The sequence below is a fragment of the Apium graveolens genome, chromosome 8 (assembly GCF_009905375.1).
Source record: "Apium graveolens cultivar Ventura chromosome 8, ASM990537v1, whole genome shotgun sequence".
In the NCBI taxonomy this organism is placed as follows: Eukaryota; Viridiplantae; Streptophyta; class Magnoliopsida; order Apiales; family Apiaceae; genus Apium; species Apium graveolens.
In genome coordinates, this window is record NC_133654.1 from 99981553 (window position 1) to 100053641 (window position 72089).

The window sequence follows — 72089 nt, forward strand, 5'->3', positions numbered from 1 at the left end:
ACAAAGTCTCTGAACATTTACAAAGGATGTTGATTGGGTTCGAATCTGCAAGCTATTCGATAGGCTAGTTCTCTAATTGAAATATTTCATAGAATTTATGAATTAATGGATGTTGGTTCACACACTCTGTTGTCCTGTTCAAGGTCCGTACTTGACATATATGTGACTCTGTAAGAATTTGTGTGTTTCTATATCAAGTTTTAACCTAATACATATTAATATACATTTATGTATATTATTGATTTGCTTTTTTGGTTATTGGCTAATTTATATGTCTGGTTGCGCAATTTATTCTCACTCATGATAGAAATTCTAATTTAGTTTAGGGTTGTATCTTTTAAGCACTTTCCCCTTATTCTTTAATTGGTTCCTTGTTATCTACCGTAGTAGATTGGGAAATAATTTCCCCTTGTTATAAGGTGAGCATTTACTTACAGAGTATGTATCGAACATAGTTTATATTGATAGCTGGGTACGATATTTAGCCAACAACTTGCTTTTAAGAGGTGATGTGTAAATTTGGTACAATTGAAATGGGGTTTCGTTGGATTATAGCCGGGTTTTGTGGTCATAAGTAATTAGTTTATGTTGTTGTTTTAGGTACAATTGGTTCAGATACGGTTAGAGTGAGTATGGATGGACTACTAAAAAAGCTTCCATTTTCTCAATTTCTGGATAAATATCGATTCGTATAATAGTGCACTTTGAATTTCTAACTCTCAAGGGTTTGATTATATCTTTTTAGTTGTAACACCCCCAAATCCGGGGTCGGGGATTCGGGTTGTCACGACTTCCATTTCCCTTAATAACACCCAATCTTAATAAACAATCAACTACTCCGTACTGTGACCCCACAATAAACACACACACCACAAGTTATAGTCTCGGAGATGAATATCCAAAAATAACATGAGTCATTTTATTCCACAATTATATGCCATTACACCTTAAAAGGGTTTCTGAATAAATTTACATTTCTTTGCCATTATTACAATTCATAAAGATACATAAGTCTGGTACATCAAAAGTAGAAAGCCTAGCCTATTGGTAGTTCCTACCTCAGCTACAGCGACATCAACGCCTATAGGAAACTGCGGAATGTTTCATATCCGCTCGCGAATTGGGAGCTTGGCCCTATTCATCTTGTCTATCTGATGTTGTGTGATGAAAGAAGAAAGCAAGGGTGAGCAACAAGCCCACTGAAATAGGATGTATAATAATTTACAATATATGAGCATTCTCATAGTACTCAAGAAAGTCTTGGTTAAGAAGAAATGAACCAAGTTGATATCTTAACACGACCAAGTCGCAAAATATTCAGTATATACATACATATATACTTTTCACAATCTTTGAAATCCTCTGACATGTATAATATACACAAAGTTCCAGTTTATAACTGTATAAAAATATCGTTGCAAGGTGATCTCATATATCTAACCTTGTCTCAGCATTTTTCTGAAAATCTTTGACATGCATAAGATAATCATTTACTAGATATAAGTTCAAAAGATGAAGTTACAAGATACTCCAATATACTTATATCTTTTCCGAATACTACTTGAACTACCCCAGTTCAAGTTATAATTAGTTTCAAAAGTTCATCACACTGATGAGACTTCAAGATAAGACTTGAATAGATTCAATCTTTGAAATATCATTTGAAAGAAATGAAGTTGCGAGATACTTTATTAAGTCCCGATATATATATATATATATATATACACATTTCATACACTCCTTAAAAACTTCTGTTATGAAAATTATAAACAAAGTTGCAATATCCAATGAATTTTGGAAAGGAGAAAACCTTGGCATAAACCTGATATCTTGCTGATCAGGCAAAGATACCAATAAGTAACCATTTCTACTAGTAAATGGGCGAATTCCCCACTAGTCATCACCCTGGCCCCATTAGGACCTATGCTGGACTGCCAATCAGCCACTTACGCATTGATGGACTCCCACTGAGCTACTTACACTTTCATGGACGCCCACTGAGCCCATGTTGCTTATGCCGACTCAAATAGATGGACTTACTTCCCAAATATTGGGCAAGTAATCAAAATGTTTTCTCAAAACATCAACCTTGTTGCGAATATAAAATACACCACAGAGCCGGATCCCTCAGGTTTTAAGCGAGTATTTAAATCCCCTTTGAAAGGAAGATCTTAAATATAAAAATGAGTTTTGGGATCCGCTCTAACTTTTAAAATCATTTTGAACACTCGAAAACATTTTTAAGAATGTTTGGAGTAATGCTGATTTAATAAAATAAATCAGTCCCGATATGTTGGAGAATATATGAATATTCTTATTTAAATAATATTCCCATAAGGATAATCGTTATAACAATAATTGAAGTAGAAGTTTTACAACTCATACTTGAAATGAATAATAAATAACCAAATTTATACTTATACGAAAGCACGATCTTTATTTGAATAATCGAAAATAAGTTTGATTATCGAAACATTATTCTTTAATAAAATAAAGAATATTATTTAATAAAAGGAGCGGAGTCATAAGCCCTCGAATGAATATTCAAAATAATATTCATTAAATAAAGTAAGCGGAGTCATAAGTCCTCGAATGAATATTCAAAATAATATTCATTAAATAAAATAAAGTTATCGAATAAACCTTATTCGATTAATAGTTTTGAAAACTATATCAATATATATATATATAAATAAATAAATAAATATATATATATATATATATATTATACTCGGGAACATCGACTCCCGGTTTAGAAAATGTTCACCTTTGGGTCCCCTATACTAAGGGTATACGCAACTACAGCTTATATCTAGCATAGGTATTATGCAACTTATAAGCATTTGAATCAACAATTAGATATCAAGATTATGAAACATGCATGCATATAAGTATCATATCACATGCTCCAATATATCGCAAGACTTTGCTAATAATAATCATGCACATATCACAAGATAATGCATATACATATATTTACATCACAACAACAGTATAACGGGTAGAAAACTTGCCTAACGGGTAGAAAACTTGCCTGAGTGTTCCCGGATAGACTTAAGCTTAGAGTGGGTCCGATAACCTATGAACAACAACATAAGTCGGAATTAACCCACGGTCGCTTAAGAAACTAGACTTTAACCAATTGAACCCTAATGTTCGCTTATGGTCACTTCTACGCTTAACGAATCACATAAGTCGTTCGAGTACCCTTGGCTCCACCATTTTTAATAAATTAACCATTAAGAATTTTAAGGCAATTCTTTCGCGAGTACTCTACCAACTGTCTAATACACTTTACATAATTGTTTTATACTCCAATTAGTAATTTAAGGGCCTTAACCAAGGTTTCAAATTAAGGCGAGGGGTAATGGTTCGTTCTTGAAATGCCGTTACTTAAAACGGTCGTTTCTCCTAAACCGTACATCGGATTCAAGCGAACCACATATCAAAACGAAGCTTACGACATAATATAACTAAACATGGAAAAGTCACAGATTCAATAGTTAGCTCTATATCCCGAACACTAAGAACAAGAAGTTGTATGAAATTGGGCATTACGACGACTATGTTTACGCGATTACCAAGTTTTAAACCACTCCAAACAACCACCATTCAACTCACAACCAACAATACAACCAACCCTCATCCAAACCTTACTACATCAGTCCCCAAACCTCAAGATTTTCCAATTTATACAACCCCACACATGAACTACTAGCTATACTTAAGTGTCATTAACTATAAACAAGATTTCAACATCCAAATCACTACAAATCCAATCCAAACTCTAAACACACAAGCATCATGCTTCTCATTTACTATAACCATCAAAACCTTCGTAATACTCAAAGTAAAGTTAGGGTTTGGAGGTGTTATACCTTCCTTGGAGTGATTAGAGTAGCTAGGAAGTCTTAGGGAGCCTCCTACAAGCTTGATCTTTTCAAAGAAATCAAGAACACAAAGTTAGGTTTTGAAGTTTCTAAAAGTCAGATTGAAAGAACTGTCAAAACGAGGCTGTACCATGCTTATTTGGACGAGACTTGTGAACAAGAGTTGTAGGCCATCTCAATACCTTTCCAAAGAGCTATAGAACATACTATTTGAGTGAGTATTGAAGGAGATATGGTAGTTTGAAGTTGCTGCTCTGGTTTTGGCCGAGAGCTTTTGTTCTTGGAAAGCAAAAGTCAACTTCTAATTTGTGTTTTGTGATTTGTTTTGCCTTGGCTTGGTTGCTACCTTTTGTTTATTAATTAAATTGTTACCATGGTAAAAATTGTGTGGCTCACAATCAACCAACCAATCCTTCCCACTTTGTCATGCTCATGTCATTTGCTTATGTCATCTTGTTACACCTGTCTCCCTCTTGTTGGTGTGATGACATCATCGTCCATTAACCTCTTTTATTAACCCCTAATTACTTGGCTAATGACCACTGATCTGTTATACGGTTCGCTTAACTTTTGTTCTCGTTTATCGTTTGAGGGATCATACCCGAGATCTTATTACTTGGGTTCCCCTAAACCTTTCTCAATATTTTATATTCGTTTTATGATCCTCTCTTATAATCCTTGAATTAAATCCTTTTAATCATGTTACCTTACACTCAATTCTTTCGGTATCTGGTGGATTTTCGGGAAAAATCAAAGTGTTCGAATTTGGATTCTGACGATCTTTACATACACTTATTTACTTTATGGAATACTGATACGATCTTAGAATTTCCATAACAGTACTCCTATATAGCGTGGTCTGATAATTTTCCTTAATCAGCATCATCAGCAAAAGTTACTATTCATCCGTGTTTCAAAAATTCCAAAAATTGGGGTTATTACAGTCTACCCTCCTTAAAAGGATTTCGTCCCGGAATCGGATAGAAAATGAATAGGGATGCTCTCTTAGCATTGCACTTTCTAACTCTCAAGTAAATTTTCCTACATTGTGGTTCTACCATCAAACTCTGACTAGTTTGATAACCCTTCTCCTAAGCACTTGTTCCTTTTCAATCTATAACCCTTCTTGGTTGCTCCATATAGGTTACATCTGGTCGCATGTCTATGCGCTCATATGCCCCTATTTGTCTGACATCCGAATTACACTTCCTTAACATTGATACGTGGAACACGTTATGAACTTGCTACAGGTTCGGGGGTAGGGCTAGCTCATATGCTAACTTCCCAATACGTCTTAATATCTCCAAGGGTCCAACACTTCATGGGCTTAGCTTTCCTTTCTTTCCGAACCACATCCATCTTTTCCAAGGGAATACCTATAACATCACTAGGTCCCCTACTTCCTATTCCTTGTCCTTTCATGTCAATTCAACATACTTCTCATGTCCATCTTGGGCTACTACCAGCCGTCTTCTGATTAGATCTATTATATCCCTGGTCCTTTGGACCACTGCTGGTCCGAACCTCTTACGCTCTGCAACTTCATCCTAACATAAGGGAGATTGACATTGTCTTCCCTCAAGGATCTCATAAGGCAACATCTCGATAATGACATATGATCTATTGTCGTAAGAAAACTCAATCCGCGTTAAGTGATCATTCCAAATTCTTTCAAGTCTATTGCACAGACTCTCATCATAGCTTCTAGCATTATAGCTTTTGCTTCTCAATACTCCTTCTTTTCTGGTTCGTAAGCGTTACTATCTTCCATACTGAATACTATTTTAGATATACCTTTACTCGCTAGATTTTTATAACCTTTTAATAAATGCGTCAACCTTAGTAACACGAATGCATTTCCATTCCGAAAACCACCATACTTGGTACCACTTCATCTCTAGCTGCCTCCATCTTCGAAAGCTTGGTCCTTCGTGTAGAAGTAAAAGAATTTATTGAGAGATCACTATGATCATGAACACTTGTTCTATTGCATAGTTAGTACAGAAGGTGGCCAGCCTTTAGTACTTGCCAAGCAATTAAACAACATGTGGTATCCTACTAGGCTTCTATCACAGAGATAGATAGCCATTCCGAAATACCTCCCCTTTTGGAAGGGTTGTTCTTCTCAGCTTATACAAAATGAAAAGAAAAGAACGAATTGAAGAGAATTGTATATATAAAAAATACTGCCACAAAAGATCTGGCTTGGAATCTACTTCTAAACTATAGAGGTTTATCACAAGAGAACAAAACATATATATGTATATATCTCAACATCAAGTATTATAGCATCGCAATTCACATGCATGAATATTTACTATTCCGTCCATCATTCTATGAACCCATGCTCTTGCTCGAGCTTATAAACAATCACCGTTAAAACTCCCTCGACAGCGAAAATCGAATCTGGGATTTCATTCTAGACCTCCTCGTTACTAGAATTTTATGCTTGCACCGCAACCTTCCTCGTATAGTAATACGACTCTCTATTGATAAGAACAAATAAATATTCAATAGGTAGATAATCAACTTAATTAGTCTATCAATGATAACTTATACATCACCACGACCCGATTAGTGGTACTTAATCTCAACATCCATTACCATACAACTCTCGCGGTTGTAATCGGCTCATTATTCAAAGAATCGTTGATGCATTACTATAGTCCACCACGGACCTACGGTAGTCATTCGTTTTCCTTGGAATCTTAATAGCTAACCATACAGAGTCCATACCTGTCATATCGAATTCTTCTAAGGAGGTAACATGATCACCGCTCATGATTCATGAAGAACACTCCTGAACTTGACGCACATATGACATGAAGCAGATAAAATTTCAGAAGAGTTTCAATGAAAGCAACGATAGCAGGTTAATACCATTATTAACCATATGTCTTTATTAGTAGACATGAAGCTCAAAGGTTCATCTAGTCCTCTCGTAACATGGTCCTGGCTTATCTCAAGATAGGACCTTCTAATATAGATAGCCCGCTCACAGTGCTAACATGAATTAAATCTTTACCAAACTACTATTACGGTTGAGTATCGTACAATCATCAGAAGAAATGTCAATCTTTTAAACCATAATACAACCTTCACGGCTTTAACCATCATCACTGTATTCCTCTGGCACGTGAGCTTATAATTGTCCTCTTACACTTAAAGTGTTGGCCACCTCTTTGACCTTTCCTGATAGTAAAATTTCCTTACAATCAATGTCATTATTTAACCACCTCCAAATAAATTTTCTATCTCATTTCAATCACTGCTTATGTGAAAATGCTTTTCTTAAGTCCTGGTGAGAAGAAAAAAAATCACCATTTTTTTCCATAAGTCATTGCCTTAGTCTTTAGATGTGAACATTGCCACGACCGACTCTCGATCATACTTAGGACGTCTTTTATCTTGGGTCCTTCTTGTTTTCACCAATCTCGACCCTCATTGGGTCGATCTATACTTTCTTATGGTTCAACACGTGCCCCACCTGGCATTATTATAATTACGTCATATTTCCTTTATCAAAATTTCTATTCTTGAGAACTTTGAATATTACCTTTTCTCCTTGTAAGACCTCTAAGGTTATCCTTGAATTATTCCTCCTGTATTCCCTAGATATAGGGCATATCAAAATACCATTTACTAATACTAGAACCATTGTCTATATACTTTTGAAAAATTTCTCCACTGATCCTTAAAGATTGTTGTTACCTTAATCCTTTCCAATTCATACTGTCAAAACTCATACTATCCCAATTAAGGGTGAAATGCCAACCTTTATACATTCCCCTAGGATTCATTTTAAGTTACCGAGGTTATATCCTTAATTCCACCTTTAAAAAGGTACATGCATCCTTCCATGGATAAATCAAGTCATATATCCTTGATAGATTATCTTATTTAATCATTCCCATCTCGATAGTCTATACCAAATTTCACAATAGCATCCTTATTCAAAATAAGGTCAACCAATATGGCCTCCAAAAGATAACAACGGTTATCCGCTTTTCTTGCCTAATTTAGTAATGATAACAGGTATGTTCTAGAAGATATTGGTCGTGTTCAACGTGAACTTCTTCTTAATAAATCCTTATTTACTTTTGTTGTTTATCTCAACAGTCATCTCAATGTTGGGATATTTTTCATACCTGGCGTCTCCCTTTCTGGGTATCATGCCCCCGGTCTTACACTTCACTTTCTTGAAGGTCACTTCCTTCATCCAATTTTCCTAATTTCTTACTTTCTTGTCTCCTCAGTCTATCCGCGTCTCCTTGTTTATCCTTCGGACTATCTCAAGGTTTCCTCGAATCCTCCCAACTTAAAGGGGACAAAATATATGTATCTTTCATGCCTTCATCCATCAGCTTTAACTCATGGTAAATCACTCTCATCCTGACGATTACATACTTTTCTATTTCTATTGCTACGAGTCTTTAGGATTTCCTCATTTCTAACTCCCTTATCATTCCTCCAACTCTATTGCCTTTATATTCCTTTCCACTTCAGTTTCTTTTTATCTACCTCTCTCTTGCAATCATTTCACGAACCTACTAATCATTGACTTCAAACATCACGTCGTTCTGGGATTCTAGTCCTCAGAACAAATCTTGACAACTTTTACAATCTTAGATTCATAATTTATCATACTCGTCCGCCTTTGTTTCGGCTCTAAAGCTTCTACACTATTTCCATAACCTTGGGAAGTACTTTCCCGAAACAATTGACTGACTTTAATCAGTTTATTATAACCTCTGGCTCCATGCCTTTCTTGGTCTTTCACCAGCGGGTGGCCTCTCTCTTAGGAGGGTAAGTGATAAAAATAGTCTTTTGTGATTCGTCCATCATTTAGAATCTCAAATGATTCCTATATTTCCTTTAGCCCGGCTCTCGCCTCTACTGGGTTTGCTTGTTCCTTGGAACTCTGAGAGCTTAGTGACTTAAAGATCCTGAAAGAATTTCCCAGCGCACTATCTCCTCAAGGTGGTGGTTGGGGATAATAGTCTAAGTTCTTTTTAGACAGGTCCATGAATTGCCGTATAGGAGTACCGTCTCGGGTCTCCTTTCCTTACTCGACTTTCTGTTTCCTTAGTATGAAATGTTTCATCTTTCTCCCATACTTGGGGTTATCTTATACATTAAAATCCTTGTTTTCCACTTCATTATGTTATGGGCTCCTTCTTTCTTAATGGCAACCTCCCTGACTATCACATTCGGGGTTTGCCCTAAATCTTATTCCTCGAGCTATGGATTTCATCTAAGATCCATTCCTTATGCTCTTAAACGTTTGGAACCCAAATTCTGTAGGAATACCTCGTTATTCCCTTATCATCTTTCTTGGTATTAATCTCTTCTCCAGTCATTGACTCTCTGCCTTCATTCATCACTTTTTCTTGGCACAATATGATCTTTTCAATAATTTGGGCTGTATTGCAATCTCAAACAACGTTTCGGTACCGGCTCCGGTTACCTTCACTTCTATTTCCATTTTCTCAAAATCTCTTATCAACTCTCCCAAAGACATTTTCATCTTGAGTCTCTCCTTTATACTAAGGGCATTAGCCACCATTTTGGCTTTCCCTGGATGATAAAGAATCTCATAATCGTAATCCTTGATTAGCTCTAACCACCTCCTCTGGCGCATGTTGAGCTCTTTCTGTGTGAAAATGCATTAGAGAACTTATGGCTTGTGTAAATCTCGCACTTCTCTCCATACAAGTAGTGCCTCCAATCTTTAGGGCAAAACTATTGCCACGAGCCCAAGCTCATGGGTGGGGATATCGAATTTTATATTCTCTTAATTATCTTGACGCGTACGCGATTACCTTGCTGTGCTGTATAAGAAGCACCATAATTCCTTATGCGAAGCGTCACTACACATCACAACATCTTCTTTTCAATCTGGCAACGCCAACATAGGGGCCGTCACCAATCTTCGCTTCAATTCTTAAAATCCGTTCTCGCATTTCTCTGTCCATTCGAACTTCTCAGTCTTACGAGTAAGCCACGTTAAAGGGGCTACTATCTTTACAAACTTGAACGAACCTCCGGTAGTGACCGGCCAATCCTACCTCTGGTAGTCGCCCTAACTATGGTTATCAATTCCTCAGTGGTCCTTTATTCATTCTTGTCAGGATCCTCCATGGGATCCTCCTCAGCAACAATCCCTTCTAGGACAACATCATCAACCGCTACATCCTCAATATGAACATCATCCGGTCCCGCGTTAGGACGCTCTATCGGATCCATAATCTGATCTCCAATAAGTAATAAAACATCATCGCGTTGTTGCTCCTCAACCTCAGGGTTCGGAGTCCCGCTACCATATACGATAACGAACTACGCTTCTATCACGATATTTATAAGGGTTCCCATAAGGGTTTTAACTGTCAGTACTACATTAGGTAGTACGACTATGAACTTGGCAAGAGTTCTTATTATCTTAGTGAACTTATTATTTTAATGTCATATCATCTCTGAGGTTTATAACGCTTAGCTCTGATACCATTTCTGTAACACCCCCCAAATCCGGGGTCTGGGATCCGGGTTGTCACGAGTTCCATTTCCCTTAATAACACCCAATCTTAATAAACAATCAACTACTCCATACTGTGACCCCACAATATACACACGCACGCCACAAGTTATAGTCTCAGAGATGAATACCAAAAATAACACAAGTCATTTTATTCCACATTATAAGCCATTACACCTCAAGAGGGTTTCTGAATAAATTTACATTTCTTTGCCATTATTACAATTCATAAAGATACATAAGTCTGGTACATCAAAAGTTGAAAGCCTAGCCTATTGGTAGTTCCTACATCAGCTATAGCGACATCAACGCCTATAGGAAACTGCGGAATGTTTCCTATCCGCTCGTGAATTGGGAGTTTGGTCATGTTCATCTTGTCTATCTGATGTTGTGTGATGAAAGAAGAAAGCAAGGGTGAGCAACAAGCCCACCAAAATAGTATGTATAATAATTTACAATATATGAGCATTCTCATAGTACTCAAGAAAGTCTTGGTTAAGAAGAAATGAACCAAGTTGATATCTTAATGCGACCAAGTCACAAAATATTCAGTATATACATACATATATACTTTCCACAATCTTTGAAATCCTCTGACATGTATAATATACACAGAGTTCCAGTTTATAACTGTATAAAAATATCCTTGCAAGGTGATCTCATATATCTAACCTTGTCTCAACGTTTTTCTGAAAATATTTGACATGCATAAGATAATCATTTACTAGATATAAGTTCAAAAGATGAAGTTACAAGATACTCCAATATACTTATATCTTTTCCGAATACTACTTGAACTACCCCCGTTCAAGTTATAATTAGTTTCGAAAGTTCATCACACTGATGAGACTACAAGATAAGACTTGAATAGATTCAATCTTTGAAATATCATTTGAAAGAAATGAAGTTACGAGATACTTCATTAAATCCCGATATATATATATATACATCTATATATATATATATATTTCATACACTCCTTGAAAACCTCTGTTATGAAAATTATAAACAGAGTTGCAATATCCAATGAATTTTGGATAGGAGAAAACCTTGGAATAAACCTGATATCTTGTTGATCAGGCAAAGATACCAATAAGTAACCTTTTCTACTAGTAGATGGATGAATTCCCCACTGGTGATCACCCTGGCCGCATTAGGACCTATGCTGGACTGCCACTGAGCCACTTACGCATTGATGGACTCCCACTGAGCCACTTACACTTTCATGGATGCCCACTGAGCCCATGTTGCTTATGGCGACTCAAATAGATGGACTTACTTCCCGAACGTTGGGCAAGTAATCAAAATGTTTTCTCAAAACAGCAACCTTGTTGCGAATATAAAATACACCACAGAGCTGGATCCCTCAGGTTTTGAGTGAGTATTTAAATTCCCTTTGAAAGGAAGATCTTAAATATAAAATTGAATTTTGGGATCCGCTCTAACTTTTAAAATCATTTTGAAGACTCGAAAACATTTTTAAGAATATTTGGAGTAATGCTGATTTAATAAAATAAATCAGTCCCGATATGTTGGAGATTATCTGAATATTATTATTTAAATAATATTCCCATAAGGATAATCTTTATAAAAATAATTGAAGTAAAAGTTTAACAACTCATACTTGAAATGAATAATAAATAACCAAAGATATACTTATACGAAAGCACGATCTTTATTTGAATAATCGAAAATATGTTTGATTATTGAAACATTATTCTTTAATAAAATAAAGAATATTATTTAATAAAAGGAGAGGAGTCATAAGCCCTCGAATGAATATTCAAAATAATATTTATTAAATAAAGTAAGCGGAGTCATAAGTTCTCGAATGAATATTCAAAATAATATTCATTAAATAAAATAAAGTTATCGAATAAACCTTATTCGATTAATAGTTTTGAAAACTATATCAATATATATATATATATATTATACTCGGGAACATCGACTCCCGGTTTAGAAAATATTCACCTTTGGGTCCCCTATACTAAGGATATACGCAACTACTGCTTATCTCTAGCATAGGTACTATGCAACTTATAAGCATTTGAATCAACAATTAGATATCAAGATTAAGAAATAGGCATGCATATAAATATCATATCACATGCTCCAATATATCGCAAGACTTTGCTAATAATAACCATGCACCTATCACAAGATAATACATATACATATATTTACATCACAACAACAGTATAACGGGTAGAAAACTTGCCTGAGTGTTCCCGAATAGACTTAAGCTTAGAGTGGGTCCGATAACCTATGAACAACAACATAAGTCAAAATTAACCCACGGTCGCTTAAGAAACTAGACTTTAACTAATTGAACCCTAATGTTTGCTTATGGTCACTTCTACGCTTAATGAATTACATTAGTCGTTCGAGTACCCTTGCCTCCACCATTTTTAATAAATTAACCATTAAGAATTTTAAGGCGATTCTTTCGCGAGTACTCTACCAACTGCCTAATCCACTTTACATAATTGTTTCATACTCCAATTAGTCATTTAAGGGCCTTAATCAAGGTTTCAAAGTAAGGCGAGGGGTAATGGTTCGTTCGCGAAATGCCGTTACTTAAAACGGTCGTTTCTCCTAAACCGTACATCGGATTCAAGCGACCATATATCAAAACGAAGCTTACGACATAATCTAACTAAAGATGGCAAAGTCACAGATTCAATAGTTAGTTCTCTATCCCGAACACTAAGAACAAGCAGTTGTATGAAATTGGGCATTACGACTATTATGTTTACGCGATTACCAAGTTTTAAACCACTCCAAACAAGCACCATTCAACTCACAACCAACAATACAACCAACCCTCATCCAAACTTACTACATCAGTCCCCAAACCTCAAGATTTTCCAATTTATACACCCCCACACATGAACTATTAGCTATACTTAAGTTTCATTAACTATAAACAAGATTTCAACATCCAAATCACTACAAATCCAATCCAAACTCTAAACACACAAGCATCATGCTTCTCATTTACTATAACCATCAAAACCTTCGTAATACTCAAAGTAAAGTTAGGGTTTGGAGGTGTTATACCTTCCTTGGAGTGATTAGAGTAGCTAGGAAGTCTTAGGGAGCCTCCTACAAGCTTGATCTTTTCAAAGAAATCAAGAACATAAAGTTAGGTTTTGAAGTTTCTAAAAGTCAGATTGAAAGAACTGTCAAAACTAGGCTGTACCATGCTTATTTGGACGAGACTTGTGAACAAGAGTTGTAGGCCATCTCAATACCTTTCCAAAGAGCTATAGAACATACTATTTGAGTGAGTATTGAAGGAGATATGGTAGTTTGAAGTTGCTGCTCTGGTTTTGGCCGAGAGCTTTTGTTCTTGGAAAGCAAAAGTCAACTTCTAATTTGTGTTTTGTGATTTGTTTTGCCTTGGCTTGGTTGCTACCTTTTGTTTGTTAATTAAATTGTTACCATGGTAAAAATTGTGTGGCTCACAATCAACCAACCAATCCTTCCCACTTTGTCATGCTCATGTCATCTGCTTATGTCATCTTGTTACACTTGTCTTCCTCTTGTTGGTGTGATGACATCATCGTCCATTAACCTCTTTGATTAACCTATAATTACTTGGCTAATGACCACTGATCTGTTATACGATTCGCTTAACTTTCGTTCTCGTTTATCGTATGAGGGATCATACCCGGGATCTTATTACTTGAGTTCCCCTAAACCTTTCTCAATATTTTATATTTCTTTTATGATCCTCTCTTATAATCCTTGAATTAAATCCTTTTAATCATGTTACCTTATACTCAATTCTTTCGGTATCTGGTGGATTTTCGGGAAAAAGCAAAGTGTTCGAATTTGGATTCTGACGATCTTTACATATACTTATTTACTTTATGGAATACTAATACGATCTTAGAATTTCCAAAACAGTACTCCTATATAGCGTGGTCTGATAATTTTCCTTAATCAACATCATCAGCAAAAGTTACTATTCATCCGTGTTTCAAAATTTTCCTTATTACATTAGTTTTTACTAAATTTCTTGACGATGCCGATATTATTGTATAGTTCGAGCTACGGTTTTTGTTTTTCGGAGCGTTATTCAAAATTTAAACCTAGGAACTATTTTAAATTCCTCTTATACTCTGATCATGTGTAAATCTTGAAGTTATATCTAGTGATGCTCTTATTTTCTCCGGATTGTATGGCATATGTTGCTTGTTGTGCCAAGCCTTTCATCTTTAGAACTCTCATTAACGGTCATCACTTTGATATGTTCCATGGGACAATTGGATGGCTGAATGTCAACCTAGGAGGTTAGGACAACCTTTCAAAGTAAACTAGGAATATGCCAATACTCAGAGAACAAATACTTCAGGTCTCTTTTCTCTCCTTTAAATATTTTTTTCAAACTTAAATTAATCTAATGTAAGTTATACCCTTCCCAAAAAAATGTAAGTTATACCCATTTTTTTTGGTTTTGGAGGTCACTTTAATATGTTCTATTTGCTTGCTTTTCTGTATTGCAGTTACTCCTCAGTTTGCCTTTTCAGTTGATATAATACAACATTATCTTAATACATCTGAGAACACTGTTGTCGAGATTATGCCGGGATGAGAAAACTAGGCGTTTAAGAGGATTTGGAATTGTTTCATTTTAGAATATGGTAAACTTTTTCTATGAACCCCCTTTGTCTAACCTACTCTGTCCAAGCTAAATCCAAAAGATATAATGATTGATAATTATGTGTTCAGGATGCTCAAAATGCAACTAATACTCTAGATAAGTGGTTTGAAAGCAAGCAAATTTGGTGTAGCTGGGTGCATTAGATGATGACAAACAGAACTCAGATATTCAGAGTGTTGTAGAACTAAAATGTGTAACATCAGGTATGTTAGCATAATAAAGATTTTTCATGATCAAAGACTTTGAGCAAAATGAGCTTTCCAGATATTTTGATATTTTCACAGACTACAGAGCAATTTTCTTTAGGTGCCTTCACGTGTATTTTAGTAGTTGGCGAGACATAATGAACCTTGAATTACTATTAGTAGTAAGCCAGTGAAGCAAAATATTACTTGAGAAGAGATTATACTACTCCAAATAAAACAAAAATAAAACTCTCTCAGTGTTATCTTCTACCAAAATGATCAAAAAATGAATGAAAAGTTTATATTAACCCAAAGCTTCACGAAATTAGATACATCACCAAACTAGGAAGGTAAACACTAAATTAATTTATGTATGCAATTTTTAAAATAATTAGATATAAAATTTATAAACTAACAAAAGAAACATAAAAATTTCATTCTGATCTTAAAATTATGCATTAGTTTTCATAAAATTCTCAAAGCCTTGTGTATTGGTAAATACATCAAATCTATTAATGCTAAAATTGATATATCTAATATTTTACCATGATAATTATATGAATCCCAAAAATTGATATATTAAAGTAAATATATCACATTTAAAATAACTAAAACAAACAAATTTATTACAAATAAATTGATATTTTTTCTATTTTTCTTGGATCAATATTTTTTTATTTTGAGCTTTTATATTTTCTATATGTATGTTTTGACTTGAGAAGCTGAATTTAATTTTGGAGGTGGAACAAGGGGAAGTAGTCAAGTGCAATAGCCCCCCTATTGATCATATTGATTCTCCCTGAAGGTGATTTTTTCATCACTTATGGAATATAAGTCGTTCATAGATTAAAAATTATACTAGCTAATTAGCAAACAAAAACAAAATTTTTAATTGTAACTTAACAAACTGATAAAAAGAACTAATATAGTACTGGTGAGTTACTGAGATTTTGGAAACGCTTGGGTACAAAAATGACAAGGGTGTTGCAACTGAGGTTTTATTCTACTATATTACATATGAATATATGACATATTTTTAAAATATGTACATATCATGGTTCTTATTTATCTACCTATTATTTGTGTGGTTTGTGGCTTTTTTTAAGAAAAATGTGGAATCCACAGCTCATCATGTTCTTATCATAAGCTTAGTTATTGTTTGGTATAATAGCTGATAATGTTGGTGGAATTGTAGAGATGAGTCAGCATATAACATGTTGGGTTGAGGAATAAATATGGAGAAAATATCCATGTTATTATTACTTGTACAGTTTGTTTTTGCAGCCTGAAAGTGTTCGAGAAATCACCGATATCCTTGAGGTAATTTCCATCAAATTTGGTTGGTTCTGCTAATGTTCCATGTGCTTTTCTTACTTTACTCTTTTAGGTTTCTTAAATCATGTAAAATAGGGCTCCATTTTATTTCCATCTTAGTTAGTTTGATTGTTTTGTTTGTGTTTGTCAGCAGATAATTTGATTATAACAGAGTGTAAGTTACATCTTAGCTATCAACATGTTTGTGTGAAAAAAAGGTTGTGTGCATGTATAAGAATCAAGGTTGTCTGCATGTGTAAGAATCAAGGCTGTGTGTTTGTGTGAATCAGGTTAAGGGCCCTGTCAAGTTTGACTTGCTTTCTGCAAAAAAAAAAACCCAGAATAACAGAGTTACCTGAATCAGATGCAGCCATTCTTACATATATAACCTGACCATATTCTGAGAAGCCTCTCATATCATACAGAGTGCCGAACCACAACAAACATCCACTTCCACCTCTTCTAACATCTATATCATGTAATAGATGTTTTTCGGTTTTATCCATTTATTTGAATATGTATATCTGTGACCATATCTTGTATCAATATGAACAGGTCAGGGGTGTAAGATCAATGCCTCTCATGGAAATGGTGAGCTTACTAAATAGTTACCACTTAACGGTTTGTCCAGGATTGGTGAGTGTCTACAACACTGCAATTTCTGTTAATTTACACACTTCTTTGACTTACCGATTTTTTTGACAACACTTTTTTTCGACTTTGCGATTTCATTATCACACACTACTTTTAGATTCACAACACTTTTTTTACTTTCCGATTACAGTAATTTTGAGTGACATAACTAAATTTTATGCTAACATGGTCACCTTTTATCTTTCTTATTACAGTATCGAGAGATATTTTCTCTCAAATCATAGACACGATGTCTCAACACAAATTGCTTGCTGGACTTCTCAACATAAATCATAGACAAAGTTAAATTATTTTATCGTCGTTGTTAGCGTTGGGATGAGGCTATTTGTAGTACTTTGGTCGTCGTTGGTGTTGGAGATGGTTTGGAGAATATACTGTTATGTAGTTTCTTGGTTTGCAGAGCTGAGACTCTTATGTACGCAGATTTGATGTTTTTGTTGATTATGGATTGTTCTAAAAACAAACTTTATATTTCAAAAATGTTTAGAATAACAGTTACATTTGCTTGTTCTAGTGTAACATTTGTTTACATATAATGTTACATTATATATGTTAATAGTGTTACAATAGATAAAAAGACTGTTACAATAAAAATATTCCAGTGTTGCCTAACTAAAAAAATTGGTGTTGCAATAGATAAAATTTATTGTTATAATAGGTTATGTGGGACCCACAAGGTGGGGTCCACAGAGGTGGGGCCCATATGGGCCCCACCTATGAGGGCCACGTGGAACCCACTTTCTGGATCCCACTTATGCAATCTTGATCAAGCTATTGTATCACTCATTTTGTGTTACATTTGGGCCTGTTAGTGTTACAGTAGGTGCCTATTGTAACGTTTTCCTCTCTTTTATAATAGATCAGTTCAGTGTTACATTAGGGTGTCTATTGTAATGCTCGTATACATAAAGCCCCCGGTGTTACAATAGGCCTATTGTAACGCTTTTGGGGCCTATTGTAACACCATTTAGGCATTACAGTAGCCCACTTATGGCGTAGTGAGTGAAAGTGTTTGTGAGTAAAGTGATGGGCAATTACGCTACTGGAGAGAAAATAAAGTGCCATTGTCGTAAGTGTGAAAATCGCTTGTGGTGGTCTGCCGGAGATGTTGAGAGTCACATGATCTGCAGTAGACCAATAATGTCGTTCATTAAGTGGATTTATGATATTACTTTATTGGTAGACAAAATCGATAATATGGATTCCGAACCAAATCCCTGATTCGGAGATAATCTTGACGAGATGTTAGATGTGACACAAGACAACATGGGACCAAATGCAGATGCCCGGAAATTTTATCAACTTGTCAATGATGGAAAACAGCCCCTCTACCCTAGTTGCAAGAATTTCTCGCGATTAAGTTTTTTAGTTAGGTTGTACCATTGGAAGTGTTTAAACAGAGTAACCGAGTCTGCATTCGAAGAGCTATTACAGTTGTTAAAAGAGGCTGTTCCCGGTATTAATGTGCCTGCCTCTTGTAATTCCACTAAAAATATTAGAAAGGATCTAGGTCTTGACTATAAGAAGATAGATGCATGTCCGAATGACTGCATCTTGTATTGGGGGGAGAATAAAAAATAAAGTTTCTTGCAAGACTTGTGGTGTTTCAAGGTGGAAAGGCATGGCACAAGAAGCGAACGATGACAATAGCAAAATTCCAAAGTAATGTGATATTTTCTGCTGATCCCAAGGCTCCAACGACTATTTATGTGCAAAGATTTTGCTAAACAAATATTTTTACATGCGGTTGAAAGAAAGAAAGACGGGAAACTCCGTCATCCAGCTGATGCTAAAGCTTGGCAGACTATGGACGCCATGTTTCGGCATTTCTCATCCGAATCTCGTAATATGAGATTGGGTGTAGCTACTGATGGGTTCAATCCATTTCGCAAGATGAATGCCACGCACAACACATGGCCAATTGTAATCGTGAATTACAACCTTCCTCCATGGCTAAATATGAAACCAGAAAACTTAATTCTTTCAACTATTATTCCTGGCCCGAATGATCCGGGAAACAACATCGTTGTCTACATGCAGCCTCTGATTGAGGAGTTGAAAGAGCAATGGAAAACAGGAGTGGAAACATATTATGCTGCAACTAATCAAGTGTTTATGTTACACGCAAGTGTCCTATGGACAATTATTGACTTCCTTGGTTATGCAATGATATCGGGGTGGAGCACAAAAGGGAAGCTTGTGTGTCCAGTATGCCACTACGAAACATCATCAATGTATTTGAAGCATAGCAAAAAAGTTTGTTATATGAACCATCGCAATTTTTTAGATGCTAACCACAAGTGGAGATAAGAAAAAAGAAGATTTAATGGCGAAGTGGAGGCTGGAACATTTGCTCCGATGTTAACTGAGAGACAAGTTGCAGAAATCTTGGATGGTTACGAGAATTCGTTTGGTAGGGTGGGTCGAAAAAGAAAAGTCAGTGGCGATGTCAACCCTTGGAAGAAAAGGTCAATTTTTTTTGAGTTGCCATATTGGAAGGACAACTTAACTCGACATAACTTGGATGTTATGCATATCGAAAAGAACATATACGATAGTGTTTTGGGAACCTTGTTGAATATTGGTGGTAAAACTAAATACCATCTTGAAGCTCGATTAGATCTGAAGGATTTAGGTATTAGAAAGGCCCTTTACCCTACCACCTCTGCCGATGGAAAACACCTTGAAATTAGGGGGCGAAGTTTGACATGACTAATAAAGAAAAAGATATTTTCTATTCAGTGCTTGAAAAAACTAAATTCCCTTATGGTTTCACTTCCAACATTAGCAAATACGTGCAAGATAGGAAAATAGTGGGATACAAAAGTCATGATGCACATGTAATCATGTAATACTTGTTATAATTTACTGTCAAGGTTTCATTAAAGCCCGAGATGGCAGTACCGCTGATAAGACTCGGTGAATTTTTAAGAGGTATTTGTTCTAGAGTTATTGAGGTTGAGGAGATTAAAAAGTTACAACAGGAGATTATTGAAATAATCTTCTTACTTGAAAATATATTCATAAATTTCTTCTTTGACATTATGGTACATCTACCGGTACATTTGTGCTTGGAAAGCGATACGGTGGACCGGTTCACCAAAGGCGGATGTATTCAATTGAGAGGTACTTAGGTGTACTTATGAAAAATGTTCGAAATAAGAGTAAACCCGAAGGATTTATTGCAGAAGGTTACCTAGCTGAAGAATGTTTGACATTGTGTGCAAGGTTTCTGAATGATGGTGAAAATAAATCGATAAATGAAGCTCCAACTTCAAATGCAGAAAAAGGCGGGTATCCTATCGGTCTGGGGAAAAGCAAAACATGGAAAGATATCAACTTACTTCAAGATACTTGGATCATGGCCCATTGATATATTTTATTTAATTATAATAACAGGGAAGTGGAAGACCTAATTGAGTAAGTCATTTAAATTAATAAGTCCTAAAATCTTACACATAAAGTATATAAAATATGCTACTAATTTATGCAAACTAAAATACCATATTTGTTTTAATTTCAGAAAACATCATACATTAATGGACAATAATGCACAGTCCAAGCGTTATAAAAGGGAAAAAGCACGTATGGTTGAAGTATGTGACTAGTTCAGGGATGAAATTAGGACAAAAACAAATGTTTAGAGGGAACTAGCTTCATTATTAAAAGTCTAAGATGAGAGGCTAAGCGGTTCAGCGGGTACGTAGTAAATGGCTATAGGTTTCACACAAAGTATAGAGATCGCAAGTGCACCATACAAAACAGTGGTGTCTACTTGACAGCCCTAACCACTAGTTTTGTGAGTGAAAAAGAATTTGATCCATCAGTTGGTGAAGTTAGTTATTACGGATCAATCGAAGATATATTAGAAGTCGACTATTGGGGAGCCTTTCGTATTGTTTTATTTAAGTGTACTTGGTATAAAGATGAAAAGGATTCATTTGCATATACTCGAGTTAATTTTAACCGAGTGTGTCAGAAAAATGATCCTTTTGTCCTGGAAACACAAGTGCGGCAGGTGTTTTAAATAGAAGATCCCATCAAAAAAAAATTGAATTATCCGATTAGAAAGCAGTCCATGGAGGTTCATGATACGGAAGGGGAGAATGATGCGGTTGAAGATGATATGAGTGCTCAGTTTTCTAATGACACTCTACTTCGATCTATAATAGAAGAACAAGATAATAAAACTTCTTGGTATAGAGAAGATGTCCCTACAACACAAATTCCCATTCCGTCATATCAACCAAAGGATTAAATTCAAAGATTTTGGACTTGGTAAATTAAATAAATGTGAAAATTAGAATAGATTCAGAGATTTAATTTTAAGCATTTTTAATTTCAAGTCTAGTTCATTAAAATGAAAATCAAGTTTAGTCTAGTAAAATGTTGACCATCACCTCTTGTATATAATTGCTCTTCTTTTAGCAAGGTTAAAACTTGCAAATGCCTTAATATGCATGGCTGCTTCTTGCTTTTAAATTGAGCCTATACATAATTGATTAGCTGTTTAAAGATCTTCCGTTTATAATATTTAATCTCAATATTTAATCATCATTTTTCATTTTATGTATCTTTAATCTGCATTTTTCATTATATGCATATTTAATCTGCATTTTTCATTTTATGCATTTTAATCTCAATTTTTCATATTATGCATCGACTAATGTATTTACTGGCTTATTTCTTACAGGATGGACAGTGACAAGGTTGTCATTCGATTGCACCACATGGGTAACTTCATGAAGACTAAGTATGTTGGTGACAAGTGCGAGGTATATGACGTGGAACGTGATTATTTCTCTTACTCAGTGCTGATGGAGTTTGTTAAAGACCTGAAATATGATGAGATTGGAGGTGTGTACATCAAGCCGAGAGGCTGGAAGCTTGTAACAGATGATCGAGGTGTAACTGAGTTCATTAATGGGAGACCGGAAGTTGATTTTTACCTTGACACCAATGTCGATCCAGATGTGCCACCAGTGAAGCAAATACAGCCACACGTAATTGTAAGGTCAAAGTCCAAACCTTTTAAAGTGAAAGAAACAAATGTGAATGCCAAGAAGAGGACTGTTGTGACACTACAGAACATCAATGCTGAGAAAACACGTCGAATGAAGAACATGAATGCTGAAAAGGAAAGAAGATCAGTCATCGTAAGGAAAAAACTACAGTTCAGTCAAGAAGATGTGAATCATGAAATAGTGAAACCATGTCCAAAAGTTGTAGTTAATGATGTAGAGGGAAGTAGAACTGGTGCTGGACAAGCTGGTTTAGTGGAATTTGGAGGAAGTAAAGAGACGGTATAGCCAGTTGAAGGTGAGGGATGCAACGAGTACGAAATGCGAAGGAATAAAAATATTGCAAAAAATAAAGAGAAGTTTGTTGCCCTTGGATTAGTCCAAACCAAGTCAGCTAGTGAAAAGGCAAAAGAGAAACTGAAGCAAGCTAATGAAGATACAGGTGAAAGTGATTACCTCTCGAGTAATGATCCTGCTCGAGAAAGTGAGAATGAGGAGGATGATAATGTCACTTCAAAGGTATAAGCTAATACTCTCCATGATTTTTTTCTCTACTTTCAGGTATAATATTTATTACTTATGATATTGTACTAATTAATAAAATACTTGTAGAAAAATAAAAAGACTAAGAGACAAAGAGTTATACCCGGGAGCACTATAGGTGGCCCAAGATCTCGTGGCCAAACTGCAAAATTGGTGGACGATTCTCAGAATAAGGAAGCAACTCTGAAGTCGCTTCCTGCAGAGATATCACTTTTAAAGCAATTTTTGTACTAATTAAGTGCATCTCAATGTACTATGTGTGAAAACTATGATTAAAATTAATAAAGGCAATTAAGATTAAAATTGAAAATTATGTGTGATTATAATTTAATATATTAAATAAAAACTAACAAACCAATAGATTATATTTTGAGAAGGTTGTAATTTTTTTAATTGCATTTTGATAGAAAAATTATGCACATGTTCCTACTGCAAAAGAAAGGCTACAAGCTTTAAAATATGGTCCTGGTTCCATGGTTGCCTATAATCAATTGCGAGAACGTGATAAACTACAAATTCAAAAGGAGATCTCGGAGGGAGAGTCTGGAACGCAACAAGTACTGTCTGAATCAGGTAATTGTTTTTCATTTAATCAAGTTTGGTTCATTTCCATCATGTTAGACTGTTTTTGTTATTGCTAAATGATAATCATGTTAGACTGTTAGTTGTATCATAATAATTTCTGAGTCTAATTGATAATTACGAGTAGGAGATACACCCGTGGAAGCTTCAAAAAGAAAACGAGGAAAGACCAAAATGAGCCGTGTTCATAACAGCACTGAGAAACTAGTTGTCACCTTGAGCGATAAATTTCAACCTATATCGTGTGGAGGGAAGAATTCAACTGCTGAATTGAGTATCTTTTTGGGGACAACCCTTAGGCAATTTGTGTCTCTTACCTCTGATAGTTGGCATGAAGTTCCTGAAAAGGAACTGCTGTAGGAGTATGTCAAGGTGAAGTTGTTATAATTTTATGCTTTTTTTATTTGTTGTGCTCCTATTTTGTGTGTTTTTCTTTATTCAGTTTATGTAACATTCTTGCAGTACAAGTTTATCATTCTGGAAGAGGATAAATCATGGGTTTTACAACCATGAGTGGTCAGTTTATGAGCAATAAAAGTCGGATTAAGCGAGATTATTACACCAAGTATGCTACGGACGAGGAGACGTTGAAGCATAGGCCGAGGGACGTTTCTCTTGAAGACTGAAAGATACTATTAACTTATTGGGGTGATGAAAAAGTGAAGGTATATAAATTATTAATTCTGGATTCCCTTATTTAATGTGCCCACTGTCACTAAATACCATTAATATTTGATTGCTTTATTCCCATAGGAGACATCAAAAAGGAATGCCGAAGCATGTAAAAAAGTTAGAGAGCCACATACTACGGGGCCCAGTACTTTTTCCCAAGTTAGAAGCAACCTAGTAAATATATTTTCACTCACTTTGTTTAATTCTAATCATCCTGAGTAATTCTTGAAATTCCTGCTGCACTGAATGACTATTTTAATTTATGAAATTCAGCTGCTCAAAAAAGTTGATAAATTGCCCATCGGTATTGATGACGATGAAGTGGAAGAGCTGCTAAAAATTTCTAATGCTGATGTTTATTTGGAGACACGTAAACGAGATGCGAAGCGCAAGTACAAGATACCAGATGAGATGGCTGATGAGGTTAACAAAAAAATTGTAAATCCTTTTTTGTGGTATTCAAGTTCACTTTAATTTCAAAGTCAGTCAATTACTTCACACATGATTTTCACTTTTTCTGGCTTATTTGCGTATGTTATGAGCTCTGATTTCGCCTTTTTTTAGGCCAAAGCCCAAAACGTTCTACAGACCGAAGGTGCTGAGGCTGCTAATAAGCTGGTTCATGGTGACAAAGAAAGGACCCCATCTTACCTGATTGGAAGGCTTGTTCGCAAAAAACAGGAAAAGCAACAAAAGGCGGCTTCATCAGGAACAACACGTACATTATTGGTTCCAGAGCATGAATATGCTAGAATTCGGGCCGAAATCGAGAAAGAGATGGATGACGAACTTGAACTGAAGTTTCGAGACATGATGAAAAAATTGGCAGAGCAGAATCCAGGTTTGAAGATCAGCCTCGACGAGTCCGACAATTCGACAAAAGAAGCAGCAGAGTCCGACAAGTCGCCAGAAACATCAGAGTCATTTGATTCTGATCATTAGTAATACTTTATGCAGTTGAACTCTATTTTGGTTTGATATTGTAAATCATCATCTTGATGTGGTCTCTTAGTTTTAGTTCCGAGTACTTGTTTTGGTATGATTGGTGGTTGTTAAGCTTGGAACTTGTTGGTGGTTGGTGGCACTTGAATTGGTTGTTTTGGTTGTTAGATTATTTTTGTTGATGAATGTTTTGAAATGGAGAAGTTCTATTTTCAAATATTATATTGTCTTTTTTCTCACAAAGTGTTGGAAAAGAGTCCTGTAAAGTGTAGCTATTGATATAAATTGTTCATATTCTCTGTTGGTGAATACCAAAAAAAATGTAGGTGTAGATTTAAATGTGTAGGTAAAATCCTAAAAGGTCCACATAAAAGTGTAATTATAGATAACAAGCTGTAGCCATTGATAACTTTGTTTTTCAAAATTTAGTATTACAATAGCTAATATGGTGTTACCATAGCCTTATGGTTACACCAAATATAATGTAACAAATACCATAATTGTGTTACCATAGATCTATAGTTACACCAAATTTAATGTTACCAAAATAATAAAAGTGTAGACATAGATGTCCTATGGTTAAACTTTTTCCGGTGTTACCAAAAATTGAAAAAGTATTACCATAGACCCCTATGGTAGCACTGATATTAGTTACGATCCTATTTTTCATAAAAGTGTTACCATAGCTATTTTCTTCACTTTCAGCAAAGCTTTTTGGCCTTTATTCACACTTTTTTTGGTGTTACAATAAACTGTTTATGATGTAGTGTTGGCTCAGATCATTCTCAAAAATCTCCATTACTTCATGTGGAAACACAGTTTTGATAATAAACGGCCCTGACCACCTCGACTTCAATTTTCCAGGAAAAAGATGAAGAAGAGAGTTGAACAAAAGAACTTGTTTCCCCGGCACAAATGATTTGAGCACTAGATCCCTATCATGCCACCTCTTGACTTTCTCCTTATACATTTTGTTGTTCTCATACGCTTGAAGCCGAAACTCATCGAGTTCATTCAATTAAAGCATCCTCTTCTTACCAGCTGCATCCATATCAAGGTTCAACTTCTTCAAAGCCCAGTACGCTTTATGCTCTAACTCTACAGGAAAATGACATCCCTTTCCATAAACCAACTGAAATTGTGACATGCCAAGTGAAGTCTTGTATGCTGTTCTATACACCCTAACAGCTTCATGCAGCTTCAAAGACCAATCTTTCCTTGACGGACATACAACTTTCTCTAGAATATGCTTGATCTCTCTGTTAGATACCTCATCTTGACCATTTGTTTAAGGATGGTAGGCTGTAGCAATGCGATGATTCACATTATATCGCTGTATCATGGCGGTGAACTTGTGATTGCAGAAATGTGATCCCTCGTCACTGATTATGACTCTTGGAGTCCCAAATCTTGTGAATATCTGCTTATGAAGAAATTGTAGCACTACCTTCGCATCATTTATCGGCAAAGACTTGACTTCATCCCATTTTGACACATAATCAACTGCCAACAAGATATACTGATTATTACAAGATGAGACAAATGGCCCCATGAAGTCAATTCTCCAAACATCGAAGACCTCAACCTCGAGAAGCACATTAAGAGGCATCTCATCCCTCTTAGACATATTACCCACACGCTGGCAGCGATCATACTTCACCGATTGAAGGATACAAGATGTTGTTTTCTCTCCACCATAGTGGCCTCCATAAATAGTCGAATGACAGTCTCGCAAGAGCCCCCCCCCCCGTTTTGCTGTACAGAATACATCTCCTGATGATTTGGTTAGCTCCTTGACTAAACAGAAATGGCTCATCCCACATGTACCACTTCACCTCATGAAGAGACTTCTTCATTTGAGAAGAAGATAAGTATGGAGGCATATTATTACTCACAAGGTAGTTTACAATGTCTGCAAACCATGGTTCTTCCTCTTGCACCCAAAACAGCTGCTCATCGGGAAAAGACTCATTTATCAATGTCTTATCCTATAAAGTTGCACTTGGATCTTCTAAACGAGAGAGATGATCAGCAACTTGATTCTCAGTACCTTTCCTGTACTTGATCTCTAACTCAAATTCCTAAAGTAAAAGAACCCATCGAATCAATCTAGGCTTCGAGTCCTTCTTCGAGACGAGATAGCGAATAACACCGTGATCAGTGAAAACTGTCACCTTCGTCCCACGCAAATAAGATCGATACTTCTCAAAATCATAGAAAATGGCTAAGAGTTCTTTCTCAGTAGAAGTATAGTTCAGTTGAGCATTATTGAGGGTCTTACTAGCATAGTAGACCATATGAATTATGTTGTTCTTTCTCTGCCCAAGAACTGCTCCAACTGCATAGTCATTTGTATCACATATCATCTCAAAAGGCTCATTCCAATCAGGTGCTGTTATGATAGGTGTTGTGATTAAATTCTTCTTTAAGACCTCAAAAGCAGCAAGACACTCGTCATCAAACTTAAAAGAGGCATCTTTCTCTAGAAGATTGCACAAATGTTTAGAGAAGTCCTTGATGAACCGCCTATAAAAACCCCGTATGATCAAGAAAGCTGCGGACTCCCTTAACAGAAATTGGTGGAGGAAGGTTTTCAATGACCCCTACCTTGGCTTTGTCCACTTCAAGACCCTTACTAGAGACCTTGTGCCCAAGAATAATGCTCTGTCGTACCATAAAGTGACATTTCTCCCAGTTGAGAACTAGATTGGTTTCAACATACCATTTAAGAACGGCACCAAGATTTTGCAAGCACTCATCAAAAGAATCACCGAACACAGAGAAATCATCCATGAACACCTCCACATTCTGACCAATCATATCAGAGAAGATAGCCATCATGCATCTCTGAAATATGGCAGGTGCTCCACATAAACCAAAAAAAACCCTTCTGAAGGTGAAAGTCCCAAATGGACATGTAAAAGTAGTCTTTTCCTAATCTTCTAGAGCAATGCAAATCTGGTTATAGCCCAAATAGCCATCCAGAAGATAATAGTACTCATGCCCAGCCAACCTGTTCAACATCTGATCAATAAAAGGAAGAGGGAAGTGATCCTTCATCATAGCCTTGTTCAGCTTCCTGTAGTCCATGCAAACTCTCCACCCCGTGACTGTTCAAGTAGGAATGAGCTCATTATTCTCATTAGCAACAACTGTGATGCCTCCTTTCTTTGGCACACACTGAACTAGACTCACCCAAGAACTGTCAGAAATAGGGTAGATGATCCATGCATCTAGCTACTTGAGAATTTCCTTCTTTACATCCTCTTTCATGATCAGATTTGGCCTTCTTTGTTGCTCAACCGTAGGCTTGCTACCTTCCTCTAGCAGAATTTTATGCATGCAATAAGAAGGGCCGATTCCCTTGATATCTGTTATGGTCCATCTAATTGCGGATTTGAACTCTCTCAGAATTCTCAAGAGCTTTTCCTCATCACTGCCTGAAAGGTCAGATACAATAATAACAGGAAAAGTAGATGCATCACCTAAAAATGCATACCTTAAGTGTTCAGGAAATGGTTTAAGCTCGAGTGTAGGAGCTTCCTCAATATAAGGCTTGAGTCGCCCCTCGGCATTTTTCGGTTCTGACATTCCAAGAGATTCAAAAGGCATATCCAGCCTTTTCTTCCAAGGAGAGGCATTCAGATATTGCAACTGCTCATCACCTTCGTCATCTTTGCTATCTGAATTCCCCAATAAGGCTTTCTCTAAGGCATCAGACCTTAGAATTTGATCAAGTTCTAAAGTAACCACAGAATCGACCAACTCCACTTTTAAGCACTCCTCATTTTAAGTCAGGAATTTCATGGCATTGAATACATTGAAAGTCACATCTTGATCCAGCACTCACATAGTAAGCTCACCCTTATGCACATCTATCAAGGTTCGGCCAGTAGCCAAGAATGGCCTTCCCAAAATTATGGGAATCTTCTTATCCTCCTCGAAATCAAGAATTACAAAATCAGCAGGAAAGATGATATTGTCCACCTTGACCAAGACATCCTTCACAATGCCTCGGGGATATGTAATTGAGCGATGGGCCAACTATAAGGAAATATAAGTAGGCTTTGGATCAGGTAAATCCAACTTCTTGAAAACAGACAAGGGCATCAGATTGATGCTAGCTCCCAAATCATACAAACACTTATCGAACGATAAGTTTCCGATAGTGCAAGGAATAGTGAAGCTTCCAGGATCTTTAAGCTTCGGAGGCAACTTCTGTTGCAGCACAGCACCGCGCTCCTCCGTGAGAGCAATGGTCTCTAAGTCATCAAGCTTCACTTTCCGAGAGAGAAAACATTTCATAAACTTTGCATAACTAGGCATCTGTTCAAGAGATTTAGCGAAAGGTATGTTGATATGAAGTTTCTTGAACACCTCCAGAAACTTCTCAAAATGTTTATCCAGCTTTTTCTTCTGCAGCCTCTTAGGAAAAGGAGGTGAAGGATAGATCTGTTTCTCCCCTGTATTACCCTCAGGAGGAGTGTGTTCCACAGTAGTCTTCCTTGGTTCCACTTCTGCTTTCTTCTGCACTTCTTCCTCAGCCACATCTTTAGCTTCCGAAACTTGAGATTTTTCAGGATTTGCAACCTTCCCAGAACTCAATGTGATTTCCTTAACCTGCTCTTTAGCTTCCTCCCTTCCTGGAAATTTTGTGTCACTAGGTAGTGAGCCAGGTTGACGATATAGCAAGGCATTAGCAATCTGCCCAATTTGATTCTCCAAGATCTTGATAGACACCGCTTGGCTCTTGCACATGAGCCTCAACTCCTCCAATTCAGATTATTTCATTAGACTATTGCAGCTGGAGTTGTTGTCTTGGTTCATATTGCGTTTGCTGAAAACCAGGGGGATTGTATTGCTTTGCAGCATACTGTTGATAAGGCTGTTGCACTGCATTCTTAGTATTTCTCCAGCTGAAGTTAGGATGATTACGGTTGCTAGGATGATATGTGGCTGGAACTGGTTATTGTGACCTCTAAAAGTTGCTCACGAACTGAGCTGATTCACTAGAAATAGCACACTACTCCATCTCATGGGCACCAACACAAAGCTCACAGACACTAGTGATCTCACTAACATCATAATTAGCCAAAGAATCCACCTTCATCGTCAAAGCCTTAAGTTGAGCAGTTATAGCAGTAGCTGCATCTACCTCCAGAATTCCTGCTACCTTGCCTTGAGTTATTCTCTGGGAAGGATTTTGGCATTCATAAGCAGCCATCAGTTCAATCAATTTATAAGCTTTATCGTAGCTTTTAGCCCACAAGGCTCCACCTGATGCTGCATCAAGCACACTAGAAGTTGCACCCAAACCATTATAGAAGCAGTTAATGATCATCCAGTCAGGCATCCCATGGTGAGGACACTTCCTAAGCATCTCCTTATATCGTTCCCAAGCCTCACACAAAGACTCTCCAGACTGCTGTACAAATTGAGTAAGAGCATTTCTGATTGCAGTTGTCTTCACCATAGGAAAGAAGTTAGTAAGGAATTTTTGAGCGAGTTCTTCCCATTTGGTGATAGAGCCTAGTGGTAGAGAATATAACCAGCTCTTAGCTTTATCCCTCAGAGAAAACGGGAAAAGCCTTAGCTTAATAACATCTTTAGTAACATTGTTGAATTTGAAAGTGTTGCAGATCTCGATGAAATCTCTAATATACATGTTGGGATCTTCCTTCAGAGAACCCCCAAACTGAACTGAGTTCTGTATCATCTGAATCATGCTAGCTTTGATTTCAAAAATGTTAGCCGCAATGGCTGGTCAAACAATGCTAGACTGAATATCATTGATCTTCGGCTGAGAATAGTCCATCAAAGCCTTTGTATTTACTTCTGGTTCACCCATTGCAACAAGAGCTTATTCTTCAACTTTTTCCTTAACAAAGATTTCTTCAACTACTTCCTCCTCAGCTTTTTCTAGTGTTCTCTTTAGAATTTGAGAACGCGTTAGCATACACACTCTCTAAAATATCCGAGTCAATGAACTTTAACGAACACTGAAGTCAAGCACATAAACTAAAAATTAACACCAAGTCCCCGACAGCGGCGCCAAAAACTTATTTGGACGAAAACACGCGCTAATATTCACGCAAGTATACGCGATCATGTTATTCCCTACCAATACAATAAGAATTATATAAGGGGGGTTGAATGTAATTCTGGCTTCTTTTGTAGATTAATAAAAGTGTTCTAACTCAATATGTATATAAGTGTTTTGATTTGCAAAGTGCGGAATAAAGAATTAAGTAAATCAAACATAAAGTAATAAAAACACAAGCTCTTAAAACTTTCTGGTGGATTGAATGTATCCACCAGATATATATATATATATATATATATCGATTTGAGAACTCTGTGAAGCTCAAATTGGCTCACAGCTGCTTTACAAGTTGAACAAACAAACTACAGAGAAATTCTTGACAAGTACAGCTTTTTTTATTTCTCTTCTAAATGTGTTTGCTTAGTTATTTGTTCTACTAGCTACACTTGGTTTATATATCACCAAGTTTATATGGTAATAAGACAGGATAATACAACAAAACCTATCAAGTCTAACTCCATGCTGCTTCATTACTCTATTCCAGCATCTTTGAATATCTTTATAATAGCATGGAAATGGTAATGCTTCTTTGTTCTCAATTTCCTGCTAAACAGGCTGCCACATTCCTTTTGCAAACACCCAACGCATATGACTGTGTTGTCACTGTCAACAGATATTTGAATTGATCATCAGTCGGGTACATACTTGTTATCCGTCGGGTAGCTTTGTATATCATCCGTCGGGTAGCTTTGTTGATCATCCGTCGGGTAGCTATTTGACACTTGACTCTATTTCATTTATGCAGAATTACAAGATATCTCATATTTACAATTAATCAACCTATTCTGCATATCTACTAGTAGTCAACATGACTCATATGCTACTACAGAATCTACAGAAAGTTGTTTGCAGAAATATGCTACAATACTTATTTTTACATAAGCTACTCACTCGATGGATGTCAAATCATCATCCGTCGGGACTATATTGAATCATCCGTCAGGACTATATTTGATCATCCGTCGAGTACTACAAAATTCATAAAGTTAAATCTACTAAGGTGTTTTGTACAATTTATCATCAAGTTCACAACATATTCCTAACAATCTCCCCCAATTTATGTCTACTGGAATTTTAGCCATAAATTAAGAGAAACTTGATGATAACAAAACACTCTAAGAATACAGATTGAAAATAGTAGATAAAATTGATAAGTGCTGCAATATTTACTAAAAATTGAACAATGCAAAGTGTACAAAGAATAGCTCGCAGTCATTATCAAGGTGCTCCTCTTGTCTGAGCAGATAAGTCTATTTCCTTGATAGTCTATATTTCTTCCCAAGCCTCCGGTTGTCCTCTTCTATCTGATTTTGGAGTTGTCTGTGGAATTAAAGTTCATCAGCTTCTGAGAGATCTAGCATTCCTTGCATTTCCAATAGAGTCTCATTGCTAGAGATACTCAATTGGTCCTCCAATCTAAAAAATCTTCTATCTCCCTTTTCATCCATAAATTCCATCAACCAATAAGGCCTCAAATGCACCCTCTTTCTTGTGAAGGGAATAGATAGAGTTTTTGGCAGTCCATCTTTGGCTCTATTACTCCTCAGCTCCTCAATCTTCTTTAGAACTAATCTTCTAGCAGTAACATATTGGCTTTCTAGGAGAATCCTGTGAAGTGGCCATATGATTTCTTTTCCTCCCTTGTATTTGAATACCAGTCTTTCAGGGAGATTTCTGTGAGCATCAATTCCTCTAACTTCTTGCAATTCATCTAAGTAGAGGTTAATGTCAGAAAATTCTTTGATGTCACAGATGTACAATATATCTCCTCTGTTGACTATGGATTTAGATTTGACTAGGGTCTTGGATTTAAGAATCACTGGTTTTACTTTCTTGCTAGCTCTTGTCTTTGTCTTCTTTGTCTTGAAGATAGGAAAGTTTAGCTCAGGAATAGGCAAGTTATCCAATCCTACTGGCTCATCCTTTAGAATTATGGGCTCACCATGTATATTCCTAGTTGGATCCACCACCTTGAATTCTTTAAATACCACTGAGGGTTTTGATATTTGAGTTGTAGTTTTGGACTTTTTAGGAATATTGTCTTCCATTTCTTCATCATTAAAGTCCAATTTTCTTTTGGAATGGAGCTTGTATCTGAATCTTCTTTTTTGCTGTGGTTCTTCTTGCACTTTTGGATCCTTAGGTTCAGCAATTATAGTTGGTTGTACAGGAATTTCTGTTATGGTTTTTACAGCTTGAAGCTTGGCCAAGATAGCAGCTTGCTTCTTCTTTTGTTTAAGCTTTTTATCATCCAGAGCAGCTTGCTTCTTTTCTTGCCCGATTCTTTCTTTCTCTTCCTTCTTAGCTTCCACAAATATGGGGTGTCCAGCCACCACACAAATTTCCTTACCATTTCTGTAAATCTTGGCTAATCTTCTTTTGGGTGCTGAATCAGCTGGATCTTTGTAGAAGGCAATTGACCTGGCCAACAGCTTCTTCTCATCTGGCCTAGATGTCTCATACACAGTATCCATAAGATTCTTGTATGAAAACTTTGAATAGTTTCTTTTAGGCTTCATGATGAACTCTGCTTTTGGAGATTTGGTGCAAGATGTTTGGCATTTTTCCAGATAATTCATACTCATTTCATTCACAGAAATGTTCTTGACTTGAGAGTGGTGAATGAATATTTTGTCTGGCTTCTGAATTGGCCCAAACTTTTGTTGAATTTCTGCATCTATCTTTCTCCATTTTTCTTTCAACTCCTTCTCAGCTGCTGCTACATCAATCTTTAGCAGTTTCTCATCTATGTTTAGTTTTTCTGCTGCCAGATTTATTATGTCAATGTTATCCATGACTGGTGGCTTTGGGAAAGCAATTGCTGGCACAATCACTTTGCTGACTTGGATGTTTAGCACTTTCTGCTCCCCCTCACTCCTTGATCTCTCTTGACTGATTGGGACAATAGAAATTTCTTTCTCCCCCTTTTTGTTATTAGCAAGTTGAGTGGAAGAAGAGGTTTGTGCTGCCACTAGCTTTTGAAACAAGTTTGTCTGTTGTGCTTGATGTAGATAAATAGTTGTTAAAGAAGCTTCCATAGCAGTCATTCTTTTATCTAGGGAATCCACTTGAGTAGCAAGATCTAAGTTCTTCCTTAGCTGTCTCTTAATATCAATCATAGTTGCTTCTGGAAGTTTAGCATCCAATCTCTTAGAAATGTCCTTTTTCATTTGATCAATCTCACTCGTGATAGAAGTGACATCCTGATTGTGTTGGAAGCCTTGAATTTGTTGTAATTAAAGAGAAGCAAGGTGTGCTTGTAGGAGCTTCTTGGTGCTGGCATTTGTTGTGGATTGAAGAGCATATTGTGTTGAATGGTTAGTTGAATGAGGGTGGTCTTGAAATAATGTCATCATATTGCTTTGAAAATGCCCAAGATGGCATACCAGATCTGGAACTAGGGCCTACTTCTCCCCTTATGTCCAGTGACCCCTCTTCACTATCATCACCAAGGAATTTTTCTGATCCACCAGCTTCATAATCTATGTCATCACCAGTTGTAGAAGGCATAGCTGTGATGGCATCCTTTGCCCTTTCCATGGATTGAGTAGTGTGCACCAAATTCAACATCCTTTCTGCACTTTCATTGCCCTGTCCAGCCAAAAGTTGATAAGATGGAACAGGATGAGTAAATGTCTCAGCATCCAAAGAGGTGGAATCTATAACAGCTTGACTATGCTGAGATAGATCCTCTCTGTTTGCCTCATTAACATTCATTGACTCACTAACAATGATGTCCACCCTTATTTCTCATGTACCTGCTTTTCTCTCATGATCTCTCTTTTCTTGCATCAAGGGCTCCCCTTGGCTTCCCACCCTCACACCCTCTCCTTCACCATCTAAGGTGGGACTCCTCTCACTCACTTTTGCCAGTCCTGAAGAAACGGACTGCATTTATTCACTCTTTTTCTCTCCTTTTTCCTGGGAGCAACCCAGACTCTCACTCAATTCACTCCCTTCCCTCATTTCTAAGAGTGATTGTACTACTACTAAGTCTTGTGCACTTGTAAGAATTGAAGAAATTTGAAGTTGTGCAAAGATACCCGACAAATGACGAATATCCATCGGGATAGTAGTTTGGCTATCCGACGGGTGACTGCTGTTAGGCTTATCCATCGGGATACAATCACTACTCGACGGATGATGAATATCCAACTGGATATAAAAAATGAATGAGTTTAGAGTGGAGACTATTATAGACTCTGTGCAGATTGATGAAAAATTTGGCACATATGTCTCAACAGACTCAGAAAGAAATGGCAAGTGAGCCAACAAATCATCTAAAAGATGATGCTCATTTGCTTGGATTTTTGGCTTCTCCAAGAGAGTTAAAGATGGAGAATTTGAAAGTGATGTATTTATCATGTAAACATCCAGTGAGTGTGTGGGAGAATTTGGTGTATCAGGTGCTTCAATTATAAGAGATTTTGGCTGTGACTCCATATTTATTGGAGCCACATCAATCTGACTTTGAGATGGTGCAGTGACTAGGTCTTTAGCACCAGTTTGCACTGTGTGTGTGCCCTGTGCATCCCCAAGGGTTTTTAATCTTTTCTTTCTAGCATAAGTTTGTGGTGAGCTAGTATCCCTACCCCTTTTGGCCTATGCTCTTGGTTGGGAGCTTGTTTCAATAGTGACATCCTTTTGGGAGGATGAAACTAGTAATGAGCTTATTTCCTTATTAACAACCACAGTTTGTTGGGAAACTGTGGTTTGGCTAGGTTTGGGTACACTCCTCTCACCAGCCTTATTCTTAGGGCTTCTTTGATTTTCACTCTATCCCTCACTTTTCTCACCAACCTTCACAATCCCCTCTTTTTGTTTAGTGGATTTTACAATTGGTTTCTTTTGAAAGAAACCAGAGGGGGCTTTCTTAGATTTGGATTTTGAAGTTTATGATTTAGTAGCTTGGGTAGGCATCTGTTTGGTCATTGACACATATATCATTGCTATATTTGAAGGCAGAGAAATGTGTGAGGTTGGAAGAGTGGAGACAGTAGAAATTACCTCACTTACCTAAGGTCCCTCTATTATTGGAACATAGAAGAGGGGCACCTCTTTGTGGTGGTCTGCTCTATTAAGATCTGCAATTATTCTTCTTTCTTGAAACCAACAATTCAGCTTGTTGGTTGGGTTCTCAATCACATTATTCTCAATGAGATGGTTAGCAAACATCATGAAAAATCTAGCATAATAGACACTTTTACCTCTCTTATTGAGTTCTCCTAACTTTAAAGCCTAACTCAAACAAGACCAAGTCACTGAAATTAAAGTACTTATCATTAACTAGCATGTTATGCATGGATATGTTAATAAAATCAAAGTTACTGATTTTACCAGAAAACACTTTAGTTACCACATCACACAGATAACTCTATTCTTTCCTAAGACCCAACCTTCTAATTTCACTTAATTTAGAGATGGTGAGTGCATAGCCCACGGAATTTAGCATGTTAACTATATCAGTGTCTATGTGTGGAGCAGTAACAGTATTATCAGGAATTCTAAAGCATGCTTTGATAATATCATTATTAATGCAAAACTTCTTACCTTTAAGAGTGAAAATGATGGTCTTGTCAGTTGAGTTGTATACTGCAGTTGTCCATATCTCCTCTACAACCTCACAGTAGATATTGGGAGATTTCAGCATAGCATAGTTGAGTTTACAGCCTTTCACAAAGTCCATCATTTGTGGTAATTTCCAGACTGTTGAATCTCCTTATCCACTAGAGCTGTGAAGTTGTTCTTTTCATAGATGTACCCAGTTGAGACATGATTTTGACAACTGGTGCCATTGTTAGAGATTTGGAAATTTGCAGAGAAAGTATTTGCTTTTGAGGAAGAAAGAAGTTAGAGCAATTGAATCTTGAGAATGATAAAAGAGTAGAACAAAAATGAATTTTGCTTTTATACTATCTCAGAAATAAACTGTCAAAAATAATAAAGTAAAATAAAGTGACCAATAGAAATTGCCCAAAATAGCCGTTTAGAAATAAATAAACTGTAAAAATTCTTTCAATTATCCGTCATGTTATGCTTACAAACTGTAAGTATACCCGATGGATAATGTTCAGAAATTTAACGGCTAGGATTGAGACAATTCGACGGATGAGGATAAATCAGTTATCCGTCAAGTTATAAAATACTCCAGAAAAATAATTGATTTTTATTTACAATTAATATACCGATGGATGATCAAACTCGATGGATAATGAGCATCCGCCGGGATGTAAATTTTGACTTAGCCAAAATTTTATCCAAAGTAGAAAAATCAATTAAATTTCTGGCTGCATTACAACTTGAAAAATATCTGAAATAATTTAAGAATAGTTAAGCATACCTAACTCATAACCAACCTTGAAAAGGTAGATTCATCAAGACTCTTAGTAAATATATCTGCAAGCTACTTTTCACTTGGAACAAAATGAAGTTCCATAGTACCATTCATCACATGTTCCCTTATGAAGTGGTACTTGATGTCTATGTGCTTTGTTCTTGAATGCTGCACTGGATTTTTAGTGATGGCAATTGCACTTGTTTTATCATAGAAAATGAGAATTCTATCCACTTATAGACCATAGTCCAACAATTGGTTATTCATCCACAAAATCTGTGCACAGCAACTACCAACAACAATATATTCAGCTTCAGCTATAGAAGTAGAAACTGAATTTTGCTTTTCACTGAACCAGGACACAAGCTTGTTCCCCAGAAATTGACAGGTTCCTGTTGAACTTTTTCTGTCTATTCTACATCCTGCATAATCTGCATCTGAATAACCAGTCAGATCAAAACCAGAATCTCTAGGGTACCAAGTGCCAAGTTTTGGTGTTCCCTTGAGATATCTAAAAATTCTCTTAATAGCTACTAAATGAGATTCTCTAAGATTAGCCTAAAATCTAGCACAAAGACAAGTAGCAAACATTATATCTGGCCTACTAGTTGTTAAGTACAGAAGTGAGCCAACCATGCCCCTATAGCTTGAAATAGCCACAGACTTTTCAGTAGTGTTTAATTCAAGTTAGTTGTAGTGGCCATGGGAGTTTTTGCAGATGTGCAATCCATTAGTTCAAACTTCTTTGAAAGATCATGAATTTATTTAGTTTGACTAATGAATATTCCATCACTAACTTGCTTAACTTGTAAACAAAGAAAGTGAGTTAGTTCTCCCATCATGCTCATTTCATACTTACTTTGCATCAATTTGGCAAACATTTTGCAAAGTTTTTCATCAGTAGAGCCAAAAATAATATCATCTACATAAATTTGAACAAGTATACTAGAGCCATTAACATTTCTAAAGAATAAACTTTTATCAACAGTACCTCTTGTGAAGTGGTTTTCCAAAAGAAACTTTGATAAAGTGTCATACTAGGCTCTAGGTGCTTGCTTCAGTCCATAAAGTGCTTTCAAAAGATAGTAGACATGATTTGGGAAATTTGGATCTTCAAAACCAGGAGGCTGACTGTCATAGACTTCCTCCTCTAAATCTTCATTCAGAAAAGCACTTTTGACATCCATTTGATAGACCTTGAAATTGGCATGAGCTGCATAGGCTAAGAAAATTCTGATGGCTTCAAGTCTTGCAACAGGAGCAAAAGTTTCATCAAAATCTATTTCTTCTTGTTGACAATAGCCCTTAGCAACCAATCTAGCTTTGTTCCTTACTACTATGCCATTTTCATCTATCTTGTTTCGTAATACCCATTTGGTGTCAATTGGATTCTTTCCTTTGTGCTTGGGTACCAGCTTCCATACTTTATTCCTTTCAAATTAGTTTAGCTCATCCTGCATAGCTAAAATCCAATTAGGATCCAACAAAGCTTCTTCTACCTTATTTGGTTCTTCCTTAGATAGGAAGCTTCTATATAGACATTCTTCTTGAGTTTCTCTCCTTGTTTGAACTCTAGAAGATGCATCACCAATGATGAGCTCAAAGGGGTGATCCTTAGTCCATTTTCTTTTTTGAGGTAGATTAGCTCTAGATGAAGAGGCATCATTATTGTCTTGATGTGTGACTGAGTTTTGATTATTAGAAACTCCCCCTGAGTTTGTGAATCTTTGATTTGAGAAATGGGAGCTTTCTGTAAGTGATCTATTCTGACTTTTAGCTTCTCTTAATGACCCGACGGATGGTGCACTTTATGTTCCGACGGATGAAGCTGATTGTCTCCTGACGGATAAGGCAGATTGTCTCCCGACGGATGAAGCATTTTACAACTCGGCAGATGTTGAATTATATGCTTCATTAGTTGTAGATTTTTCTGCATTATCCTTACTCACTGTTTCTTGATCACTTTCATCATCACTGTCATCAATAACCATTTCCACATTATCAAACTTGAGGCTTTCATGAGAATCTTCATCTTGTAGTCCTTCAAACTTTTTATCATCAAACATAACATGTATTGATTCCATAACAATGTTGGTTCTAAGATTGTAGACTCTATATGCTTTTCCCAAAGCATATCCAACAAAAATTCCTTCATCTGCTTTAGCATCAAACTTCCCATGTTGATCAGTTTTATTCCTCAAGAGAAAAACATTTGCAGCCAAAGACATGAAGAAAATTTAGGGTTGGTTTCTTGTTCTTGAACAATTGGTAGGGTGTCATACACTTTTCTTGATTAGTCAAAGAAATATTCTGAGTGTAGCAAGCAGTATTCACGGCTTCAGCCCAAAAATATATTGGTAACTTTGATTCTTCAAGCATTGTCCTTACAGTTTCAATAAGAGATCTATTCTTTCTTTCCACTATTCCATTTTGTTGTGGAGTTCTTGCTGCAGAAAACTCATGCATTATCCCATTCTCTTCACAAAATGATCTCATCACAGAATTCTTGAACTCAGTTCCATTATCACTCCTGATTCTCCCTACTTTAAAATCAAGATGATTATTGACTTGCCTTATGTGATTGATGATGATTTCACTAGCTTCATCTTTGGACTTAAGGAAATATGTCCAAAAGAACTTTGAGAAATCATCCACAATTACAAGGAAAAATCTTTTTTCTTGAAATGGACAACACATTGACTGGTCCAAATAGATCCATGTGTAGCAATTGCAAAGGTTCTTCAATTGTTGAATCAAGCTTCTTTCTGAATGATGCTTTAATCTGCTTTCCTTTTTGGCAGGCATCACACAATCCATCCTTAGAAAACTCCACTTGAGGAATGCCTCTAACCAGTTCTTTCTTGACAAGCTCATTCATGGTCTTGAAGTTTAGATGGGTCAGCTTCTTGTGCCATAGCCAACTTTCATCTTGACTTGCTTTACTGAGAAGACAAGTGACAGATTCTGCATTAGATGAGTTGAAGTCAGCTAAATACACATTTCCTTTTCTCACTCCAGTGAGAACCACTTTGTTACTTCTTTTGTTTGTCACAACACAGACTTCTGAATTGAAGGTTACCGAATTGCCTTTGTCACAAAGCTGGCTGATACTCAACAAATTGTGCTTGAGACCATCCACTAGGGCAACCTCTTCAATGATGACATTGTCTTTTGAAATCAAGCCATATCCCACAGTATAACCCTTGCTGTCATCTCCAAAAATAATACTTAGGCCAGCTCTCTCCTTGAACTCTGTGAGCAGGGTAGAATCTCCAGTCATGTGCCTTGAACAACCACTATCCAGGTACCAAAGATTCTTTCTGTTTCCCTGCACATATCAAAACCAAATCAAGTTGGACCTTTGCAACCAGTCATTAAAACAAAATTATCATGCACATTTTGATTAGCAAGAAAAGGCATGATGTTTGCAAACATATTATTCCAGTAAGGCATGCTAAATGGCATTTGTGGTATACTAAATGCAACATAATAAGGATTAGGTGCAAATGGCATATTAGCAAATTGTGCATTCATATTCTGAGCAGACATAACATTCATAGGCATAGAAGGCATGGCATTCATATTGGTAAAAGAAGAGGGTACAAATATAGGAGTAGGCATGGCAAGTTTGAAATTAACAGACAAATGATTAACACTACCACACTTAACATATATTTTTCTTGGAGCATACTTATCAGGTGTGTAGTTGTTATGTTTGTTAATCCCTACTTTCCCATTTCTATTGTTTTTCTTTTTAGTTTCTGTTTTAATCTCAATATTTTCTAATCTGTCATTCAATTGCTTGATGGACAGATGACCAACATTCACTTTCTTCTCCTTCTTCACTTGACTTGATTCTCCTGAAACAAAGTTTTTGGAAACTGATCCATACTTTTCATTTAACTTGGCAAGTTTGGCTTTGCTCACAAGTTTGCTCACAGCCGACGGATGTGGCTCTTTGTCACTCGACAGATAATCCTTTTGATTATCCGATGGATGATACTCATCATCCGTCGAGTCCACATCTGTTAGAAATCCTTCAACCAAATTGGATTTCAGCTTCTCCTTACTCTTTTTCCAGGCTACATCACAAAAGGACTCAATACCTTGAACTTTATTGATTTGAGCATGGACATCTCTGGATGATTTCCATGCTTTAATCACTTCATGTTCTCGTTCAAGCTGCTTCTTTAAAATCTCTTCTTTCTTCAAGGACTCAGTTAATTCATCCTTAGCAATCTTACACTCAATTCTCAATTTTTCAAATTCAATAAACTGAGACTCTAGCACATTATTCCTCTCACTTAAAACAAATTGTTTTCTTTAATTTTAGCATTTTCCTTAGTGAGGGACTTAAGTGTAACACGCAAGTGATATAATTCTATAGAGATGTCATTAATTGCAGCATTACACTCAGCTTTAGATAAATGTGCTAGGTTTGGTGGTGATTACCTGATTACTTGAAGAACTTGTTTCTGTTTCATCAGACTTGGCCATCAGGGCTATATTGACATAGCTTACATCCTCATCTTCATCCAATCCATCAGCTGCCCAGTCATTTTCCTGTGTAATGAAAGACCTTTCCTTTTGCGTGAGAAACTCAAAATATTTTTGTTTGTAATCAACAGGCTCAAACTTCTTTTTGCTGGAATCTGACTTTCTACACTCACTGGAAAAATGCCCTGCCAAGCCACATTTGAAACATTTGAATTTGGATTTATCCACCATGTTTCTACTTGGCTTGGCTGCTCCAAAGTTCTTTTTGAACTTGAGCTTGGAAAATCTTCTGGAAAGGAATGCTAAATGCTCATCAATGTCATCCATGTCATCTTGGCTCAAATGATCATCATTTTCAGCTACCAGCCCTTGTTCTCACAGACCTTTGAAGTAGACTCAACAACTTCTACCTTCATCTCTTTCCCTTTTTCTAACTCAGCAACTAGTGCTATGGACCCTCCTTTCTTCCTTCCTTTCTCCATCCTCTCATCTTGCTCTATTTCAAGCTCATAAGTCTTCAGGATGCCATATAGTCTCTCCAAGGTAAACTCCTTGTAATCCTGAGAATTTCTCCATGAGACTGTCATTGGTTTCCACTCTTTTGGAAGAGATCTAAGGAACTTGAGGTTAGAGTCTTTTATCTTATAGACTTTCCATGAAACTTCAGTGCATTTAGTAGTTTTTGAAATCTACTAAAAATATCAGTGAGAGACTCACTATCTTCACAATGGAAGTGCTCATATTGCTGAATTAGCAGCTGCATCTTATTCTCCCTTACTTGTTTAGTACCATCACAAATAATCTGGATAGTGTCCCAAACCTCCTTGGTTGTTTTACAGTTAATGATGTTATCAAATATGTCACCATCAACTCCATTGAACAATATATTCATGGCCTTCTTGTCTTTCCTGACTTGCTCAATATCAGGATTTGACCATTCATGCCTAGGCTTGGGAACAAATAGTTCATTGCCAGTTGCAGCTCTCATTGGTACATGAGGTCCTCTCTTTATGCAATCCACATAGGCCTCATCTTGAGAAAGAATATGTGGATGCATTTTCACCTTCCAGTGGTGATAATTGTCTTTGTCCAGATGAGGAATTTTAACTCCAACATCTTTCTTGTTCATCTTGCTGTTTGTTATGATTTTTACACTCTTTGCACTTCAAGAGCTTGCTCTGATACCAATTGTTATTCCCTAACAATACAACAAGAATTACAGAAGGGGGGGGGGTTGAATGTAATTCTGGTTTCTTTTTTAGATTAATAAAAGTGTTCTAACTCAATATATATATAAGTGTTTTGATTTGTAAAGTGCGGAATAAAGAATTAAGTAAATCAAACACAAAGTAATAAAAACACAAGTCTTTAAAACTTTCTGGTGGATTGAATGTATCCACCAGATATATATATATATATATATATATATATATATATAAATATATATCGATTTAAGAACTCTATGAAGCTCCAATTGGCTCACAGCTGCTTTACAAGTTGAACAAACAAACTACAGAGAAATTCTTGACAAGTACAGCTTTTTCTATTTCTCTTCTAAATGTGTTTGCTTAGTTATTTGTTCTACTAGCTACACTTGGTTTATATATCACCAAGTTTACATGGTAATAAGACAGGATAATAAAACAAAACCTATCAAGTCTAACTCCATGATGCTTCATTACTCTATTCCAGCATCTTTTGATATCTTTATAATAACATGGAAAAGGCAATGCTTCTTTGTTCTCAATTTCCTGCTAAACAGGCTGCCACATTCCTTTTGCAAACACCCAATGCATGTGACTGTGTTGTCACTGTCAACAGATATTTGAATTGATCATTCGTCGGGTACATGCTTTTTATCCGTCAGGTAGTTTTGTTGATCATCCATCGGGTAGCTTTGTTGATCATCCGCCGAGTAGCTATTTGACACCTGACTCCATTTCATTTATGCAGAATTACAAGATATCTCAAATTTACAATTAATCAACCTATTCTGCATATCTACTAGTAGTCAACATGACTCATATGCTACTACAGAATCTACACAAAGTTGTTTGCAGAAATGTGCTATAATACTTATTTTTACATAAGATACTCACTCGATGGATGTCAAATCATCATCCGTCGGGACTATATTGAATCATCCGTCGGGACTATATTTGATCATCCGTCGAGTGCTACAAAATTCACTAAGTTAAATCTACTATGGTGTTTTGTACAATTTATCATCAAGTTCACAACATATTCCTTACAGATTGCAAGTAATATAGAATTAATTCTAGTTCATTCCCACAGAGACTAGTTGTACTATCAGTGATATATCGTGTAATTATTTTTGCTAATAAATAAATATTATGCATGTTCAGTATTTATTCTGTGAATTATGTGTTAAGATGTATATGTGTTTGGATGTTTAAAATTGATATAATTTCAGTATTTTAATTTTTATATGTCCAAAATAAAATATAGATAATTTTCATATCTTCCTATTTATTTTTATGTTGATTTGTGATTTTATAGGAAATTTATGGATTTAATAAATTCATTTTCCGAGTATTTATAAACTATTTTATAAAATCGGGAACCAGCCGACTTCACCCGTTTTTATGTTTTTATAACCCCGAAACTCTTCCGAGAACTTCTTTCTAACCTAATTGCAATATTCCGAGCATTTTTTATGTTTTGACATTTTCGATCCGGCGTACAGTTTGTCCTGTGCGGGTCCCGACACAATATTTTCGATATAAAATTCGTTTCCGTAAATCAATAAAACTCGTATTTTTGATAAACGGAATCTTTTATTAAACTACTATAATTATCACCTCGTAATACGTGTAACCAGGCGCTGAGACCAATACCGCAGTACAAATTGTTCAGATTTGGATAATTATCCCAAAACCGGTACAGTTTTGGATCTGTTTTTATAAATAAACGTACTATTTTATATCCGGAATAATCTAACGGGATACTATTTTTCCGTAAATATAAATAGACCTTACCGTAATTATTTCTGTACCGAAAATCATTTGCAAACCAGTAAAATCTTTATAAAACAGAGAAAATACTATATTTATATTTCGTTCTTCGTAATCCAACTAAAATTCGGAGGAGTTATCGATATTGGATTTTGGCGTGCATATACTTAAAACGAAGCTATTGATTTGTACTTTCAGAATCATCCATCAGAATCACTACAGAATCAAAGGTTAATTTCCTACAAACTAATTTATATTCGAATTTCTTGGAATTAAAATTTGGATTTTGAGTTCGAGCAACTGTTTTGTTCCCCTTGAAATTTGCAATCGATTCATATATAGCTTGCTAATCGACGTTGCTCGTAGTGACCGTGGTTTTGATTTGAAAGTTCACCGGATTTTATATAAACTCGCCGGTGGCGAGTTTTCCTCGGATTATTACGGTTGATTTATGGCTTGTTTGATGGATTGAATTGCATAAATAAGTTCCTGATGTCGTAATTTACAATCCCCCGTTATTAAGCTTACCAAAAATCTTGAAGTCGCTGGCAATGGCGACACTGGCGACTGATTGAAGATGGTGGTCAAACTACAGTTTGACCCCTGTAGTTTGATTAACCTTATAGTTTAGTCCCTATGTTTTAAAAAGTTTTTAAAAACAAGATTTCTATTTAAAAAACTTTTGAAATTAGGATTTCAATTTTAAATACTTTCAAAAATAGGATTTCTTTTTATAAAATGATTTTGAAAATAGTTTTAATTATTATAAAATTTCAATAAATCATTTATTTTAATTCTAAAATTCGTTTTTAATTCTAAAATAAATCTAAATTACTTAATTAATTAATTTTAATTAATAATTAATAGATTAATTGATCAATTAATTTAAATATTAATTGATTAATTAGTTTAATTATTTATTAATTAACTTTAATTGATTATTTAATTTGATTTAATTATTTTAAATTGATTTAAAAATTTTGAAAAATAGTTTCGAGCGTTAAAATATTATAAATATATTTTAGAGTCAGATTTGAGTAATCAGACTCTGTTTATTACCCGAAATTGATCCAACGACCCGTTTTGTCCCCGAAAAATGTTTTAAAAATCATATTAAATACCTGAAAGAGTGTTTATGATCCGAGCCCTCTTTATAAATGGAATTTTATTAGTTGTTTGACGTGCTATGTGTTATACGTGACTTTTTTGTTGGACTATTGATCTATATGTTTGGTGTTGATTTGTTTTTAGCATAACTTTCAATCCGTTAGTCGGATTTGGGTAAAACGAAGGGTAGATAGAAGTGTATACCGAATAGAATCATATGAGTTGAGTATTGATAGATACTTATGATACGTGAGCAGAAGAGGCAAGGTGTAGGAAAGGGAAACAGGTAGTCGAGGAGTAGGAGATTGTGATTGAAATTTGGTAAAGTATAGCAAGCTAGTACCAGGCAAGTGTTCTGAACTTTCTCGAGATATATTATGAGTAGCTGATAGTTCTGTCTTATATTGCAAGTGCTTTAAAGCACCGAACCCTAAACCTTGATTCCAGTTATTGATCTTTGAATTGTAAACCTTATTCTTTCTGAACCATTGATTACTGAGTACCCGAATACGAACCACAGATATATGAAACTACTCCACAAATACATACAAACTGAATACCGAACACTGAACCAAGATATGCTTATATACTCAAACCATTATACCTTATACATTGAAAGACCAAATCCTTTTAACCTTGAAACTTTGATTCTTTTGTTATCTGATTCTTTCACCAACTGATAGCCATTCTTTGGAATTGCTATTTGTTTCCTTGTGAAGATTAAACCCCATCTCATGATTGAAATATCCCATGTTAATTATGATTCTTTTTATTGCTTTACATTGTTTATTCTGTTATTGTGATAAAATTGGATTGTTTTATAAAATTGTGGACCATATTCATGGTCAGACCAGATTGGTAGTCAAGTTAGGCCAATGTGTGCCTTGGATCCAGTAATTAGAGCAATGTTGTGTGCCTTGCTCGGGGTTAGTGCGTGACTGATCAACAGCCTAACCTTGTTTTTTAAAATGAAAATTTAATATCCAATTCGGAATCATTATCCATTATTCTCTTGACACCTCAAATCATTTCACTTGATCATTATTTATTCTCAGTATTGTCAATGTGACTTGCTGAGCTAGTTAGCTCATTTATGCGATTTTGTTTATGTTCTTTTCCAGTGAAGAAGTAACATGTTGGTATTGAGGATCCCCAATCCAGTGCAAGAGCTAGGGGTCCAGGTTGATCGAGTTAAGCTAGCTGACAGCTTTTGAGATAGTTTAAGTTTGTAAAGTTTGTAATGATGTTTAATATTCTGTTGTAAGTTTGAATAGTTGGGATTGGGGCATTTGTAATATAAGTGTGTGTGTGTGGCTTGTGTACATACTTTAACCTGTTGCGGTCCGTGGTAGTTGGTAAGTAGGGTCACTACATATTATTATTATCTTTATTATTGTTTTTTTTTTAAAATAATCTTTATTATTGTTATAAGCAGGTTATCAATAAGGTGTGTATGTATGGACCCCAAACTTCTGACCCAGGTTTGGAGGGTGCCACAGGTTTAGTATTAGAGCTACTGGTTATAAGTTACTGACACAAGCCTAGATTGACGGGAATGGGTAGGGGGTTAGGATTAGAAGTAAGAAATAGAAAGATAGAACGTCAAGAGGTTGAGTGCGATGAAAAGTTTGGATAACCACTAAATTGTTTTAATCTGAAATTGTTTGTCAAGACTTCAGAATAATTCAAGTTATCCTCAATTTTTCTACAACAAAGAGCCGACTCTTTCATTCCAGCACTAGCTGATCACTCGGAGCCCTTGGTTGGAGGACCATCTTTGGATCCACGTCTTGTCATCCCACCAGTGTTGGCTATTTTACCTCTACCTTTGTTGCAGCCTGTACCACTGCAGGCTATTTCACCCCCAGGCATGAGGCCGCCTATCAGAGGACCCCCACCTGCTAATTCAGGTTTTACTGCTCACTCAATTATAGGTGTACCTTTTCAGTTCTCTTCATATCATGTTCCGTATCATCAGTTTGAGGCTTTCCTTATAGAGCAGCGATTCTTACAGGGTCAGATTCAAGAATTATTACATATCATGCATACTAGAGATGTCGGGAGTGGTGAGAGGCGACTCAGAGAGAGGCTCCAAGTGTTTCGGAGAGCAGCTGCTGTGAGGATTTCTGAGGCTACCCATGAGGATATCACCCCTGATTTTTTTGTGGAGTGGGCTAAGTGGGTTTTAGAGGAGCTTGAGGAGATTGGAGGTCCAGACTTGCCATGAGCTAGAGATACAGAGATGGAGATGCTGAGCAGTACTATTGTAGGTTTCTAGTATGTATAGTGGTGTGTAGTATGTATCCGTAAACTTTTGGGTTGTATTTATAGACTAGATCTGTTGACTAGTGAGTAGGTTTGTTGTACCCTTTTGCTTTTTCTTTTGAAGCGTTTTTACGCTTGTACAACCCAAAACTTTTGATTTATATATATATATCAGTACCTTTTCCTTTCCAGCATAGTCATTTACATTACTACATCTGTTTTACTTTACTTTACTTATTGCACCAGATATACCTCATGTGATACCATGTACCCTATCCCTTAATTGTTTACATTCTATAAAGAAGCATGCAATTTACTTAGTTCAACTGTTACAACCGTTTTCAAAAAGAGATATTTCTATTTTACAAAACTTTTCTTTTATGCAAAGGAGTTGATTTAAAGGGTAAATAAGTTGTTTGATTCTTTACAGAAAATGCCTTCCAGAAGAAATACCCGCACCAACACCCAGAATGAAGAAACCAACAATAACAACAACCAAGATAATACCAACCATAATGCAAACCCAAGACCCATAGACCCAGCAGTAGCCCAGATTCTTCAAATCTTGGCTCAACAAACAATTCACCTGACTCAACACCAACAAAGACAGAGCAACCCCCAGGTAACTTTCAAAACTTTTCAGGCGGTGAACCCACCAAAATTCAAGGGTTCCTTATATCCAATTGAAGCGAATGTTTGGCTAAAGGAAATAAAGAAATTATTTGCTTTAGTTAAGATAAAGGAAGAACAGAAGATTGAGTTTGCAAGTTATTATTTGAAGAATGAGGCCACCTATTGGTGGGAAACTGTGAAGATATTAGAAGGTATGGATGTTATTACTTGGGATAGGTTCAAGGAATTATTTTTAGAAAAATATTTTCCCCAGTTTGTTCAGGATCAGATGGAGTTGAAGTTTCTGGAGCTAAAGCAAGGAAATATGTCAGTAGCTGATTATGAGAGCAAGTTTGAAGAGTTATCGAGGTATGTGCCATCATATGTAGATACTGACAGAAAGAAAGCCAAGAGATTCCAGCAAGGTTTAAAGCCATGGATCAGAGGGAAGGTAGCCATATTTGAATTAGATACCTATATAGAAGCTATACAGAAGGCCATGATTGCAGAAACAGAGAGCGAGATGTCATAGAAAGAGAAGGAGAGTAAGAAGAGGAAGTTTGAAGCGAATGAAGGATAGTCACAACCAGGGAAGTTTCCAAGTTTCAAGAAGGGCATATTTCAGCCAGGGAAAAATTTTAATGTCAAGAAACAGAATACAGGCGACGGAGGTCAGAGCAACCGTCCAGTCAATGTAAATCAGCCGAATCAGTTGAGGCTAACTTTTCCAGATTGTCAGGTATGTGGGAAAAAGCACGGAGGAATTTGTAATAAGTTGAACGTGGTTTGTTTCAAGTGTAATCAGAAAGGGCACTATTCGAGAGAGTGCCGCAACCAGCCAGCAAGAGAGCAAGTGAGCAAGGATCAGCCTACCCGGAATCCAGCAGTTAAGGTTCCAGCTATTGGATTTATATGCTTTAAATGTGGAAAGCCATGACATATAGCCTGGGATTGAAAGACACCATCCCCAGTCGGTAGTGCATTGAGAATTATGGGATCTACTCCAGCAGTGAATGAGAGTCTAAGGGCTAGATTTTTTGATATGTCGGTAAAAGATGCTATCCAGGATACCGATATCGTGGCAGGTACACTTAATGTGAATTCTTTATATGCCAAAGTGTTAATAGATTCGGGAGCAACTCGATCGTTTATTTCTCAAGATTTTGTTAGTAAGTTTAATTATCCAGTTGAGTATTTAAATGAAATTATGACTGTGGAATTAGCAAATCAAGAACGTGTATTTGTTAATCAAGTTTATGGGAATTATGAAATTGAGATTTCAGGTAATAAGTTCTGTGTGGATTTGATACCATTTAAGCTAGGAGAGTTTGACGTTATCTTAGGAATGGATTAGCTATCTAAGCACGATGCCCAGATAGATTGTTAAAATAAGAAGGTAATGGTGAAGACGCCAGAGGAAAGGATAGTAACATTTAAAGGCCAGAAGCAAGCAAAGAAGTTCTTAACGATGATCCATGCTAAAAGGTTGCTACGACAAGGATGCAAGCATTTCATTACATATGTGATTGATAGAAGTCAGGAACCAGCAAAACTTGAAGATATTCCAGTAGTCAATGAATTTCCAGACGTGTTTCTCAATGAGTTACTAGGACTTCCTCCATATAGAGAAATTGAGATTGCGATCGACTTAGCACCTGGAACGGAACTAGTATCCAAGGCCCCGTATAGAATGGCGCCCATCGAGATGAAGGAACTAGCAAAGCAATTACAAGAGTTGTTAGAGAAAGGAGTAATCAGACCTAGTGTATCCCTGTGGGGTGCACCGGTACTATCTGTCAAGAAGAAGGATGGGAGCATGAGACTGTGCATCGACTATCGAGAGCTCAACAAGCTTACAATCAAGAATAAGTATCTGTTGCCTAGAATTGATGATTTGTTTGACCAATTAAAAGGAGCCAAGTACTTCTCCAAGATTGATTTGAGATCGGGATATCACCAACTAAAGATTAAGCCAGAGGATATACCAAAGACAGCTTTCAGAACAAGGTACGGACATTATGAATTTTTAGTGATGTCTTTTGGATTAACCAATGCCCCGGAAGCATTCATGGACCTGATGAACAGAATTTTTAAGGAATACTTGGACAAGTTTGTTATTATGTTTATAGATGAGATTTTGATCTATTCAAAGACAGAAGCGGATCATGCGGAACATTTGAGGACGGCTTTAGAGATTTTGAGGAAGAAAGAGTTATATGCTAAATTCTTGAAGTGTGAGTTTTGGCTACAGGAAGTTCAGTTCTTAGGACACATAGTCAGCGATGAAGGGATCAAAGTAGACCCAACGAAGATTGAAGCAATTACAAATTGGGAGAGGCCGAAAAAACCGACAGAAGTAAGAAGTTTCTTGGGATTAGTGGGATACTATCGGTGATTTGTTTAAAACTTCTCAAGGATTGCAACACCATTGATAAAGCTTACATGGAAGAATGAAAATATGGAACGACAAATGTGAAGAAAGTTTTCAGGAATTGAAGCATAGATTAATTACAGCACCTGTTTTATCACTTCCAGATGACCAAGGGAATTTCTTAATCTATAGCGATACTTCTCATAAAGGACTAGGATGTGTTCTAATGTAACACGATAAGGTTATTGTGTATGCGTTAAGGCAACTGAAACCACACGAACAAAAGTATCCTACTCATGATTTGGAGCTAGCAGCCATAGTATTTGCTTTGAAGATTTGGAGACATTATCTATATGGAGAAAAATGCGAGATTTATACCGACCACAAAAGCTTGAAGTACATATTCACACAAAAGGAGCTTAATATGAGACAGAGAAGATGGTTAGAACTAATTAAGGATTACGACTGCACGATTAACTATCATCCCAGTAAAGAAAATGTTGTGGCAGATGCGCTAAATCGAAAAGAAAAGTTGAATGTGTTATCAGTACCTGAGGAGATATACAAGGAATTTCAGAAATTGGAATTGGAGATTAGAGTTTGCAAGCCTAATAAAGCAAAAGTGTATAGTATGACTTTCTGACCGTAGTTATTAGAGAAGATAAGGAAGTGTCAAGAGGAGATAATAGATCAGGATATTAATCATTTGGTAGGTGAGAAGTTATGTACGCAAAAACATGATCAAGGTATTCTTAGGTTTTCTTCTAGAATTTGGATTCCACCAGTAACGGAGTTGAAGAATGAAATTTTACAGGAAGCTCAAAATTCAAGATATTCAATCCACCCAAGGGGTACCAAGATGTACAGAGATTTAAAAGAAAATTATTGGTGGCCAGATATGAAGAGGGAGATTGCAGAATGGGTTAACAAATGTTATACATGTCTGAGGGTCAAGGGAGAGCACCAGAGACCGAGTGGATTATTACAGCCATTAGATATTCCAGAGTGGAAGTAGGAGCACATTGCCATGGATTTGATAGTCGGATTACCAAGGATAAAATCTAATCACGATGCCATTTGGGTTATAGTGGACAGACTTACCAAATTAGCTTATTTCTTTCCTATAAATGAAAGATTTTCACTAGACAAGCTAGTCCATATGTACCTGAAAGAAATCGTAGTCGCCATGGAGTTCCTGTGTCTATCGTATCATATCGAGATCCGAGATTTAATTCAAGATTTTGGAAAAGTTTTCAAGAATGTTTAGGAACGAGAGTGAATATGAGTACGGCTTACCATCCGCAGATGGACGGCCAAAGTGAATGAACGATTCAAACAATTGAAGACATGTTACGCGTTTGTGCTATTAATTTCAAAAGAAGTTGGGATGAGCATTTACCATTGGTAGAATTTGCTAACAACAACAGTAATCATGCCAGTATTGGGATGCCACCTATGAAGTTCTTTATGGACGCAAATGTCGATCTCCCGTATGTTGGGATGAAGTAGGAGAACGCAAAATACTTGGACCTAAATTAGTGCAACAGACGAAAGAAGTTGTTGAAGTGATCCAGAAGAGATTAATAGCAGCATAAGACCGTCATAGGAAGTATGCAGATCAATCAAGAAAAGATATAGAATTCGAAGAAGGAAATCTAGTATTGCTGAAAGTGTCGTCGTGGAAGGGATTGACAAGATTTGGGAAGAAAGGAAAACTGGGCCCTAACTATGTCGGACCTTTTGAGATTCTAAGGCGTGTTGGCAAAGTAGCTTATGAGTTGGCGTTGCCCCCGTACATGTAGTACATTCACAATGTTTTTCACGTATCGACTTATGAAGTATAATCCAGACTCCAGGCATGTAATCGAATACCAGCCAATAGAACTTCAAGCAGATTTGTCATATGTAGAGAGTCCGATAGAGATTCTAGAAGAAAGAGGGAAAGTGTTAAGAAATAAAGTAGTAAAGTTAGTAAGAGTACGGTGGAGAAACCCAAAGGTTGAAGAATCAACCTGGGAGTTAGAAAGTGATATGAAAGAAAAGTACCCTCATTTGTTTTCTTAGGAGATTCTGAGGACATAATCCTTTTAAGGGGGGAAGGATGTAATATCTGGGATATATCGTGTAATTATTTTTGCTAATAAATAAATATTATGCATGTTCAGTATTTATTCTGTGAATTATGTGTTAAGTGGTATATGTGTTTGGATGTTTAAAATTGATATAATTTGATTATTTTAATTTTTATATGTCCAAAATAAAATATATATAATTATCATATCTTCCTATTTATTTTTATGTTGATTTGTGATTTTATAGGAAATTTATGGATTTAATAAATTCTTTTTCCGAGTATTTATAAACTATTTTATATAATCGGGAACCAGGCGACTTCACCCGTTTTTATGTTTTTATAACCCAAAACTCTTCCGAGAACTCCTTCCTACTCTAATTGTAATATTCCGAGCATTTTCCATGTTTTGACTTTTTCGATCCGGCGTACGGTTTGTCCTGTGCGGGTCCCGACGCAATATTTTCGATACAGAATTTGTTTCGGTAAATCAATAAAACTCGTATTTTCGATAAACGTGATCTTTTTATTAAACTATTATAATTATCACCTCGTAATACGTGTAACCAGGTGCTGAGACCAAGAGCGCAGTACAAATTGTACATATTTGGATAATTATCCTGAAACCGGTACCGTTTTGGATCTGTTTTTATAAATAAACGTACTATTTTATATCCGGAATGATCCAACGGGATACTATTTTTCCGTAAATATAAATAGCCCTTACCGTAATTATTTCCATACCGAAAATCATTTGCAAACCAGTAAAATCTTTATAAAACAGGGAAAATACTATATTTATATTTCGTTCTTCGTAATACAACTCAAATTCGGAGGTGTTGATATCAAATTTTGGCGTGCATATACTTAAAACGAAGCTATTGATTTGTACTTTCAGAATCATACATCAGAATCATTGCAGAATCAAAGGTTAATTTCCTATAACTGATTTATATTCGCATTTCTTGGAATTAATATTTGGATTTTGAGTTCGAGCCATAACATGTTCCTCTTGCATAGTGCAGGCCATAACCCAAAGTGCCTTTTACATAGCATAAAATACGCTTCACTGCACTGTAGTGAAGTTCTGTGGGTCTCTCCATGTAGCGGCTAACAATTCCTATAGCAAAAGCCATGTCAAGACGAGTATGAACTAAATATCGAAGATCCCCCACAATGCTTTTAAACTGAGTTCGAATTTCTTGGAATTAATATTTGAATTAATAATTATGGTTTATACTCGTTTGAATGTTCTTGATTGAATTTGGGGGTTTCTTATTTAGGGATTTGTAGACGTTCTAGATGGGTGGGTTTTGTTTCCCTTGAAATTTGCAATCGATTCATATATAGCTTGCTAATCGACGTTGCTCGTAATGACAGTGGTTTTGATTTGAAAGTTCAACGGATTTTATATAAACTCACCGGCGGCGAGTTTTCCTCGGATTATTACGGTTGATTTATGGCTTATTTGATGGATTGAATTGCATAAATAAGTTCCTGATATCATAATTTACAATTCCCCGTTATTATTTCGTGTTTCTGGGCCGTCTTTAAGCGTGCCGGAAAGCTTGAAGTTGCCGGTTGAAGATGGTGGTCAAACTACAGTTTGACCACTGTAGTTTGATCAACCTTACAGTTTAGTCTCTCTGTTTTAAAAAGTTTTTAAAAACAAGATTTTTATTTACAAAAGTTTTGAAATTAGGATTTCTGTTTTAAATACTTTCAAAAATAGGATTTCTTTTTATAAAATGATTTTGAAAATAGTTTTAATTATTTTAAAATTTCAAAAATAATTTATTTGAATTCCAAAATTCGTTTTTAATTCAAAAATAAATCTAAATTACTTAATTAATTAATTTTAATTAATAATTAATAGATTAATTGATCAATTAATTTAAATATTAATTGATTAATTAGTTTAATTATTTATTAATTGACTTTAATTGATTATTTAATTTGATTTAATTATTTTAAATTGATTTAAAAATTCTGAAAAATAATTTTGAGCTTTAAAATATTATTTTGAAATATTTTCAAGGCTCGATAATTAATATAAAATTAATTTAGAGTCAGATTTGAGTAATCAGACTCTGTTTATTACCCGAAATTGATCTCACGACCCGTTTTGACTCAGAAAAATGTTTTAAAAATCATATTAAATACCTGAAAGAGTGTTTATGACCCGGGACCTCTTTATAAATGGAATTTCATTAGTTGTTTGACGTGATATGTGTTATACATGACTTATTTGTTGGACTATTGATCTATATGTTCGGTGTTGATTTGTTTTTGGCATAACTTTCAATCCGTTAGTCAGATTTGGGTAAAACGAAGGGTAGATAGAAGTGTATACCGAATAGAATCATATGAGTTGAGTATAAATAGATACTTATGATATGTGAGCAGAAGAGGCAAGGCGTAGGAAAGGGAAACAGGTAGTCGAGGAGTAGGAGATTGTGATTGGAAATTGGTGAAGTGTAGCAAGCTAGTACCAGGTAAGTGTTTTGAACTTTCTCGAGATATATTGTGAGTAGCTGATAGATCTGTCTTATATTGCAAGTGCTTTGAAGCACCGAACCCTAAACCTTAATTCCAGTTATTGATCTTTGAAATGTAAACCTTATTCTTTCTGAACCATTGATTACTAAATACCCGAATACGAACCACAGATATATGAAACTACTCCACAAATACATACAAACTAAATACCGAACACTGAACCAAGATTTGCTTATATACTCAAACCATTATACCTTATACATTGAAAGACCAAATCCTTTTAACCTTGAAACTTTGATTCTTTTATTATCCGATTCTTTCACCAGCTAATAGCCATTCTTTGGAATTTCTATTTTGTTTCCTTGTGAAGATTAAAACCCATCTCATGATTGAAATATCTCATGTTAATTATGATTCTGTTTATTGCTTTATATTGTTTATTCTATTATTGTGATAGAATTGGATTGTTTTATAAAATTGTGGATCAGATTGATGGTCAAGTTAGGCCAATGTGTGCCTTGGATCAAGTAATTAGAGCAAAGATGTGTGCCTTGCTTGGGGTTAGTGCGACTGATCAGCAGCCTAACCTTGGTTTTTAAAATGAAAATTTAATATCCAATTCATAAATCATTATCCATTGTTCTCTTGACACCTCAAATCATTTCACTTGATCATTGTTTATTCTTAGTATTGTCAATGTGACTTGCTGAGCTAGTTAGCTCATTTGTGCGATTTTGTTTATGTTCTTTTCCAGTTAAGTAGGAACCTGTTGGTAGCGAGGATCCCCAATCCAGTGCGAGAGCTAGGGGTCCAGGTTGATCGAGTTAAGCTAGCTGACAACTTTTGAGATAATTTAAGTTTGTAAAGTTTGTAATGATGTTTAATATTCAGTTATAAGTTTGAATAGTTGGGATTTGGTCATTTGTAATATAAGTGTGTGTGGCTTGTGTACATACTTTAACCTGTTGCGGTCCGTGGTAGTTGGTAAGTAGGGTCACTTCATATTATTATTATTATTATTATTATTATTATTATTATTATTATAAGCGGGTTATCAATAAGGTGTGTGTGTGGGCCCCAAACTTTTAACCCGGGTTTGGAGGGCGCCACACTAGTTTAGGTTAACTTCAACTTATGCACTTATGCAACAATGTTATGGTTATTATTCAATGCTAAGATGATAACAATTTGAGAGTGTTTATAACTACGAGATTATACTAACTAATATTAACTAAGAGATTAAAAGGTTGATTAACTTATATAACACAAACATGGGATTCTAACTTCATTACTACTTCATTCAATAGCCTTTTCGCTCTTAACCTTAGCATGTAATGGTGATGACACTAATCAGATCACACGAAACTAGTAAATGCCAACTTTCATTATACGAATACCCTACTACCAGACATCCACAAAAGAGATAGATGCTAAATAGACACCAATTATATTTGAGACCCTATATGTCTATAGAATTTGACAACATAATAGTTTAATGTGCAAGTTATCTATCTTGATTACATAGGGAAAGTAAGATGATTAAAATTACCTACGAATCATGCATAACAAATACATGAACCTATGCTAGCATGAAAAGTTCTAAAACCCTATTTTCACTTTCGCTTTAATAGAGAATAACACGCTATCTTATAAGTTAGTCTTATAAGTTCGCGATGCTCATAAGATGAATAAGCACAACCAATACTAGGATATCATACAATTACCACACACTAAGGTATCGAAACAAATTAACTAAATAAATCCATAAGTAAATCCGCTAGAACCACATGATAACGATTAGCCCATAACCGAACTCATCATCACCGTGGGTTCCGATCAAAGCATGATAAAATTAACTAAGTTTTTATAAATATGATAATAAACCAAGTACGTTAAACAAGAGTATTAGGTTCAACAAATAAGAAAACTAGCATCTAAGATTACAACTTAAAACAAAGAATCACAAGAATAAATTAGATCCTCTTCGCCTTGGTTGAATTATGTTATACGGTCTTCTTACATTTTCTCCTTAAGCTTTGGTACGTCTTGTTATGAAAAACGATCTTAAGTTATCATTATATAGCAGTCCTGATCAACAGAAAAGTCTAGAAATTAATCTTCTATTCAAAACAAAGATTCTTGAAACACGACCTGGCGCGGCCGCGCGCTTCATTAGCGCATTATCATTCTGTTCACCCGGCGCGGGCACGCACTTCTACAGCGCGGGCGCGCTGACTGTCTGGAAAAAATTCTGATTTCTATTTTTCTGGCTGGTTTGAGATGGCGATCCACCAGATTTTATTCAAGACACCTTCCTAACACCAAATTAGCACCAAAATAATGCTAAATTTCTTGATTCCTCCAACTATGCCTGAAATGCAGAAACACTACAAAAACACATCAAATACACAAATAACTCGAGTACAGAACACCAATTCAAGCCTTTATAGAGCATTCAGAGTGGACCTAAATGCCACTTAAAAAATGCATAGGAACCAGACTGAATATGAGTATCGCTTACCACCCCCAAATGGATGGGTAAAGCGAAAGGACTATCCGGATCATGGAAGATATATTAAGGATCTGTGTCATTGACTTTAAGGGAAATTAGAATGACCATTTACCCTGATCGAGTTTTCCTACAACAATAGCTATCACACAAGAATAGGAATGCCCCCGTATGAAGCCCTTTACAGAAGAAGATGCCGCTCTCCCTTATATTGGGATGAAGTTGGAGAACATAAGATTCTAGGACCCGAGTTAGTCCAGCCGACCCGAGAGTCGGTGACACTCATTAGAAAGAGGCTGGTAGCGGCTCAAAACAGATAGAAGAAGTACGCCGACCATACCAGGAAAGATAAATAGTATGAAGTGAGAGATTCGATATTGTTGAAGGTATCTCCGTGGAAATGAGTGATAAAATTTGGGAAGAAAGGGAAATTGAGTCCCAGATTCATAGAACCTTTTGAGATCTAGAGGAGAATAGGACCTCTATCTTACGAACTCGCCTTGCTACCTAACCCGCAACAAGTGCATAATATGTTCCATGTTTCAATGCTAAGGAAGTACCATGGCGACACACGAGATGTGATAGAATACGAACAGGTAGACTTACAACCAAACATGACTTACGTTGAGCAACCAGTGAGGGTAATGGAACAGAAGGAACATATACTGAGGAACAAGACTGTCAAGCTGGTCAAAATCTTATGGAGAAACCAGAATGTTGAAAAATCAACTTCGGAACTAGAGAACGCGATAAAGGAAAGATATCCCCACCTGTTTTCTATTTGATTCAGGGATGTAATTATTTTTAAAGGGAAAGACTGTAATAACTCAAATTTTTGAGACTTTATAAAACGTTTGATCAATAGTAACTCTTACAATCGGTGAAAACTTTTAAGCCCACAATATGTTATGCATCGGAAATTTAGTTTCTGAGTCGATATCGTGATTATACGTACCAAATGAGTTTATGTAAATGTCATTAGTTTTCGAAGAAAATGAACTTTGTAAAACGACCGTATCTACGAACCATTGAGGAATATGAGAATCACAATACAATTATCAATATAAAATCCTACAAATTCAAACCCAAGTATAAGGCTCCAAAGCATAAAGGACGCATAAGAAAGGCTTTACCCCGCGAACCGCTTACGAAGATTTATTACGAACACGAATAAGTGTCTAAGCGAATACGTAAGCGAATAAATAAAATGTATCAAGCCATGCAAACCATGCAAACTAACTAGTAAGGAAGTAACCAAGAATTATGAACTAAATATTAACCAACCTAATGAGCATAGTAACCTAGCTATCAAATAGTAACACAAATAGTAATAAAAGTACCTAAGCTAACAATCTAGCTTTTAAAATTATCTAACCTAGAAAAATATTGATAAATTTGCATATCCTAGGAATATATACTAAAGATTATATCACAATTTCAAGAAGCAACCAAGGAAAGTAACAAAAATTTATCCATTATCTCTCATTAAGCTCTATTCGTCTATTTCATAGAAAAGGAAGAAACCAAATTGCAAATCCAACTTCAAGCCATGAAAAAATCCTCCAATTAATTCCTAAGCTTCCTACATATCAAACCAAGGTAAGATAAATTTTTTAGAGAATTTCATTAAGGTATGGATGGGTAAATAATTTCATGAAAGTGATGATGAATAGTGCTAAATAGTAACACTTCCTAATTTCTTGATTATCATGGCATAATTTAGGATCCTTAAGCACACCCAAGCCTCCCCAAGAAGAACACATTCCAAGATTTCAAGAAAGGTATAAATCCTTACCAAAGTTTGTTTTTAAGGTTTAAGTTTCAAGAAAATGGATCTTAGTTGTAAACCTAGTTTTGATGGTTGATTTGTTATTTTCTTGATGTTTAGTTAGTTAGTTACGAAGGTTGATGTTGTGTTCTCAAGAACATGATGTTCTTGAGACGAGTAAGTGTTAATATGATGGTATAGTTATTGTTGGTTACTGATTAATGATTTATAGCAAAAATGAAACCCGATTAGCGAGCGTAACATCGATAAAACGAGCGAAAAATAACCATAAGTTTTCTGCAGAAGTACAAAATGTATAAACTGTCATTTCTTAAAAAGTAAGACTTTAAAATTATAGAGCTTGTTGTAAGGATCGTTTAGGCACTTGAATCACTTGATTTCGATTTACGGTTAAAAAGTTATGTCCATTTTAGTGAAAGCGATTTACGCGATAAAAACTGCTATGAATTACGAACTTTCGAAATAAAATTGTTCGACTTAAAAATATTCAAAAAACATGACATTTTACAGAGAGTAAGAAATGGAGTTTATTAACTGTCATAAAAATTTCAAGTGAAAATATGGATTTTTCAATTTTATAAAAATGTTGGAGCCGAGACAGCGTGAATAGAAATCCTTAAGAATCGCGAGTGGAGCCGCGTGATGAAATGTAAAAGACATTAACAGATGTAAAGGATTATGAAAAGAAAGAGAATATTAAAAGTACTCATACTTATTGAAATAATGCGAGTAAAGTGAGTCGTGTAAATGAATAGTAAGTATCGTGTATGTACAAAGTGACGATTAAAAGTTTGTAGCTATTTATTCCAAGGGACTCGACACCCTTTCGCGAAACATTAAGTACCTCAAAATAATATTAAAACGATTTCCAAAGATCGTGTTCCCTCAACTTATATTATTTATTTAAAATATGAATACTATTTTAAATATTCATTTAAAAGAAGAGGTATTCTTAGACGAATACTTAATGATAAATTTTGAATATTTAATATTTACTTAAGATTTAATTTATTTACTTAAATAGAAATCAGTTGAGGAATATTATTTCAAATATTCTTTTAAAATAGAATTATCTGAGGTTAATTATTTAATAATGATTATTTAATTATTAAGTATTTATTTAATGATTTTTAATGGTTTATAAATCATAAATCTTATTTTAAAATATTTTGCGAGTTTCAGAAAATCATTTTGGCATTATTCGAACTTCGAAAAATACTATTTTGATATATATTATATATTTTGACTATTATGTCAAAGAAAAGTCCGCCTTAAATACCTATTTGTTCACAATGATCAACTCACATTATCTTAGTGCTTCCTCCGAAAATTGTCGGAAGTACATATATATATAAAAATGAGATGAAATGTTCCTATCAACAAGCAAAATGCTTGGGGAACTTCGACGTGGTCCGAGTTCTCGGGATATTATAGGATTCATCAAAGGACTAGGAAGGGTAGACTCTGGTACTATGAGTACTAGGAAGACTATCAAAGGTACCGCAGGCGAAGGTACTCTGTGTACTTAAGAACCTGTAAAGTGTGTGATACCCGAAATGGGACACATAGCCCGAATGTGGCAAGGGTGATAAAGGGATACAAAGGTGTCATCCTTCTACTAGTAGAAAAGGTTACAGATTTCCGTATTACGACTAATCATCGTATGCGGTGGCTCCGGTAAATATCCTATTCTTCCAATTGGAATTGAGATGCAATACCGTAACTCAAGTCTAGGTGCTGGGTTTACCATTAAGGTATTTACAGACTAATAAGTAAATCAAAGATTTTTTTGAAAAGAGGTGTGTATCACCAAGGAAAACTATTTTAAACAAACATATATAATATACAGAATCAAATATGAATTTCTTATACAGTCTTTTCATACTGTACATTATTATGCTAAGCATTATAGCTCACACTTATTTTTCTTAAAATTATATAACAAAACAGTGAATCAAGATGCCTATCATGAAACTCATGGCCAAGAAATGGGTAGGAAATGGTCAGCGGTTCCATAGGATGTTCGGTGCAGTACCCCACGTAGATCGTATAAGATGGATTAGTCTTTAGTTGTTTTTAGTCCAGGTTATTTACAAGTATGACTTATGTAAGGTAATATTGAAGGAACATATATTTGGCCACCGGTCTAGCCTTAAATAAAGGTTACACCCGTTGTAAGACTTAATCACTTTTGGTATGTAATAACTATCACTTTGCGGATTTGATAAACTCTAGTAATGAATTGTTCGTTTACAAGACAATAACCTGTAAGTGTGTGTGTTGATAAGTATGGGGTCATAAAGGTGTGAGTATATATATATATATATTGTGTGAGATAAGGGTAAACAGGATTCAAGATGGCATGGCCTCCTAGATCCCTGACCTCGGATTTTGGGGTGCCATAAAGTGGAAAATAGAACATAGAGATTGCATAAACAAGGTCACATATATTGATCAAGCACACAAGAACCTGCAACTCAAAGGAATGCAGCAGCTACAACTGATCCAGTCCCAAAAAGCCTACACCTCAAAGTACTATAGCAGACATAGTAGATCTTGAACCTCTTTCTAGCAAATCTATTCAAGAATGACATGATGCTGCCACAGCCAAGCACATATGTAACGCCCTCCAGACCCGGGATATAAGTCTGGGGGTTACTAGCTAATCACCAAACCTGTACAACCTGTATATTAATTAAGCAGAGATATATTTAAACCCCTTTAACACTAACCATGATCTTTTTAAGTTGAAGTATAAAAACAAGAACCACACTATACTTTATTACAAACCCAATTTAAAATCTTACAAACTTTCTTTATTACAAACCATTGTCTAACCAGTTTTAAACTACTTTTCTCATTTATTCAAACATACTTATTAACTATCTACACTACACCTGATCAGGCCACTGAAAGCTTTCTTCCTGAATTGGGATCAACACCTTGGGTATAAGAGGGTCCCGCGGCTTGACTCGCTTCTTTACCACTCGAGTCCTGATAGGTTTCATTTTCCTTCTTAACTGAAAACAATAAGGTGAATAACAACAAGAAAGGGGTGAGCCATAAGTTGCTCAACAAGTCCGCAATATATAAGTAGTGTTATAGTAAGTTAAATGAATCGGTAATTTGGTTATATCTGCAAAGATATAACCTTGCGAGAAAAGAATGAAGGCTACTATCGGTGAATAACAAATGAACTAAACTGGATAAAAGTTTGCACCTATATCCTGCTGATCAGCCAGGATATAGTGTAGATCCATACCTTAATGTATAGTTCCATTCGGGTACCCAGGCTCTACGGCCCATATCAAGGATCCGGTTAAGTTCCGGTCCTTAGGATCAAGTGTATACTTAATCCCAATCGTCAATATCCAGTCCATAGAGGAGCAACCGGAACAATCGGTATGCTTTGATATATTCCAACACCAGAATATATCAATGTATATGTATAAGTATTGCAATATGAATAGAGGATTCAACGAATAATGAGAAATCAGGAATCGAAATGAAATATAAACTAAGGAATAATAATTGTGTATCAATGTTATGAACATGAATCAAAAGTGTGCAAGTACGATAAAAAATCTGAAGTAATTTCACTATTCTGAAATTAGAATAGGGGAAAAACTTGCCTTTCACGCGATCTACTTCAAGTACTTCACCATCGTCTATCACTGGCTCGACTCGTCTTGTTGGTTTCTCTTGTATCAAAAAAATAGACTTATTTAGTCATCTCGTATCTCAACCACGTCTCAAACTGACTTCACATAGCCCTTATCGTCTACCCATACGCGTATTACTAACCCATATATTAATTATTAACAAACAAGACTCGATTAACCACATAATTCATATAAGAACATAACCCACATAGTCATTTAGGTTTAAAATAATTTTTTTAGAATCGAAATCGACTCGTTATTCGCTTAACTAAACAATATCTGGCTCGTTCCCATTTTTCGGGATTTATTGGACTCGTTTCTATACTTATTAAGGCTTATAATTAAATAAATATCATAAGTCCACTAGTTTCTAGAAGAATTTAGGATTCAATACTATTTTTAATTAAAACAGATCATTTTTCTGAGTCAAAGGGCTTTCGTTTCACTCAAATCGGATAAACGGTTCAACTATTATTCGATAAATATAGATAAATAAATTTATTATTCAATATAAAGAATTATATCTAATTATTGAACCCTAAAAATATTTTTAAATAATTATTTGGGAAAAACCAGAATTAAAAATGATTTTTCCATAATTTTTGGAAATAAAATAAATTTATTATGATTTATTGAAAATTGTTTGATTAATATCAAAATAATTAATTATTTTTAAATAATTAATATATATAATAATAAATAAATAAGGAAATAAATAAATCTGATTTTTAGAAAAAAATTCGGAATTATTTATAATATAAATCAATTAATAAAATAATTAATTAATCAATTTATAAAATAAATAAAACATTCGGGTAAACGGGACAACAAGAACCCAGAATCCGGTGACAATCCGGTCACCGGAAAATTTTCCGGCCAATCCAATTCAGGTCAAAACAGGAACGATTTAAGCTGACTCTGGGAGGGTTTTCATTTAACATCAACCCAGGAACACAACCCCTCAGTTTATAACCATCGACAATTACCAGGTCGTCTTCTCCGGCCAAAACCCGAAGAACTCTGGTGAGCTTTTACAGATTCCGACGAAGTCACTTTTAGACAAAATCACGAACCGTTTGTGCTCTTTTTTACATGGAATCAATTGTAAACTTAGTTCTAAACATTAATCAAGTAACAGAACACCTTAATAACCCCTAGAACAAGATTCCGATCAAAACCGACTTAAAATCCGGCCAAACTACGATCTACCTAAATCGTACACCAAAATTCATGTTCTATATCTCAAAATAAAGCTTATATCACAGACAATTAAACCCATATGCCCAATCATATCTCAGACATCTCTAAAATCAAAAACGATTAAACAAAAAAAATAGATAAACCCTAGATAACGTACTATCAATTCAAGCAATCGTTTGTAAAATTAATTAGCAAGAATCGATCAGAAATCATCAAATAAAGTTATTTACAACATCAATTTCAACAGATAACCCCAAAATCAAGACGAACCAAATTGGGTATAAATCCTAGAAATTAAAATTGAAAAACAACGAATCAAAACATGATATTGGTACTAGAAATCGAAAGAACAGATTGAGAGGATCAATATGGGTAATAACATCGATCGATTTGTTGTTCATAAACGCTCAAAATCAACGATTGATTCTTGACCCGAAATCCAACCCGACCTGTTCTTCAAAGCATTTCCAGAGTTTTGCAGAATTTTTATAATTAATTAATAATATTGTAATAAAAATTAGGCTATTATTTGGCCCTAATTAAATATCTAATAAAATAATACTCCTAATTAAATTAAGGCCCTAATTATATATCTAATAAAATTATTTGGCCCCTAATTTTATAATTTTTTAGTATTAAATTTTAATTTTTAAATATTTTATATATACAATATATATGCCAAAAATTACCAAAAATTATGAATAATTTAAAAATACAAAGAAATGGTATAAATGAAAGTCCTATAATTTTATAAAAATAAAAATATGATTTTTTGTGGGGTTTTGACACCCAATGGGGCCCAAAAAGTGATTTTTCGCGAAATAATAAAATTTATAAAATATCTAGATGTTCAAAATAACGTGATGGTACAAGCCGTTCTATGAAAAATAAGTCCAATTATTTTATTTGAAATATCAGCTATAAAATCATAGTTCGGGTTGTATAACTTTTGATACGATGGCTGTAAATGCGAAATAAAATATCCAAAAAATACCTTAAAAATACCCAGACAATACATAATACACATATCACGTAAGAGTTAAGGTTTTATAGATAATTACACATAAATGACATATTAGAACACATAATTTATCATTAATATGATATAATACAAGCATAATTTCCCTAGCGTTACAACACAGACGAGGTCTCCAAGGTTAAAGCCTTTTGAAAGACTATTGAGTCACATTCTGCTTAAAAGATAGCTGGTGTGCATCTGAGTCCAACACATGAGTCTGATTATGATTCTGAGGAGAGAATTCCACAAGAACCTAGATCTCAAAGTGATCTAGTAGCTTTATAATCTCCATCCACACTAGAACCACTACCTCAAAGTGGCAGTGCAGGCTTAACTTGAGATGCGGTGATTTTGGAACTGGATACTAAAGGAAGGGTGCATCCTACACCAAAATCAACTGAAGTTCTTTTAGTTCCTCCATTGGATTCCCTAACTCTACCATAAGATGATCCTTCAATCACATAAGGTATAAATATTTACTCTTCTTTATCAGAATTTAATTTAAATACTCATAGTGTCTTGTCAGTATTTACTGTTCAATTAAATCTTAATGGTATGATCATGTCTAGTCCTCCAAAAGAGGGTACCCTATTAATGTGACCACATACATCTATTCTGATCCACCTCTTATTTCTGTAGGACAATATTTTCTGAACCTTTCATGTGAAATTGAGGGAAAAGATTTAGAGAAAAAATGAAATAAAGAGAGACAGGATCCTTACCTGGAAAAAGGAGAGGTAAATTATTTAGCAAATCCTTGTGAAGAAACTCTAACTTTTAAAAGTCATGAAATGAGTGTATTGAGAAGTAATGAAGTTACTTTAAAAAAATAAAGAGATCTAAGTGGTTCATTTCCTTCTCTTCCAGGTGCTCAGAGTCCAAAAGAAACAGTTGATGATCCACAACATGTAGTCCTTCAGTTAAACTCTGATGCACCAAGTGCTGATATTTTCCCTGCAGGTCTAAGTACCGATACTTTCTTGCAGTCCACTCAAGTTTCTCATTCACACTTATTTACATTCCTTGTTGTTGTAGCTGAAGTGGCAGAACAGTCCAATCCTTCATCACCACATCATTCAAACGGAACTGAAATTTAGAGCTAAATCCTGATGTTGTAGTTCTCATGAACACTATCCATGAAGATGTTGAATTGCACTTAAATACTGATGCCATGGAAGTTTCTAACACTGTTGGTTCTCATATTGCACCTTTGACAAATGTTAACTATGATACTGAAGATGAAGTGGCACAGAAGCTTAAGGAACTAATACTTGATGATGAAGGTGACAGTGATGAAGATGAGTCTAATGATGGAGATGATATTGATGTTTCAAAAATCAATGTGGACCTAGATCATGATAAAGATTTAGATGAAATCATCTTTCCTGAAGACATGCCCGAAAGGGAAAGGAAGTTGAAGATGGATGAGTTGGATAAAGCTAACACTAAGAAGTACTTGGATGAGGAATGGGTATCAAAATGGAATGATCCAACTTACCTAATCATTGTTAATCATGCTTCTCTTCACTTAGAAAGTACTCAGAGATAGATCAAAAATCCTAATGTGCTCACCCATCTAAAGGCTTCAACTTTAATGATCAAATCCATTCATTCCACTCAGGTAAAGGCTAATTCTCAAATGGACCAACTCAAAGATGCCTTTCATGAGGTTCAATTCAAGTCAGGGAATGTTCTTCAAAAGCAATTGAAGCCAATTATTTCCAGATAAGACATAATTGAATCCAGTAAGGCAAGGCTAGAAGCCACTCAAGCCAAGATGTCTGGGCAATTAGATGAGGTACAAAAGTTTGTGGAGCTAATTGTCTCTCTCCTACTTGGTGATAATGCCAAAAAGGGGGAGATAATTTCTAAATCTAAATGCAAAGAGCTCAAGAAAAAAGCTGATGACAGAGATGACGCCCCAGGTGGTGAAAGTAAGGGTGGTAAAGCTCTTGAGAGGTAAAAGGATAGAGAAACCGCTGGCTTTGGTTGTAAAGCCCTAAATCCGAGGTTAGAAGATTTGGTCGCCATGATGAAACCTTAATCCAAAATAACATGTTTAATCAATTAACAAATGCCATCAGTTGAAGTATAACACCTACGACCCCAAACTATACCAAGATTTTTTTAGGTTACAGTTCTAAAAATAAGTAGTATAACTTCGAAAAGAAGTATACTAGGCCCAATTATACAATAACACAACTATAATATACATACACATGCAACTTTAGACAATAGAACTTACACTAGTCTGAAAACCCTGGACCAACCACCTTCCAAAAGCTTTCTTTGCTTTCTTGAATTACGCGGCTAAACATCACAAGGTAATCCTCACTGGAAGGTTAGATTTAAAATAGGTGTTATTCCCTAACAATACAACAAGAATTACAGAAGGGGGGTTGAATGTAATTCTGGCTACTTTTTCAAGATTTTAAAATAGTTCTAACTCGATAAATATATAAGTGTTTGATTTGTAGATTTCGGAATGAAGTAGTTATATAAATCAAAACATAAAGTAATAATAACACAAGATTTTAAAACTTTCTGGTGGATTTGAAAGTCCACCAGATATATATATATATATATATATTGAATGAGAACTCTATGAATCTTGAATAGCTCACAGCTGCTTACAAGTAGAATAATCAAAACTACAGAGAAATTCTTGACAAGTACAACTTTTTCTATCTCTCTTTGAAATGTGTTTGTTTTGTTGTTGAATGTTCTACTAGCTACACTTGGTTTATATATCACCAAGTTTACATGACAATAAGACAAGATAATAAAACAAAAACATATCTAGTCTAACTCCATGCTACTTCACTACTCTATTCCAGCATCTTTGAATATCTTCATAATAGCATGGTAATGGTAATGCTTCTTTATTCTCAAATTCCTGCTTAACAGGATGCCACATTCCTTTTGCAAAGACCCAACGCATATGGCTGTGTTGTCACTGTCAACAGATATTTGAATTTGATCATCCATCGGTACATGCTTGTCATCCGTCGGATTGCTTTGTCGATCATCCGTCAAGTAGCTTTGTTGATCATCCGTCGGGTAGCTATTTGTCACTTGACTCCATTTCACTTATGCAGAATTACAAGACATCTTATATTTACAATTAATCAACCTATTCAGCATATCCACTAGTAGTCAACATGACTCATATGCTCCTACAAAATCTACACAAATTTGTTTGCAGAAATGTGCTACAATACTTATTTGTTACATAAGCTACTCACCCGGTGGATATCAAATTGTCATCCGTCGGGACTATATTAAATCATCCGTCGGGACTATATTTGATCATCCGTCGAGTGCTAAAAAATACACTAAGTTAAATCTACTAAGGTTTTTTGTTTAATTTATCATCAAGTTCACAACATATTCCTAACAATCTCCTCCAATTTATGTGTACTAGAATTGTAGCCATAAATTAAGAGAGACTAGATGATAACAAAACACCCCAATGATACAGATTGAAAAGTACTAGATAAAACTGATAAGTGCTGCAATATTTACTGAAAATTGAATAAAGCAAAGTATACAAAGAAGTTGCTCACAATAATTATCAAGGTGCTCCTCTAGTCTGAGCAGATAAGTCTATTTCCTTGATTGTCTGGATTTCTTCCCAAGCCTCCTGTTATTCTCTTCTATCTGATTTTGGAGTTGTTTGTGGAATGCAAGTTCATCAGCTTCTGAGAGATCTAACATTTCTTGCATTTCCAATAGAGTCTCATTACTAGAGATACTCAACTGGTTCTCCAATCTGAAGAATCTTTTTACTCCCTTTTCATCCTTGAATTCTATCATCCAATAAGGCCTCAAATGCACTCTCTTTCCTGTGAAGGAAATTGACAGAGTTTTTGGTAGTGCATCTTTAGCTTTATTACTCCTCAGCTCCTCAATCTTCTTTAGAACTAATCTCCTTGCAGTCACATTGTATCGAAAGTTCTTCTTGATAGATGAGTAGATCTTTATTAGAACAGATTGGCTTTCTAGAAGAATCCTGTGAAGTGGCCATATTATCTCTTTTCCTCCCTTATATTTGAACATCAGCCTTTCAGGAAAATGTCTGTGAGCATCAATTCCTCTTACTTCTTCCAATTCATCTAAGTAGAGGCTTATGTCAGAGAACTCCTTGATGTTACAGATGTATAACAAATCTCCCTTGACTGTAGATTGAGATTTGGTTAGGGTCTTGGATCTGAGAGTCACAGGTTTCACTTTCTTGCTTGCTCTGGTCTTTGTCTTCTTTGGCTTGTTGAAGATTGGAAAGTTTAGTTCAAGAATTGGCAAGCTATCCCAGTCTACTGGCTCATCCTTTGGAATTATGGGCTCACCATTAATATTCCTTGTTGGATCCACCACCTTGAATTCTTCAAATACCATTGAGGGTTTTGATGTCTGAGTTGAAGTTGTAGACTTTTTGGGAATGTAGTCTTCCATTTCCTCATCACTGAAGTCCAATTTTCTTTTAGAGTGGAGCTTGTATCTGAATCTTCTTTTCTGTTGTGGTTCATCTTGCACTTTTTGATCCTAAGGTTCAGCAATTATAGATGGTTGTGCAGAAATCTCAGTTGTAGTCTTTATAGCTTGAAGTTTGGCCAAGATAGTAGCTTGCTCTTTCTTTTGTTTGAGCTTCTTAGCATCTAAGGCAGTTTGCTTCTTTTCTTGCCTGGTTATTTTCTTCTCTTCTTTTTTAGCTTCTACAAACTGAGGGTGTCCAGCCACCACACAGATTTCTTTACCATTTCTGTAAATCTTGGCAATTCTTCTTTTAAGTGCTGAATCAGCTGGATCCTTGAAAAATGCAATTGACCTAGCCAACAGCTTCTTCTCATCTGGCCTAGGTGTTTCATAAACAATATCTATAGGATTTTTATCTGAAAACTTTTAGTAGTTTCTTTTAGGCTTCATGATCAGCTTTGCTTTTGGAGATTTGATGCAAGATGTTTGACCCTTTTCCAGATAATTCAAACTCATTTCATTCATAGAGATGTGCTTGACTTGAGAGTGATGTTTAAAGACTTTGTTTGGTTTCTGAATTGGTCCAAATTTCTGTTGAATTTTTACATCTATTTTCCTCCATTTTTCTTTTAATTCCTTCTCAACTGCTGCTACATCAATCTTTAGCAATTTGTCATTTATTTCCAGTTTTGCTGCTGCCAGATTTATGATGTCAATGCTATCCATGGCTGGTAGCTTTGTGAAAGCAATTGTTGGCACAATTACTTTGCTGACTTGGATGTTGAGCTGTTTCTCCCCCACTAGATGAGCCTTTCTCCCCCTTTTTGTTAGCATCAAGTTGGAGAGTGGAAGGGAGTTGAGCAGCCACCAACTGTTGGAGCAGGGCAGTTTGAGTTTCTTGATTAGCAAGTATCTTGTCCATTGACTTCTCCACATCAGATAATCTAGAGTCTATGGCCTTAACCTTTCTATTGAGATTAGCCTCTTTCCTTAGCTTTTGAGCTATCTGAGTCATGGTGGTTCCAGAAAGTCTAGAATCCAACCTTGCTATGAAATCCTGTTTTACTTCAGAGACTTCCTTCTTAATTTCATCCACACTTTGACTGTGTTGGAGAGCTTAAATCTTATGCAGCTGGAGTGCTTAAAGATGTACTGTAACTAGCCTCTTTGTGCTGGCATTTGTAGATATTTGAATGGCTGTTTGGGTATCATGAATCAGCTTGAATAGTGTTGATTGGAGATGTGAGTAGGAACATTCTTTTGTTATCATCCAGGCAGGAACATCTGCATCTCCCCCTATGCTTATGCTATCTTCCACATCATCCCCACCAACATCCCCAAATGAGTCTTCAGCCAGTTCAAAATCACTGCTAGTAGTTGAAGGCATACCAGTGATTGCATCCTTTGATCTTTGTAGAGATTGAGTGGTATGCACCAAATTAAGAATTCTTTCAGCCTCCTCATTGCCCTGTACAACTAATGTTTGATAAGCTGTAACAGGATGAGTAAATATCTCAGCATCTAGGAAAGTAGAATCTATGACAACTTGATATTCTTGCTGAAATAGTCTTTTCCTTTCTTCATCATTGACATTCAT

The 72089-nt window shown here is 35.6% G+C and overlaps 1 long non-coding RNA gene and 1 other non-coding gene across 2 annotated transcripts; both read left to right on the top strand.

Annotated features, from left to right (window-relative positions):
• The first annotated feature begins 16436 nt into the window (after positions 1-16436).
• Positions 16437-17809, top strand: LOC141680986 (uncharacterized). The gene is made up of 3 exons (XR_012558461.1): positions 16437-16599; positions 17149-17229; positions 17442-17809. It is a non-coding gene; the product is annotated as an uncharacterized LOC141680986 (long non-coding RNA).
• A 12549-nt stretch (positions 17810-30358) lies between these two features.
• On the top strand, positions 30359-30465 carry LOC141682220 (small nucleolar RNA R71). The gene has a single exon (XR_012559622.1). It is a non-coding gene; the product is annotated as a small nucleolar RNA R71 (small nucleolar RNA).
• The last annotated feature ends 41624 nt before the right edge of the window (positions 30466-72089 follow it).